General features: G+C 44.1%; 2 protein-coding genes across 6 annotated transcripts; one reads left to right on the plus strand and one right to left on the minus strand.

The window, feature by feature from the left end:
- Nucleotides 1-31,961: 31,961 nt before the first annotated feature.
- Nucleotides 31,962-43,879, plus strand: MTIF3 (mitochondrial translational initiation factor 3). 4 transcript variants are annotated; one of them, XM_075919233.1, is made up of 5 exons: nucleotides 32,090-32,174; nucleotides 35,146-35,199; nucleotides 38,321-38,802; nucleotides 40,678-40,832; nucleotides 43,569-43,879. In XM_075919233.1, the coding sequence occupies exons 3-5, from the start codon at nucleotides 38,322-38,324 to the stop codon at nucleotides 43,779-43,781; spliced, it is 849 nt and encodes a 282-aa protein (XP_075775348.1). In that variant the 5' UTR covers nucleotides 32,090-32,174; nucleotides 35,146-35,199; nucleotide 38,321; the 3' UTR covers nucleotides 43,782-43,879. The 4 variants fall into 4 exon arrangements, with proteins under 4 accessions (XP_075775351.1, XP_075775349.1, XP_075775348.1 ...); XM_075919236.1 differs by lacking the exon at nucleotides 35,146-35,199 and having other exon boundaries at nucleotides 31,962-32,174; nucleotides 38,688-38,802; XM_075919234.1 differs by lacking the exon at nucleotides 35,146-35,199 and having other exon boundaries at nucleotides 32,072-32,174.
- On the minus strand, nucleotides 43,458-57,156 carry GTF3A (general transcription factor IIIA). Of its 2 annotated transcripts, none has more exons than XM_075919232.1 (9): nucleotides 56,835-57,156; nucleotides 54,855-54,955; nucleotides 51,943-52,039; nucleotides 51,631-51,719; nucleotides 48,181-48,254; nucleotides 45,922-46,005; nucleotides 45,437-45,525; nucleotides 45,158-45,217; nucleotides 43,458-44,061 (listed from the first exon to the last, which is right to left on the minus strand). In XM_075919232.1, exons 1-9 carry the CDS (start codon nucleotides 57,108-57,110, stop codon nucleotides 43,897-43,899), a joined length of 1,035 nt encoding a protein of 344 aa, XP_075775347.1. In that variant the 5' UTR covers nucleotides 57,111-57,156; the 3' UTR covers nucleotides 43,458-43,896. The 2 variants fall into 2 exon arrangements, with proteins under 2 accessions (XP_075775347.1, XP_075775346.1); XM_075919231.1 differs by having other exon boundaries at nucleotides 45,296-45,525; nucleotides 56,835-57,155.
- Nucleotides 57,157-60,948: the final 3,792 nt, after the last annotated feature.

The following is a 60,948-nucleotide window of genomic DNA, read 5'->3' on the forward strand; positions in this document are numbered from 1 at the left end:
AAAGCCCCGTTCGTAAGTGCGGATCCGACTTAAGTCGGATCCGTGTAAGTCGGGGACTGCCTGTATCTGAATTTCCATACAATTCTTTATCATTGCAATTTCAAGTTGTTGTAGCCCATGCTTCTGAACCTGTGGTTTGTGGTAGGTGACAATTGTGCAATCATTCCTAGTGACAGTTAGGCCTCAAAATCCTCTAATTCTGAAAGTTGCCACTTGTCTTGCTGGCTGCATCTTGTAGCCACCACATCACTTGCTGATAAACATGATCTTGCTCATCTCAATTACATGACTTAAACAGAATTTGACAAATTTAGGAGATGCAAAGAGTCTGGCTGGATGGACCTTCTCCAGTTTGGGAGTTTGCTATCAACAACCTGGCACTTTCAAAGAGAAACTTATACCCTCCCCCTTTGCTCTCTGGAAATGCCCAGTTTAAGTTTTTTTTCCCCCCGAATCATAAATGGACCTTGTATATTCTACAATCATGGCATTTGTTGTGGAATTCACCATTGAACATAGCTCAGAATTATAGCTTTTATTTTTAAAAAAGCTATCCCTTTTGATGGTAGGGAGACCCCTTTAAAACCTGAACTGAAGGTAAATCAGTGTAGTGAGAGCTCCCTACATTTGCAACAAGACCTTAACAGCCGCTGAGGCATATGGACTGCCATATGCATCGTAACAGTTGTCTCTGAAAACTAAACATGTTGCATATTGAAAACTAACATTGTGAAGACAGTGTAAAAAAAATTGAACCTCAAAATAAATAACATGCAGCTGACTGGTTTATTCCTGTCCACATTTAATTCGGAGAAACCCTCCATTTTTAAATGGCTCTGAAACGACTGGGCACCAGATTTCTTCAGAGTCTGGGGCTCTCATCAGTGCAGAACTGAAGGCCAGCTTGCTGTACATGCAGTAGTTTGTGGACATGACTTTAGTAGCTGCTCATTACATCTTCCCTTTGAGGAAGAAAAAAGTGTAACCCTCCCCCACCACCATACTACAAACTAAAAGCAACAGCTAGCTTCTACCCTGTGAACTCTGTACCTGCTGCGGCTGAGTTTTTTCCAGCCTAACTGCCGTGTTCCACTGATGGTCTATCAATAATAGTCCCTCTAGGCAGCATGGGCCCTGGGACTCTGGTTCCTCTGACCATGATACATCATGCTTGCCACAGAGCTGCAGACCTACAGAACGAGGGATATAGCAAGTGTTAAATGGAAGTAAAACAAGGGTATTGAAGACAGCTGAAGAACATCCGAGGGATGTTTTCAATTTTTTGTCCTCTTAATCAGCTGCTCCATATTAAGTGGCAGGATAAGATCAGAAAGGAGACTAGTGTTTTAGTGCATATAACCCACAGGTTATACAAAGTTTTACAAACCCTGCAACCCTCCCCCCCCCATGATATACATGTCCGCAGAGTATACAAGTTTATTTTTACTTGACTGGGCGCCAGTGCAGCTCCTCTCCTGCAGGCTGGCCAGCTCGCCTGCGCTGCTCTCTCCGTTCCCCCCCAGAGGCTGTGGCTGGCATGTGCCTTAAAGTAGCGTATATAACCCGCAGGCTATACATGTGCACGGATTATCTAAGACTTTTTTCATATATTTAGGAAAAAACGCGGATTATGCATGGGTGAAGGTTATACATGAGTGCGGGTTATATACGCTAATTTACGGTATTCAAAACCAAACCCAGCAACTGCCTCTACCTACCCTGGTTCAGTTTTGGTGGTTTTCTCACTATGGACGTATTATTAAAATGGACAACCAACACATTCCGAAGCATGTGTACCAAGGAATGCCACTACATGGGCCAGTAATCTTCTGGGTTCCAAAAGCTTCATGGCCATGCTAAGATTGCTAAGGAAGTACATAAACAGAATACCCACCCAGATCACCTTAAGGATATAGCCAGAGATCACTCCAGGTGGTGCTCAACCTGCCAGGAGGCTACTCCCTTTCAGATTCACCATGATGATGACCACCTAAGAGCCCCAGCAATGGACCAGGATCCCATGGCTCTAGGTGCTGTACAAACATTGAACAAAAAATGGTGCCTGCCTCAAAAAGATTACAATAGGAGTTGATCCATGATAGAGACCCAAGATAGATTTCCCACATTGCCTTAAAAACCAAGAGTCTTCAAGAGCTTGAAGTTCTCACAGTCTCACATTCAGGAGCTGAAATCCAGGTGTGAGAATCCTGTTGGAATGGTATCTTCAGTGAAGGACAATTAGTGTCAGTGGAGGTACACCTGTGTAAAACCCATGTGCGTTAGATCAGAGTCAGATCCTTGATTTTCAGGAGCAAGAGAAAAGGGCGGGAATTGTATAATTAATTTGAACTTTAAAACATTTTATATTGTACCACAGTTGGTTTGATTTTGTCCTATCTTTCCTTTTATCTATTTCTGTGAACTACATGTGCAAAGTTGCACCTGTTATGTTTTGCACCTGTTGTAAATGAAGTAATGTTTTGAAACCCATTTAATCAAATTGATGCAACTTTGTCTGTAGAAACTCAGAAACTGATTTAAAGTCTGGCTCAGATCAATTTATCTGGTAAATGTACAGGTACATGTTAACCTGCTATAGGCATGCGGGGCTTCGTCCTCATATGTGTCAACCATCCCTGTATTTCTCTCTACAAGATACTCAATCTTGGTACTTAACTAATGGCTACTGATCTGAAACATCTTCTTAAAGTTACTTTTTAAGACTGAGGTAATTAAATTGCATGTTTTCCTGTATTTATCTGTCTAGGTCTCCTTTTTTATGCAGGACTACATAAAATTCGACATTATTTATTATGGTCCATGATCTTTATCTACAAATAATTTAATTAATTAAACTCTATAAATAGTTCCTTAAAAAAAAATCAACAAACCCCTATGATCATTTTAGTTATCTGAAAACAGAAAAGCCAATATTAGGATTATAGTTTTCAGTCCTCTGAGACAAAACTGTGTTATATGGGCCTTGAAAGTCTGTGTCAAAAGCTCCAACCTAAGTTGTGACTATTACTAATGTACTCATCAGGGGAACTGGGCTGGAGTAAGGAGAGGTTAGGGCTACCTGGATATTGGTTTAGGATCCCGTGCTCAGCATAGTAAGAAGGGACAGGAAGCAGGTGAGACCAAGTCCCTGCTCCCCATCTTCAGTGGAGCTTTCAGGCCATGCTGAGGAAAGCATGTTGCCCCCTTTTCCTTCCGGGAGCCTTCTGGGGCAGTGCAGTTTCCCTTAATCCAGGCAGGGACTAGGAACACAAATAAGCCCTGAATATGTCACAACAAATAATGGAAAGGGAAGCTGGAATAGAAGTGGGGTTCATTCCTTTAACATGCACATCTGTTCCCGTGCCTTGAGGGCCCCATGCTGCAATTGACAAACATATTTGGGGTGCTAGCTGCCAATCAGATTTCTTGTGCTGCGCAGGTCTTGAGTTGTACTAATAGTTATTTTAACATTGCTTAGCTGTTAAACTCTATACCTACAATACAATGCACAAAAAAGGCTTGATGAGATTCTTTATTGGAACATGGTGGACGTGACATACCTACACTTTAGTAAGACATTTGACAGTCTTGCACGATCTTCTTATCAATAAATTAGGGAAATACAACCTAGATAAGTGGGTTGCATAACTGCTGTAAGTTGGGTGCATCACTGGCTGGATAACCGTTCTCAGAGAGTAGTTATTAATGGTTCGCAATCCTGCTGAAAGAGCATAAGAAGTGGGGTTCTGCGGGGGTCTCTTTTGGGACCGGTTCTGTTCAATATCTTCAATGATTTAGATGATGGCATAGACTGTATGATTATTAAGTTTGCAGATGATACCAAGATGGGAGGGGTTGCAAGTGCTTTGGAGGATAGGGTTAAAATTCAAAATGATCTGGACAAACTAGAGAAATGGTCTGAGGTACATAGGATGATGTTTAATAAGGACAAATGCATAGTACCCATTTAGGAAGAAACAATACATTTCACACATACAGAATGGGAAGTGATTGTCTAGGAAGGAGTACTGCTGAAAGGGATTTAGGGGTCATAGTGGAACACAAACTAAATATGAGTCAACAGTGTGACACTGCTGCAAAAAAGCAAACAGGATTCTGGGATGCATTAACAGGTGTGTTGTGAGCAAGAACACAAGTCAGAAGTCATTCTTCCGCTCTACTCTGTGTTGACTAGGCCTCAGATGGAGTATTGTGTCCAGTTTTGGGCACTGCATTTCAAGAAAGATGTGGAGAAATTGAAGAAGGTCCAGCAAAGAGCAACAAAAATGATTAAAGGTCTAGAAAACATGAGCTATGAGATTTGAAAGCCATTTGGATCAATGGTAGGCAGGCATACAACCCTCATAGAGCCTACAAGCACACACAGCATGCCTGTTAAGGGAGCTTTACACAGAAGGTTGCCTGATTTTAGATTCAAATGTTTTATATTGATGTTATGGTATTATTACGGAGTGAGCATTATCAGATGGCACATCTACATGTCTTACAAGTAACTTTTCTCAGCAGCGTCTCATCTTTGAAGAAATGCTGTATTCTTGTTAGTTGTGTGATATTTCTTCTTTTTGGGGAAGCTGTTGCAAACAGCAGTCTACACTGCAGCCTTTTGTAGGCAGAGACAATGCAAATTAGCATTTGTCGTGTTCTCATTTCCATATTCTCTGCCAATGCTTTTTGCAGAAGAGGTTTTTGAGCAAAAACAAGCACTGTAGGCGGGGCCGTTTTGCGCAAAAAAAAAAAAAAAAAAACCCTTTGCACAAGATCCTGTATACCTCCTTTTTTGAGGCATAAGGGATCTTGTGCAAAAGGGTTTTTTTGCGCAAAATGGCCCCATCTACACTGCTTGTTTTTGCGCAAAAACCTCTTCTTCAAAAAGCATCGGCAGAGAATATGTGCACTTCATTTGCATTGTCTCTGCCGACAAAAGGCTGCAGTGTAGACATAGTCCAAGAGAGCTGGCTTTGTCTTAATCTCTAAAACTAGAGTAAATTCCTGGTACAGAGTTGCTGTCTATGAACCAGATAATGCTGTTTGGGCTGAAGCTTTTGGCAGAGGGATTTTGTTTGTAACCACCATTGTTCTAAGACACTCTTGGTGTAAAAATGGTGTAATTAAACCAAGATACCTTAGGAATATTTAGACTCTGCTTCTCTGGTTTCTCTTTCAATGGAAAACTAACCTTTATGGCCCTCAAATCTGCTACTGCTTGGCAGTATTACTATTAACATTACTAATTTTGCTATTTGCATGGCCTTAATTTTGGGTGTTTGCATTAGCTTGTACCCTATATTTGAACCTCAACAGGTAGACAGGTATGGCCATAAGTGCAAATCTTGGTCCAGATGCTCAGCTGATGTAAAATGAAGTCAGAGAAGCTATATCAATGTACACCAACTAAGGAAAGCTTTAGGCCCTGTAAAGGGTGGTTTTTTTATTTTGGCAAGTTATTTGCAAATAATTCCTTAATAAGATGCTTAGAATAGTTATTTTTACCATATGCTGTATGACAGGATTGAATGTAACAATATGTATTAAATTGTTTATTCTGTAATATAATCGAAAGATTGATATTGCTGCTCTCCTGCATTTTTAGGATACAAAACATTTTAACGTGGGGAAAAAATCATGTTTCCAAGAAAAAAAATACAAGTAGTGTACCATAAACAGAGGACATGCCAACACTCATTCTTTTCCATTTATTGCAGTTACTTCTTTTAAAGCAATATGAGTTAGTGAAAATATCTGGAAACAGTGGACATCTAGAAGGACGTTACATTTCCAGATAGCTGTGAAATGAATAATACATTGGGAAGCAAGCACAAGTATTATTTCTCTTCTAATCAGTATCATGAAGCATTTTACAAATTAACCACTTTTCCCAGACACTTACTATATAAGTGGCTCTAGGCAGAGCTCCCATCAGGGTGGACTGTGCCATCTGCATTTAGAAAATTGCCTGTACATTTATTAAAGTGAAATTCACCCATTAATTAATCCTGTCAGTGTTCTCCCTGGAGATTCTCATTAGCACATTGAGCTTATTACTGCAACCAGAGGCAGAAGGGAAGGCGTTTTTAATGTAACTGTGCAAAAAACATGACATTCTTTTCTTACTTTTAGTTTAAGAAGAAAACTTGACAAAGTCATAATAACCTTTGGAACTGAATAAACTTTCAGTCCCAGCAGTTTAAATTCTCTACATTTTAGGAATCTGTGATTGGTTCAGGCTGGGTAGGCTTCAATTTTAATTTTTTCATAATTTTGACAGATAATATCCAGATTTATTTTAAGCATTTTTATTTTTATCAATTTAAATATTCACAGTTGTACAAAATTCTGGGGGCAGACAAGAGGACAGGACTATAATTATTTACTGACAGTAGATTTGAATTTCAAAAAGTTAAAGCTTTATATTTGTCAATAGATATACAAAGAAAATATCCTTAAATCAAACTCTACTAAGTTCTCAAGTAGCGCTTGTCTGTCTTTGCCTTTCTGTACATTTTGACTGCTAACAATGGAATACCTTTTTCCTCAGTTTGGGTATGTCTAGACTACATCCCTTTTTCGATAAAGGTATGTAAATTAGACATATTGAAAGTGCAAATGAAGCTGGGATTTGAATTTCTCGTGCTTCATTTGCATAATGGCAGCCACTGCTTTTTTCTGAAACGTGGCTTTTTCGAACAAAAATGGCAGTTTAGATGGTAATCTATCAAAAATAAAACCCTTTTTCGAAAGATCCTGTAAACCTCATTTTTGAAGAGTACAAGATCTTTTGAAAAAAGGTTTTCTTTTCAAAAGATCCCAGTCTAAACTGCCGGGTTTTTTCAAAAAAGCCCCGTTTCGGAAAAAAGCGGTGGTTGCCATTATGCAAATGAAGCACGGGAAATTCAAATCCCGGCTTCATTTGCACTTTTGATCTGTCTAATTTACATTCCTTTATCGAAAAAGGGATGTAATCCAGACATACCCTTTGTGTGTGGATGATGAAATCAACATTTACCAATAAAAGTGAAATCCTTTCAAGCTTACTTATGGGAAAATGTTGGAAATATCATACAGATTATTTTAAAATGGATGCATGGACACTTATGTTCTCTTACTAAGCCCATCAGAGATGGCACTAGGCATAAGCACATTAAGCAATTGCTTAGGGCCCCAAGCAACTCAAGGGATGCCCCTATTTGCTTTTGATTATGAAAAATTTGCCTGTATTGTTGTTAGGAGAGGAAATATTCCAGTTTAGGGCCTCACTGGCTCTAAGGTAAATTTCTAGGCATTGCTCTGCTATTAAATATATTTTGAAGTGGGATATGGGCCATGCATTCATGTGGGAAACCTACAATGTTCAATTGACTATTGCCACACAGGAAGCTTTCTTCTTCAGGACTGGACCACTCAATAAATTGACCTGTTCATTCCCTGTGAAGCATCTGGCACCAGCCACTAGCAGAAGACAGGATAATGACCAAATGGACCATTGGTCTGACCCAGTTGTGAGGGCTCACAGGCCTTGAACCCAGGTCTGTGTCCCCAAGCAACTCAGGGCACAACCTGACTGACTCAGAGACCACTGTATCATACACATATTAAGAGACAGCCTCTGCCTGAAATAGCTTTCCATCTGTGATGGAGCATCTGCCCCACAGTGGCCTGCTAGGTGTTAATAGAGCCATAGAGCAGCTGTGCAAAAAGCAGCCAATAGGAAAGGGGCTGAGAGAAGCAGCCAGTCAGGGCCAGGCACAGCTGAGCAAGTTCAGTAGCTGACTGGATCTCCAAGCTCAGTCTCCTGGTCAGAAAGAAGGGAACTAGCACCCGGGACGGAGCAGTTCTGCTAGCAGCAGCCTTTGGGAAGCTAAAGGTAGCTCCTGGTTGACTACAAGAAATTCCAGGCTGAAGCCCTGAAGCAAGGGCTAAGCCTAAGAGCAGGGGTGGGCAATCATTTTAGGGGAGGCACTCCCCCTTACTATTTTTGGTAAGAGCTCAGGGGCCACACTTTTCTATGGATGAAGTGCAGGGTCTAGGATGGAGGCTGGGTGCAGAAGGGTGCAGGGTGCAGGAGATGGTTTGAGAGGGAGTTTGGGCAAAGGAGGGTTGTGATCCAGGGCAGGAGACTGGGGTGAAGGGTCCAGGAGGGGGGTATGGGTGAAGGAGAGGATTTTGGCTTGGGGAAGATGTGTAGGAAGGGGGTTGTGATGTGGGGTAGGGGAGTGCAGAGGGTTTGGATGGTGACCTGGGGGAGGGACTTAGGGTGTGGAAAGGGCTGGAGTGCCAGAGGCAGTCTCTGGTTGGGAGGCGCTTACCTAAGCCAGCAGCCCTGCAGCACCCCCAAGACAGGCTGGGTCCCTGCCTGCTGCAGCCCCTGATCGCTTAAAACTGCAGGCTGCACCCTCCATGTGGCTCTCTGCTCCAGACGGGGAGGAGGGGAGAGGCTTGCACTGCTCCCGCCCGCCCCCGGCCAATCTCTCAGCTCTTATTGCTGGTTGTTTCTGGCCAATAGCAGCTGAGAGATTGGCTGGGATCAATTCCTATTGGCCAATTGTTTCCAGCCAATTGGAGCTGAGGGTTGGGCTGGGGGCAGGGAGATCACATGAAGCCTCCCCCTCCCACCAGAGCAAAGAGCCACATGGAAGAGCCAGCTGCTTAAAGCAGCAGTTATTGACCGCCAGTCTGTGGACTGGCTGCGGGCCATTAACTGCTGCTTGCCAGGCTGTGGCACGCTGCCAAGCCACGCCCTGCTGGTGCTCTGGGGATCTGTGCTGGGCCTCGGGGTGCATACAGGCGCAAGCAGCTCGGGGCGCAGGGAATTGCAGGAGTGTGTGTGTGGGGGGGCATGTCTCATCTAGACATCTGTCAGGGATGGTGTAGGTGAAGCTTGGTCCTGCCTTGAGGGCGGGGGGCTGGACTCGATGACCTCTCGAGGTCCCTTCCAGTCCTATGATTCTATGATTCATGCCTCGCAGCCCCGAGAAAGGCACCACCTGACTGTGGCACAGGCTGCTTCAGGAGACCCAGAGCAGCAGCGCTAACCAATCATAGAGCACACGTGTGGAAGAAGAAGTCTGCCAGTGTCTGCTTCTTAGGGGCCCTTCTGGGCCCCTAATCTGAGGTGTCTCTATGGCACTTTTGGAGCCACTGCTGGTCATCCCACCACTCCATAACCAGCCGGTCCCACCAGTCCAAACTGGTGTCAAGCCTCCAAAAATGCCTCTGTGGGATGCAGTTGCCAGAGTATAGCAGCCGCATCCATGGAGAGGGTCCCCAGAAGAAGCTCGGGGTACAGCTCGTGCAGGACCAAGAAGGCACTGGAACAAAGTGCTCCAAAATCTGCAGCATGGCCGTGTGGTGCCATCACATGCCCAGAGGCAGCTCCGGCTTCATGACTCAAAGGAAAAAGCTGTGGTGTCCAAAAACAAAAGGGCAACCACAGCAGGCATTACAAGAGTTTTGCTGTCCCTCAAAGAGGTAGGCAAGCACTCAGCAGAAGCAGAGAAACGTCTGTCCGGGGGGGTCCCTTTAAGCATGTTTCTCTGCAAGGCTCTGGCACCAGCACTGAGAAGCAACTGGTGACCTAAAGCCCTGCCTGAAGTGGTTCCAGGTGGCCTTTTATGCAAAAAAGCATCCAATCAGTCTGGACACTCTCTTTCAAATAAGCACATTGCTTTTTCGACGCACATTTGTGTGTGGATGCTCTCTTTCAGAAGAAGTTTTTTCGGAAGATCTCTTCTGGAAAAGCTTCTTCCAAAAGAAGCCTGCTGTTTAGACATAGCCATAGAGTGGAAGGGGTAACAATCACATAGAAATGAAGTGACTTGCCCAAGGCAAAGTAGTAAGTCAGTGGCAGAGTCAGCATTACCTTTCTTGTGTAAGGTTTGCTTAGGTATAAAGAAAAATGTCTTATTTTAACCAATCTCTTTCTTTATCACATAATTATTAAAAATAAAATTCAGTTGGGTCTCCTGGCTCGATGGGTGCTTATCTAATCCATTAAACCACAGGGTCACTTCTGCAAGCTGCCACATCTCTCCACACCTGCAGTTCTCCACCTGAAAAGGGGGAATAATAAGGAAGAAGATTGGGAAAGACAGTTCATCGGACAGACTCGGGCCAGTTCTCAGATGATTAAAACCACAAAATATATGTGACGGACATTTGGGCATCAGTACTATAGTGACAGTCAGCAGAAAAGCATCCCATGTCTGGAGTTGATAGAATCACACGTGAAAAAAAATTACTTCACAAAAGTGCTGAAGGGTTCCTTTGTTAAGCTGTGCATAGTGCTTTGAACTGTACAGTGCTACTGGTGTAGCAATATTATTATTAGATGCCTCCTGGTGGCTGAAGGAGCAGAGAGCAGCTCTGCAGCCCCCTTTGTACACTAATCCTGCACTTTTTCACAGAGCCCAGTTGGAAAGTCTTGGAATACTTAAGAGGGGAGAAACAGGGAGGTTTGGCAAATGTAGTTTGTGCAAATAATATTTACAAAGAAAAACAGGCTCCCAACCTAGCACTGGAGCAATGGCCTCTACTGAAGGGGATAGCTCAGTAATTTAACTAACAGGTTTAATATATTTTAGTCTTCCTGGAGCCACTGGTTCAAAACCAGGCAGGGTTACTCAGCCTTTCATCCTGCCTCGAGGTAGAAAACTGACTTCTATGTATTTTACTGTGCAGATCTTTCAGGCAAGACTTACAAACTGAAGGTTTCTCTTCTCTAGAGAGTAATGAGCCTGTGATGCATTTTGTAAGTGGGAGTGTAATTGGTGGTCAATGTAAAAGTTTCCTTTCTCCAGGTATAAACTTGATTTTGTTCTAATTTAAGCACAGCATGTCCCATGTAAACATAAGTAACTAATGCCCTGACCCTGCAATCTAAGAGGCAAATTGCAATGTAGAGTCATGCCCTGGCTTGCCATGCATGAACTCACCATCTCTGCAAGCCCTCATGCAGATGGTTTAAAACACTAAGCTCATAGGAGACATGCCACTGATTTAAGCCTTGAAATTAGGTACATTTTAAGTTAGTTGTTTTATCTGGAACCCAAATGAGCATCAATTTTTGAGGGCATGTCTACATTGGGGAGTTATTTCAAAATAACATTGTGAACATCCACACCACCAAGCCTGTTATTTTTAAATAATAACTTGTGAAGTGGAATAAGCTTATTTAAAAACAGTTATTATTTTGAAATAAGTTATTTTGAAATAACCTGGTAGTGTACACATAGCCTTAGTGACTCTGAAATCAGTGGGACTACTCTCAGGAGTAAAGTTACTCTCACAGGGTACATCTACACAGCAGGGCTAAAGCCGAAATAAGCTACGCAATTTGAGCAATGTCAAATTGCATAGCTTAAGTAGAAATCGCTTATTTTGGCTTTTGGCTCTGTCCACACCAGTGTTCCCTCTAAGCTGCCTGACAGCCCAGCTTCACAGGTGATTAACCAGCCCTGCCCAGTCAGAGTTTCAGGACTCAGCATGGAGCTGACTGACTGGCTGGGGCTGATTAAACACCTGTGAAGCTGTGCTGCCACAAAGCTTAGAGAGAACACTGGTCTACACAGCAGGACATCTGAAAAAGAGCACTCGGCCGCCAATTTCCCTTACTCCTCGTAAAATGAGGGTTACAGGCAGTCCCCGGGTTACGTACAAGATAGGGACTGTAGGTTTGTTCTTAAGTTGAATTTGTATGTAAGTCGGAACTGGCGTCCAGATTCAGCCGCTGCTGAAACTGGCCAGCGGCTGACTACAGGAAGCCCCAGGCAGAGTTGCTCTGCCCTGGGCTTCCTGGAATCAGCCGCTGATCAGTTTCAACAGCGGCTGAATTTGGACGCCTGGGACAGAGCAGCTGCGGTGCTGCCAGATAGGTCCCCGCAGCGCCGGACCTCAGTGCTGCGGGGACCAACCCAGCAGCACCCCAGCTCCTTTACCTCAGGTGTCCCCAAGTCAGCCGCTGCTGAAACTGATCAGCGGCTGATTCCAGGAAGCCCGGGGCAGAGCAACTCTGCCTCAGGCTTCCTGTAGTCAGCCGCTGGTCAGTTTCAGCAGCGGCTGACTGGGGATGCCTGGGGCAGAGCAGCTGGGGTGCTGCTGGGTTGGTCCACTAGCGCCGAGGAGTGGCGTTGCGGGACCAACCCGGCAGCGCCCCAGCTGCTCTACCCCAGGCGTCGTAGGCGAGAAAAGCCTGGTCTGCTGGGGGGCTGGGGCAGCTAGTGCACCCCCTCCCCAGCAGACCAGGGAGACGCGGGTGGCGGGACCGCCAAGACGCACCGCGGTCCCGCCCGCATCCTCCACGGCTTTGCTCCGCGTCTCCCTGGTCTGCTGGGGGGGATGCGGGCAGTGGGACAGCCCAGACACACCGCGGCTGTCCTGCTGCCCGCGTGCTCCACGGCTTTGCTCCCCGTCTCCCTGGTCTGCTGGGGGGGGCTCCCCCAAGCAGACCAGGGAGACGGGGAGCAAAGCCTTGGAGGACGCTGGCAGTGGGACAGCCGCGGCGCATCTGGGCTGTCCCGCTGCCTGCGTGCTCCGTGGCTTTGCTCCGCGGCTTCCTGATCTGTTGCGGGGGGCTCCCCCTCCCCAGCAGACCAGGGAGACGCGGAGCAGCTTTTCTCGCCCTGGAGGATGCGGGCGGCGGGACCGCGGCGCATCTGGGCGTTCCGCCGCCCCCGTCCTCCGGGACGAGAAAAGCCCCGTTCGTAACTGCGGATCCGATATAAGTCGGATCTCTGTAACTCGGGGACTGCCTGTACAAGAGTCACAGTAAGAAGTCCTCCAGCTCGACATTATATCGAAATAACTGCTTGTAGTGTAGCCGTGGACTATGTTATTTCGAAATAGCGTCAGTATTTTGCTTTTAATGACAAATATTACAACATTACTTCCCCTTGAAGTAGTAAAAGAGTAAGAAATATAATGGTCATGTCAATTTGTTTCTAGATAGATTTTGACGTGAACTAAAGAACAGGATTGTTTGAACTTTATAGCCCTCTTATTCAATGTTTATCATTTAAAAAACTCATTAGGACTCAGTCACATTAATCTAACAATGGGGGAAACTTTCCTGTGGCCAAAATAATTCCACAAATGCAGATGCTAAATACTGTGTAACATATTGATCTAAAATACCTGTTTATATTGCAGCTCGTATATCTATGAAAATTTCGATTAATTTCCCATCTATGCCACCATAGGTCAATTCTTGCTTTTTCATAAAGCACAGTGGAAAAAAGCAATGAAATAAATGTTATCAGAGCCCAAATATTTCTCATACAGGGAAAACAAACAAAACAAATTGAAAGCTAGAAAAGAAAAACTTCAGACGTATCAGTCAAGCCAAAAGAAGTTTGTTTATTTAAATAATCAAGAAAACAAGATGAGTTTAGGACTACCTTGTTTAATATGACTATTTAAGTGAATAAATCACTTGGGGTATGTCTACACTAGCCCCCATATCGATCTAGGGAGGCTAATGAGGGCGACCAGAATTGCAAATCAAGCCTGGGATTTAACTATCCCGCACTTGATTTGCATGTTCCCGTCCAGTCGCCATTTTAGAAATTGACTAGCCCGAAGTAACTGTCCATGTCTACACGCGGCAGTGAAACGGCATTCTGATTTAAAGCCCCTAATTCGAATTAGCTGGTAAACCTCATTGAAGGAGGAATACCAGCTAATTCGAGTAAGGGCTTTAAATCAGAATCCCGTTTCACTGCCACGTATAGATACGGGCAGTTACTTCAGGCTAGTCAATTTCTAAAATGGCGACTGGCCAGGAACATGCAAATCACAGGCTTGATTTGCAATTCTAGTCACCCTCGTTAGCCTCCCTAGATCGATCTAGGGGGCTAGTGTAGTCGTACTCTTGTATAGTAGCTGTTTTTGAAGATGTCAGACTATATTAATCTCTGTTGCAGATTTGATGTTTCCAAAACAGTTATGCCATGGATGAGTATGGCTTGTCCTTTCTTTACATGTCCAGACAGCTTTTTCCTGCAGTTTACATGAGAAATATTTTGGGTCAGCTAGAGCTATGTTGATGTACCAGTTGATATTATGTTAATGCATAGTTAGATAAATCCTCTAGCAAATTTGCATGTAATGAGCATGGCCATAACCCTTCGTTGAAGTGGCTGCCCCAGATAATAGACCTTTTCCATAGCTACTGTGAAACCAAGCAGAGGAAAAGCAGGTTCTGTGAATTCTCTTTCATCCAGGCAACAAAGCTACCATTGTGACTGCAGAGATATCAGGTAGTTTCTAGTCTGGGTGTCACTATCCAAATGCGGTTATACAGTGGTGGTATGGGAGTGACAACCTGAACTTAAAAAGCGGCGAGGAGTCCTGTGGCACCTTATAGACCAGTGGTCCCCAACGCGGTGCCCGCAGGCGCCGTGGCGCCCACCGGGGCATTTGTGTGCGCCCGCCAACAACCTGGGCCGGCCCCGCCCCTGGCGCGCGGCGCACTGGAGGTGCCGGCCCCAGGCGCGCGACACGCACCGGCGCCTGGTGCGCGGCGCTTGGGCGACCCCAGCAGGTGTGCAGCACCAGCCCCAGGCGCGCGGCTTGGACAGCGGCGCCGGCCCCGGACCCACAGCACAAGGCGTTCGGGCGGTCCCGGTCCCGGCCCTGGGGCACATGCCGGCGCCGGGTGCAAGGGCATCCCCGCCCCTGGCGTGCCCCAGGACACGCGGCCCCGCCCCCGGGCTCCCGGCACGTGAGTGGCCCCGCCCCTGGGTGCCCGTGAGGCTCTAAAGGTTGGGGACCACTGTTATAGACTAACTGAAGTGTTGGAGCAGAAGCTTTCATGGGCAAAGACCCACTTCGTCAGATGCATGTAGTGGAAATTTCCAGAGGCAGGTGTAAATATGCAGGCCAGAATCAAGCTGGAGATGACAAGGTGGATCCAATCAGGGAGGATGAGGCCTACTTCTAGTAGCTGATCTAGGGGGTGTGAATACCAAGAGAGGAGAAGCTGCTTTTGTAGTTAGCAAGCCATTCACAGTCTTTGTTTAATCCAGAGTTGATTGTGTCAAACTTGAAGATGAACTGTAGCTGGGTAGTTTCTCTTTGAAGTCTGGTCCTGAAGTTTTTTTGCTGCAGGATGGCTACCTTTAGATCTGCAATTGTGTGTCTAGGGAGATTGAAGTGTTCCCCTACAGGTTTTTGTATGTTGCCATTCCTAATATCTGATTTGTGTCCATTGATTCTTTTACGTAGGGACTGTCCAGTTTGGCCAATGTATATAGCAGTGGGGCATTGTTGGCACATGATGGCATATATTATGTTAGTAGATGTGCAGGAGAATGAACCAGTGACAGTATGGCTGATCTGGTTAGATCCTGTGATGGTGTTGCTGGTGTATATATGTGGGCAGAGTTGGTACCGAAGTTTGTTGCATGGTTGGTTCCTGAGTTAGAGTTATTATGGTGCGGTGTGTACTTGCTGGTGAGAATATGCTTCAGGTTGGCGGGTTATCTGTGGGCAAGGACTGGCCTGCCTCCCAAGGTCTAACACGGCTACCCCTCTGAAACCTGAACTTAGTCTCTGTGGGTATGTCTGCACTGCAATTGGACATCTGTGACTGACTCAGTTTACGGGACTATTTAATTACATTGTAGATGTCCGGGCTTAGGCTACAGCCTCAGCTGTGGGATCTTCCCACCTCATAGGGTCCTAGAATCTGGGCTCCAACCCAAACATCTATACCATAGTGAAACAGCCCCTTAGTCTGAGTCAGCTAAGAGGAGGATATTTGGGTGTGGGAGAAGACTCCAGGCTGGGGCAGGAGGTTGGAGTGTAGGAGGGGTCTTGGGGTACAGGATGACAGCAGTGCTTACCACAGCTCCTAGGAAGCAGTCTCTACAGCTCGTTGGCACATGGCCAGCCGAGAGAGGCCCTTTTCACTGCCCTTCCATTTACAGGCGCTGCCTCTGCAGCTCCATTGGTCATGGTTCCTGGCCAATGAGTGCTGCAGAGCTGGCACTTGAGGTGGGGGTAGCAAGTGGAGCCCCCCTTGGCACCCATATCCCTAGGGGCTTCAAGGACTTGGCAGCCACTTCCAGGAGCTGCACAGATCCGGGGCACTTAGGGAGCCTGCCTTAGCCCCGTGCCACTGTTGCACCGCCAACCAGATTTGGTGCCGACCAGAGACCCTGGGGTCCCTTTTTGACTAGATGTTCCGGTCAAAACCAGGACACCTGGCAACCCTACATTAGCACCATATGCAAGTGTATGAACAAAAGCACATTTACCATGTTAACATGTCATTGACCCAAGGTCCTCAAAAACCATAGAGGTAATGGGGTGTTCCAGTTAGAATATGTTACCAGGAATCAACTCTCCTGGTTTCTAGTCCTACCTCTTCATTTTCTTTGCTCTGTGGCTTTAGAAAAGACATTACACCTCTCCATGTCTCATTTTATTCATCCATAAAATAGCTATAATAGATACCATTTCAGTGGCATACTGAGGCTAAATTGGGGTGCAGCTTGGGCGGGGGGAATGGCTTATAGGCTTGGAAGTTAAAAAGTCCTGATTTCTAATCCCAGCTATGGCATTTTCTTCATGTGTGGTCCTGGGGAAAACACTTCACTTCAGTTTGTCCGAATGTAACATAAGGATAATACTTATTTACCTTAAAGGGGTATGCTTAGGATTATTAAGATAGGTTTGTATGGTCCTTTGACTAGCTAAAGTTGCCTTGGTGACTGCTAATTATATTAAAGTACTTTGAGCTGCGCCTATGATTAGCATTACTGTATACAAGTACTGATAGTATTTAATGAGCATATTTTGCAGAAGGGTTCTCTTGTGATTCTTTAACTCTTAAAATCATTGTGGTAATTTCTATAATATGACTAGATCCTGCTAAACCTTATTTGCCCCCTCTGTAGTTATGTTGTACTGGAGAACTGATCCTAGCTGAAAATGTGAGTTAATTTCAGAGTGCAATTCAAGGGGTTGGTGCTGTTCTGGTTCTTGGATTCCTGGTAGCTAAGAGACTGCTCCCCTCTATGCGTTAGATTAAAAGATGTGATCTGACACACTGCTTGTGTTTTCATTACCCAGGTTTCAATGGAAAGGGGTTGGTGTCAGGGTATTGTTACTAAGAGATACTCAATTCTGATATTTTAATGGTATTGATAAATGTGCCTAGATATTGTGCTATGGTTGGTGCTGCATAAATCCAAGGAAATATATAAACAATACTTCCAATTTAAAGAGAACTATACACCTTCAAAAGACTTTACAATAGGAAACTAATTAAACCTTAAGTTTCCTACTCAGTCAGACACAGTGCAAAGGAACTGCCATTATATTTCAGACTGGATTGATCATGTATGTACTAGCCTGTGAGATGCCTTACATAAGTAATAACAGATGCAAGAAAAAAGCAATTTAGCAAGAGATAATCAACACTAGTGGATGTAATATTATGGTGATGAGCATGGTATAGAAACTTTGGAGTGTCAGTCTAACCCATCTGAAAATGGAAAGAAGTAACATAATGGGCTGTTTTTTGCGAATAGGCTTTTCTAAGGAGATTTCCTTATAAGACCCTCATCTTGCAACAAGATCCACAAGGACAGAATCTTGGCATCACATGGAGTCACAGTAGATTTTGGTGGAAGCCCATAGATGCCCAGGGATCCTGTTACAGGGCTGAGACCATAGTATGAGAATCATAGGACTGGAAGAGATCTTGAGAGGTCATCTAGTTCAGTCCCGAGTTAGTCCCTGACTCCGGGCATATGATAAGCGAATGGACTCTGACAGACTGTTTTTCCTTCAGGGAGTGAAAATTCTGTTAAGAAAGTCAGTTTTATGGGTTCTCCTGCTATAGCCATGACAATATGACATCCAGTGACTCTTCAGCAGAGATGGCATGGGGATTTAATGGTGGAGCTAAGCAGGGCAAAGGTGGAAACAAGCTGCTGTGGGAAGCCATACATGAGCAAAGTCTTTCAGACAGCTGACTTAAGTGCGGTTCTGGAAGTTGGCCCCGCTGCAGATACACTGCCTTAGGTTGGGGATCTCTGAGAGCAAGCGTGATGTAAAATGAGAACTGTTTGGAAGCAAAGAGCTATAGGAATTGACTGTGACTGAGCTCTGCCATCTGCATGGAGGTAGACAAAATTCTCCATAGGTACAATTTGACATACTGGGAGCACTCTGTTTTCATTATGGATAGAGACACTGGAGCTACGAACAAGAGTAATAGATTGAATGGACTCTTTTGTTTGCATAACAGCTGGTGTTTGAGTGTAAAGTATAATCATTAATTTTGAATAGTGTAAATATTAGATCTGATGGAAGAACATCCCAGAGAAGGGAAAATCAAAATTATAAAATTTTGCTAAGACCATGGCTCTTGCACTGTCATATTAACAGCTGGGACAGGTCAACATAGCTTTCCATGGAGGCATGGTGATTTACTGGAGCTGAGGATCTGACCAATATCTCTGCCCACTTGTACTCCATCTGGAGACAGACACACAAAAGAATTTAAGGGTTCTGACAATTAGAGTTAATTGGCTTATAATTTGTGTGAAGTTCTGAAGATCCCTACTGAAATGTTGATTTAAACTGCATTAACATAATTTGAAGTATTTACAGCACTATAAATGTTTTCTCACTACACATATATAACTAACATGTGCCTAACGCTGTTCCTATTCAAAAGACATTAAACTAATTAATCAGCATCTAGGAATCCTCAGTCTTCTGAAGGACTTTTATTTTGTTAAGACTGTCAGTGAAGCACTCAGCTCATGGGAGAACCCTGATCCGTTGTTCAGATTGCCTCATGGAGGAACATGCTATTATTATTTATTTAAATTACACTCGTGTCAAAAGGCTAGGTACATTGTGCTAGGCACTGTACAAACACATATCCACAGACAATCTCTGCCCTCAAAGAGCTTGCAGTGGAAATAGACAAGACAAAGAATGGGAGAGGAAAAAGAGCTGAAGTACCTTGCTCGAGGTCACATGTCAGGGTAGCTGAAGAGCCGGAAACAGCACCCGGTCTCCTGGCCCCAAACCCTATCAACTACATCATTAGACTATTCTAAATTTAAAGCCACACTAGTAACACCAGTAAAAACAGAGCAATGATTTGTAATAAACAAACACTCCCCACATGGCATGTCAGCAACAGTATTACCATTAGCTTTGCTTTGCAATTCTCTTCCTACCCAAGCTGCAACTTTCACATGGGCTGGCTGATGCCTATTGTCTGTGTGAAGCCTCTAAAATAAACAGGCAAAAGCTGCTAGAAAAGCTCAAAAGAAAAGTGGGATCTAAATGAGTTGTTACGACGCAAGAGAGATTTTTGAGTCATTGTAGATAGTTCGCTGAAAACATCGACTCAATGAGCAGCAGTAATCAAAAAAACAAACAGAAAGTTGGGAATCGTTAAGAAAGGGACTTTTTCAGCTTGGAAAAGAGAAGACTAAGAAGGGATATGACTGATATCTATAAGTCATGACTGTTGTAAAGAAAGAAAGTGCTATTTACTCCTTCTTATAAGGAGACTGAGAAGTCACCAAATGAAATTAATAGACAGAAGGTTTAAACCAAACAAAAGGAAATATTTCTTCAGACAACACATGGTCAACCTGTGGAACTCTGCCAAATGATGTTGTGAAGGCCAAGACTATAACAGGGTTAAAAAAAATAGATACATTCATGGAGGATAGGTCCATCGATGGCTATTATCCAATATGAACTGGGGTGGTATCCCTAGCTTCTGTTTGTCAGAAGATGGGAATGAATGATAGGGAATGGATCATTTGATGGTTTTTCTGTTCATTCCCTCTGTTCATTCCCCACTGGCCATTGTCGGAAGATAGGCTACTGGGCTAGATGGATCTTTGGTCTGACCCAGTATGGCCCTTCATATGTGTGTCCATATGCACAGTGGTGGGGCTGTCCTGTGGAGGTGGAGCTCACTGTGGGGAGATGTACTGTCCTGAGAACTTGGGCCAGCTTGTGCTCCTGCCTTCCATATCTATTCACAGAGAAGGCCCTACCTGTTTATTACCACCCCGGCCCCTATTATCTGGCTCACTGCCACCTTCACAAACACAGTCATCTGGTGGCACACTTCATCCAAACTGGAAATAACTGCCTTACAGGTCTCTCTGGCATTGATTCCTTGGAAACTCCCAGATGTCCCATCTGTGGGCAGAATTTGGCCATGTAAAATAATATGCATTACTCAACTTTAGGGCCAAATTCAGCTTTCAGTCACACCAGTACAATTTTAAGTAGCTCCAGTGATTTCCGATGGAGTTACTCTAGATTTGAGCTAGTATGTACTAAGAGAATTTTGCCCTTAACAGCCAGAAATATATATTAATCTATTTCATAAGAATAGCTTACATTTGTGGGCATTGCTGTCGATTTTGTGTCATACGCTACAAAAACTATAATCTAGCTATGAAGGAGCAAAAGTTCTCAATTTAAAGTTCACGCCAATTAATGTAATGAGGTTGTAGCAGGGTCAACTCACCACCATGGTACCTCCTGCTGATCATACTAGGAGTTAGCTCTGTTAAGTGTGCCACATCCAGGTCAGTGTCTCACCTATCATCACTCCTCTCTTTGTCTCCACTTTCTGACTGACCTATGTCATTCCCTTGGTCTGCAGCGGCCACCTCAGGACACTGCCATCCAGCAGTGCTCACCACCCCACTTCCTCCCTTCCAGAGGGTATAGCAATCCTCAGTCCATACACCCACCTGAGTAGCCAACTGCAGCCTCAAAATCTAGCCCCTTGCCTCAGAGACAAGCTGAAGTCTGCAACAGCCACACGCCAGTGTGCCAAGGTGAGGTGCAAAGGCAGCAGGGGAAACCCAGGCCCACTCACTACACTGGGTCCCAACCCAGGGATCCTCTGAAAGCAGCCATATCATGCCCTCCTTCATTCTCCTTGACTGCTCCCATTTCCTGGGCCACTTCCCCATTACTCTTTTAGCTTCTCAGCCCTTCTATCAAGGCCCACAGCCTGGAGGTGTAGGGGAAAGAAAGAGCATGAAGCATGGACCTGGCGCCTGAACCAAAGTATGCAAGAGTTATACTATGAGTAACAGACAGGCTATGTCAAAAGCAGATGTTTGCCTGTAAGTCAGTGTCTCTTGGCACTAGAACTGCGAGCACTGCTAAAAGCACATGAAATATGTAAATACATTCCACCAGGACAGTACAAGGACACCCAGCTTAGTAGATGATAAAATAGTTTAAAACAACAAAAGTATAAGCATAACAACAGGAAGTGAGTGCTTTGGAGGAAAGTACAAGGGGAAATACCAAATAATGCGTAATATGATATGTAAGTTGTGTATCATACATTGTACATTTCTGTCTATAAATGTTGGGATACCTCACCTTAACTCTTTGGTTGAGCTAGGGGGCAATAGTGAAATCCATACTATTGATTGAGCTGAGTCCATTGTCACGGGTACAAATGCATAGAGGCTCAGAGGCCATCAGGCTACCGACAACTATTAATGTACTTTGTCTGACTCAGATGCCTTTATATCTTATCCGAGTCTGTGGTCTTTGGAGGCTCTCGTGACGTCTATTATGCTAGCTACCTGCACACAGCTGACATAATATACTGAGGAAGCATATAAAAAAACCTCACAGCCAAATGTTTATCATCGCTGACGAAGCAGGAGACCAATCAGGATGTCACACCAGTGAATCCTAAATTTACTGTATCACTGTCCTGAACTACTACAGGACGTATCAGGCTGGAGCTTCTCTCCAGCTCCCCTGAGCCAGTCCAGGGCTATGTCTACACTGACGGGTTCTTGCGCAAAAACAGCTGTTCTTGCACAAGAACCTGCAAAGCGTCCACACTGCCCGCTCGTTCTTGCGCAAGAAGTACAGCATCGGAAGACAGGGCTTCTTGCACAAGATCTATGCTCTTTTCTAACAAGTGTAAGCCCTCACAAGGCAGTGAGGACTTGTGGCAGGGGTCTTTGCGCAAGAAAGCCCTGTGACTAAAATGGCCATCAGAGCTTTCTTGCGCAAGAGAGTGTCCACATTGCCATGGATGCTCTTGCGCAAAAGCACATGGCAGCGTGGATGTGTTCATGTGCAAGAGTTCTTGCACAAAAACCCTTGTGCAAGATATTTTGCGCAAGAATCCACCAGTGTAGATGTAGCCCAGTGCTCTCTCCAAGGTACTGCTGATTCCCTTCACTACTGAGACCCAGCTCCTTCTCCCTTGCTGGTTGCAATGAGAGTGAACTCCCTCAGCTCTGCAGCCTTTTATAGAACCTGGCCCTGATTGGCTGACTGCTCCTTGCCCTGATTAGTCAGGTTTTTGCAGCTTCCACTGGCCTACTTTTAACCCTCTCTCTGCTGCATTGGGCAACAGCACCACTATTGATATTCACTCCAACAAACAACCCAAAATTTGGGCCTTTGTGTTTCTAATGCACAGATCATAGTGACATGCATTATAATATCCAAATAAATCTTTTTTACAGTAAAGGCTAATTAAATGTATATGTTTATACTAAATATTAATTATCAGCAGATTTAATTAAATCAGATTTTAGGATTTAAAGTTCAAGAACTCAGAGCAACAATTAAGTAATTTATCCAGCACACTACAGACAGTTCTTATTTTGCACTAGAATATATCACACAAAGAACAGTTTCATTGGCACAAGCAGTGTACTTCCAGTACACCGTAATATAAAAGATCCACCTGAATATTTATGTATTTTACTTGTATCCTCTGAAAAAATAAGGTTTAGAGAGCATTTTATCCTTTGCATTTTAATAAGCTGAATGAGAACTCAGTGATGTGAATATTGTAGTACATAGTCTGTCTATCAAATGTATCTCTTCCTTTACTGAATGGGGGGCAAAAACTAGTTCTATATATTACGAACCAGGAAATATTAAAGAAAGATGAAGCAGGAAGTTTATTAAGAGGATTTCACTCCCATCATATTTAGTAGTAGGTAGAGGAAACCCCACAAGATTATCTTGGAAAAAAATACATACACAAAGACTATTCAGTATTCATATTGCTGATAAAACACTCTGCCATCAGCAACTTGTGTGCAAAAAGCTCCTCCATTCCTAATGTGTGTGTGTGTGTGTGTGTGTGTGTGTGTGTGTCTGTTTTAACATCTACAAATTATTTTTGACTTAGCCAAGCAGGGAGCCTACTTTCAACCCTCAATTGGAAAATCATGGAAGCTTTATCAAGTCTTCCACCTGCATCTCTTTTTAGCATCACAGTTCTTTATTTTCTAAAGGATGAAAAACCCTGGCATATAAAAACTTTGTTAAGCTGTCACTGTCAATAGAGTTTAAAAAAATAATGGCTGACAAAGAAGAAACAAATTGCATCTTCAAATAAGTTTCCTTCAAGCTATTGTTAAAAGCTATAACCTCTGATGTTAACTAAATTTAACCTATACTGACCCTCATTGTGGCCCCTAACCTCCTCTTTATTCTGCTTCCTGTGGCTGCTGAAGAAAACTGGCCCAGTCATTGGAAAAGAGTTCTCTGTTGCACACAAAGGCTCAGCCTAGCTGCTAGTCTGTCAGGAGGCATAGAATAGACGGAGAGGTCAGCACCTGTGCTGAGAAGCAGGTGACAGTGAACTGCCTAGATCGTTCTAGGGCAAGTTGTAATAGTTTCTACCCTTCAAATATCACACTGTAGTTTAGGGTATTCAAGGCAGTGAAGTTCACATTTTCTTTGTGAATGCAGACTTTAAACAAATTAATCCATTGCTGTTCAACTGACTGTAAAATTAGTAGATTTACTGTTGCAAAAAGAGAGAGAGAGAAAGCTTTCACTTCTACTTTAATAAGGTCACGGATGTGTCCTAGGCTGCCAACAAAGCAGCTTTTAAATTCTTCGCAGCTGAACCCAGCAACTTGCAAAGGATGCAGAACAATGCCTTAGATGTACAGTGGAAAGTCCTCTCCATACAGTCAAGATGTAAAACTAGACATTTTAAAAACCTGCTACACTGTGAAGTTTTAACTTTAATTGTATTTCACCCCAGGGACTCACAGGCTTGTTTTATAGTTAACATTCTAATATATTCAGTCAGCCTTGCTTTTCAGTGAGGAAAAGCAGTCCTTTGCTGGGATTCAGTAAATCAGTCTGAACAACATAATGGCAGGGCATGCATCTTCAAAAGATTTTTTTTTAATTCATAGAAAAGAGACAGATTTTCAAAAACAAAACTTTAGCCTGTTTCAACTGGATTCTTGCATTATGTGTGAGAGCTCCGTTCGGAGTGATCGTTTATCACTTGCTAGTTTTTTAAATTTTAATTACCTTCTCCTGTTAGAAAAAAGAAATGGGACTGTAGTAACTTTCAAAGCCTCGGGATAGAAAATTAATGAATGAATTATTGTAGTTGCTAGGTATCAGTTAATCTATGCACTGAGAATTTTTGCATCATTTGGATGTTTGTGTATACTCGGATTTTTTTAAAGAAAGATACATAAAGTTCTTTCCTGTTCTATCCCTTTAGTGCAAAGGAGTTTTTGAAACCTGACAGAGCCATATACAAACATTGAGATTAATGTTAGTTGTAAGAGTACTTCATATTTATTCATAGATCTCAACAGGCTGTACGAAGAAGGGGACCATTTTTATTCCCAGTCTGCAAATGGGAAGCCTGAGACACAGAGAGCCTGTGGGAACTGTAGGTGTTCAGCTCCTCTGAAAATGAGTACACTTCTATTAGGTAACTAAACAGGGATTTAGGTGCATAACTGTAGACACCCAGGTTTGAAAATTTTGGCCTATGACTTTTAAAGAACATGGTTTGGAAAACAGAAAAAGTTCTGTAAACAGATATTTTCCGTACAGTTTGGGTTGGAATTCTATTTATCTCTTGTCCAGTTCCACAGTTAACGGCTGATTTAAAAAATGTCAGTTATTCCTGAAATAGGTGTTCATGGTATGTTGTACTGACCTTCCTGCCATTCTCGCTTGTCATTTAAGGGACAGTGGTTAGCCTTACCATTTTAATGAATATTTTGATTTCGTTACTAACTCTGTGGAGAGAGACCCACCCAGGCCGTGTCCAGACTCAGGGGTTTTTTCGGGAAAAGTAGCCTTTTCCCGAAAAAACTTCCCCTGCGTCCAGACTCAAGCCGCGTTCTTTTGAAATTATTTCGAAAGAACGCGGCTTTTCTTTCGATGGCGGTAAACCTCAATTTACGAGGAAGAACGCCTTCTTTCGAAAGTTCCTCTTTCGAAAGAAGGCGTTCTTCAATGTAAAGAGGCCGTCTTCGAAAGAGAGCATCCAGACTCGCTGGGTGCTCTCTTTCGAAAAAGCGGATTTCTCTTTCGAAAGATCCGCCTGCAGTCTAGACGCGATCTTTCGAAAGAGGCTCTTTCGAAAGATGCTTTCGAAAGAGCCTCTTTCGAAAGAAGACTGCAGTCTAGACATAGCCCCAGTCAGGACTCCTGGGCTCTTTCTTCAGCTTTGGAAGGGAATGGGGTCTAGTGGTTTATAACAAGAGGGTAGATACATTTCAGTTCTATATAAGAACATCAGGCTGGGTCAGACCAAAGGTCCTTCAATCTAGACCAATATCCTGTCTTCCAACAGTGGCCAATGCCAGGTACATCAGAAGCAATAAACAGATGAGGCAATCATCATGATCCATCCCCTGTCACACATTCCAAGCCTCTGGCAAACAGAAGCTAGGGACACCTGTTATAGTTTGGGCTTTTCTACTATCTTGGCAAAGAGTTCCGCAAGTTGATTGTGAAAAAATAATGTATTTTCTTTGTTTTAAAACTGCTGCCTATAATTGAATTGGGTCAGCTTCTTGTGTTATGTCAGTGAAGGAATTAATTTCCTACTTCTATTTTCCACACAGTTCATGATTTTCTAGACCTCTAACATATCCCCCCACCCTTTAGTCATTTCTTTTCCAAGCTGAAAAGTCCCAGTTTTGTTAATGTCTCCTCATATGGACGCTGTTTCTTATCTCTAATCATTTCTGTTGCCCTTTCTGTACCTTTTCCAAATACAAGATACCTTTTTTTGGATGGGTTGTCCATATCTACCTACAGTATTCAAGATATGGGCACATAGGCATCCAGTAGCTTAGGTGGGGGAAGGCTCTGCCTTCCCAAACCGCCAGCCTGGCCCCGCTCACACTGCCCCACAATGCCTACAGTAGGTGTTCTGTGGGCAAAGTGTTGCTGCCCCCAGCGCCTGCCCTCCCCGTGCTCCAGGAGCCAGGGAGGATGAAGCTATGTGACCTCCTCCCTCCCCACTGCTCCGGGGGACAGGGAGGCTCGGGCCGCATAGCCACCTCCCTTCCTGCTACTCCAGGGGCCATGGAGGCTCAAGCTGAGCGGCTTCTTCCCTGCCCACTACTCCAGAGCTGGGGAGACTCAGGCCAGCTCAGGTCACATGGCCTCTTCCCTCTCCACTGCTCCAGAGAGGCTGGGGCACGCACTCTCTTCCCCTCCCCTCTCCATGGTGTAGGGGCATGCGCACTTGGTGTACTGCTCCTCCTCCTCCCCTTCCTGTGGTGGGGGTGGGGCCTCAGAGAAGGGAGCAGAGCTGTAAGGCTGGGAGCCTGCCTAAGCCAACCCCAGCTGCACTGACCTCCCATGTGTGGGGATACAATGACTTTATGTAGAGGCAATATGGTATTTTGACTTATGGTCTATTCTTTTCCTGATTCCCAATATTTTGTTAGCTTTTTAGTTTTCAGATTGCCATTGCACATTGAACAGATGTTTTCAGGGAACGCTCCACAATGATTCCAAGATCTCTTTTTTGAATGGTAAGAGCTATTTTGTATGTATAGTTAGGATTGTATTTTTCCATGTGCATTACTTTAATCTTATCAACACTAAATTCCATCTGACCTTGTGTTGCCCTGTCACCCAATTTTGTGAAATCCCTTTGTAGCTCTTTGCAGTCAGCTTTTAATTAGTCCCTTTTCACCCCTTTTTCAAGAACATTTGTAAATTTAACACAGTGATCCAAATGAAGATCCCAGTAGCACAACACTCATTCCTACTCTTTTCTCCCCCGTCTTTTAAGTGGCATATCTGGCAATGTTTTCGTGATTCTCTAACGATCCTTCAATTACTGGAATGCCCACCTTTCGTTATCCTTAGTCACCCTGCTTTCCTCTTTTTATAACAAACTCCCAGACCCAAAAGCAATGCTGCAAGCAGCTCAAACTCTGTTGCATGTGAGAACTGCCTCTGGAGCCAGGGCATGCAGCTTTAAACAGACCTCAAATATGAAATCCAGGGGGTTCAAACTCAGGGACTACACTGCCCCCCCCTTCCCAGCCTCCATAAATGGTGCCCTTGGATGGAAGAAGCTGGGACTAAGAAAAATAGCACATACTGTGAGGCTCACAAAAAATGGTGAGAGTTGGCAATATTTAACTATTAAGAGTCTGATTCACCTCCTTCTTGCCGCAGATTTACACTTCTGTAACTCACTGGATTTAAATGAAGTCACTCCTATTTCATAACTGTTTGAGAGGCGAACCCAGACCCTTTGTTGCTGTGGAGTTTTAAAATGTTTCTTAGAGAGAGGTGTTTTCGGTTGGAGAGCTGTGGACTTTTACAGAATTTGGAGAGCTTTTGCTATTGTGCAAGGACAGAGATGGAGGAGATGAATTTAACACTACTTCACATGATAACAGCATGACACAAACAAAGCAATCTTCTTGAAAGGTTTGACTTGTAATAGATATATCCAGGTTGATCTCAAAGGCTCAGTTTCCTTGTAACCCTGAAATAATACTACAGTAAAACTCCATTAGTCCGGCATCCAATGCTCCGGGACTCCTGATGGTCCGGCACCATCAGGAACCCGGAAGTGCTGGGGCAGCCAGACAGGCTTCCCCCATTCATCTGCTGCTGAAACTGACCAGCAGCTGAATCGGGGAAGCCGGGAGCAGAGCAGCTGGGGCGCTGCCCTGTTGGGCTGGTAGCGCTGCCCCTCGGGGCTGCGGGACCAACCCGGCAGCACCCCAGCTGCTCTTGGGGACGCCTGGGGAAGAGCAGCTGGAGTGCTGCCAAAGGAGCTGCTCTGCCCGGGGCTTCCTGGAATCAGCCGCTGAGCTGTTTCAGCAGCGGCTGACTTGGGGATCCCTGGGGCAGAGCAGCTGGGGTGCTGTCGGGTTGGGCCCGCAGCGCTGAGGGGCGGTGCTACGGGACCAACCCGGCAGTACCCCAGCTGCTTTGCCCCAGGCGTCGGGATTCAGCCGCTGCTGAAACTGACCTTTGGCGCTGTGGGACCAACCCGGCAGCTCTGCAGCTGCTCTGCCCCAGGCATCCCCAAGAGCAGCTGGGGTGCTGCCGGGTTGGTCCCGCAGCCCCGAGGGGCAGCGCTACCAGACCAACTGGGCAGTACCCCAGGTGCTCTGTCCCAGGCGTCCCCAAGAGCAGCTGGGGTGCTGCCGGGTTGGTCCCGCAGCCCCGAGGGGCAGCGCTACCAGACCAACTGGGCAGTACCCCAGGTGCTCTGTCCCAGGCGTCCCCAAGAGCAGCTGGAGTGCTGCTGGGTTGGTGCCGTAGCGCCGCCCCTTGGCGCTACGGGACCAACCCTGCAGCACCCCAGCTGCTTTATTGCAGGCATCCCCGATTCAGCTGCTGCTGAAACTGACCAGCAGCGGCTGAATCAGGGACTCCTGGGGCAGAGCCTGACTATCATAAGGGGGGGCTATGAGGGATCTGGGGTGGCATCCCCTCCCACCCCACTCCAGACCCCTCATAGCCCCCCCTTCTGATAGTCCGGCATATTTGATAATCCGGCACCCCCTGGGTCCTAGAGGTGCTGGATTATCGGAAGTTTACTGTATAAAACAATAAATAGCAAAGAGACCATAAGAACTAGAAAATTTAATTTTAAAAATCTTAAGTGAATAAAATCCTGGGCTGCATCTAGATTGGCATGATTTTCCGGAAATGCTTTTAACGGAAAAGTTTTCCGTTAAAAGCATTTTTGGAACAGAGCGTCTAGACTGGCACGGACGCTTTTCTGCAAAAGCACTTTTTGCGGAAAAGTGTCCGTGACACTCTAGACGCGCTTTTCCGCAAAAAAGCCCTGATTGCCATTTTCGCGATCGGGGCTTTTTTGCGGAAAACAAATCTGAGCTGCCTACACTGGCCCTCTTGCCTAAATGGGAGCAGAATAGTATTTCCGCAAGAAGCACTGATTTCTTACAGTAGGAAGTCAGTGCTTTTGCGGAAATTCAAGCGGCCAGTGTAGACAGCTGGCAAGTTTTTCCAGAAAAGCGGCTGATTTTCTGTAAAAACTGGCCAGTCTAGACACAGTCGTAGTGATTTTCTCAGCCCACTAGCAGAGACTTTCAAAGACAGTCAATATTATATCTCTACATATTAGACAGAATGGAATAGAAGGATCTGCCACTTAAAACCTCTGGATATAGCCCCAGTCAATCCCCCTTTGGTGAATAAAACTATAATCCTTGGAAGTTAAATAACATTTTATTTTAAAAAATCGTGGGCTTTTAAGAGAGATAATTCTTCCTTTTGTAATACAGCAGAGCCAAAGAGCAACAGGAGAGGGAGAATGGGGTGATATAAGGCCTAGACTAATTAAGACTTGGGTCTTTGTAGACTAGGGAAGGTTATTTACAGGTTAATTGAAGCACGTGTAGTCAATTAAGGTCCTGTCAGGAACCTAATAACTTCCCCATCACATTTCAGGCAGATTGAGGGGGAGTGAGGAAGGAGAGAGGATTGGAGTTATATTGCTGAAATTTGAAAGTCCAGAGAACTAGAGAAAGGGAGAGTCCCTCCCCTAGTATAAAGAACTGACAATAGCCCTTACCCATGGGGAAGCGGGTTAAAAACCTGCAGCGGATGAGAAGGATTGGGGCTGAGACCCAGATTCCTTCCACACTCCCCCTCCACCAGGGCATGAGCAGAGTGCACAAAACCCAGGAATAGGGGAAAGGAGCAACTGAGTAAGGAGTGGCACCCTGACCCATCTCACCAGGGAATCATGGGACCCACCACTGTAATGTTGGCCATTTGCTATACTTTTTTTCCATTCTTGATGTGGTGCCCCAAACCCACTTTTGAAACTTTCAAATATGTTTTCCCAATGATGTATCATTTCTTCTTTGGCATGTGCAGTAATAGAGGAATACTATTTAAATATTGTGATAATTTCCACAGAACCATAAGCCACTGTGTTACCTCTCTGCCTTAGCAAGAGAAAGCTCTGCTGGAAGTCAGAGTGTGAGACAGCTCCTTCCCTCCCCAATCTATCTGCTTGTCTGGCAAACTTTTTGAGATTCTGCAAATCTTAACCTTGCGTGGCAAGTAACAATTGGGGAATGTTTCTTCCTGAGTTCAGAGCTGTCTCTGCAGCATCCAGTCTCTCTCACTCACTGTTCAGACATTATTAAATTTGCTGCATCCAAAAAGACAGCATACACAAATCCTTTGGTTTAGCTGAGGTTCCACACTTTAACATACAGCACTGAGATGGCTGGGGAAACAAGAATAAGTTTATTAATAAAGAACACAGATTTAGGTGATACCAGGCAAAAATAAGAAAGGAGTTAAAAACAAAAGAGAAATAACACATTTTTTGTGCCAAAAATTTAATCCTACTAAGCTATGCCTTTACCTAATACTGTTTCTGACTTATATCAAGTTACCACCATCTCCAGCACTCCATGCAAGATGATCCAATGTTCACAGAATCAGGGGATATTTTCATCTTTATGCTCTAAGTGGTGAATACCTAGACTGTTTTTTTTCCTCCCTTGTATTTTCCAAACTCTACTGACTGCCTCAAGATCCAGGAAGAATGCCTGAGGGTTTCATCTCCAGTGTTTTATGTTTATAAGAAGCAAAACAGAATTTTTTTTCAGGGGAAAAAGCCACACACACACCCCTACCTCTCTCTCTCTGCCAACGTTATAGTTACCAGTATGTACCTTGAGACAATCTAATGGCAGATTAGATAGGGGGCAGATTCTCTTGGTGGCAATGCAGTGCTCTGATGTTTTTTGGGGTGTCTACTTTATTTTGGGGGTTATTGGCCCCTTTTTAAGCATGTCTGCTTTATTTTGGGGGTTATTGGCCCCTTTTTAAGCATCCGGTACAATGGGTGCAATGTAATGATCTTGTGGCAATTCCACATTTTTTACTCCTCCCTTGACCATCTGGACTTGGTGATGGCACCCCTTATTTTTTATCTGTATATTTTTAGAAATGCGCATCTGTCTGTGAGTTCAAAACAATAGGCTGTTTTATCACAAAATAGATGGGTGAACCTTTTTTAGCTGTAACAGTCAACACAACTTGCCACCTACTTTGCCATTATCATTAGTGTCAGTTTTCTGTATTCATTATCATGAAGGTGAGTTTTAAAAAGGCATCTAAAGTGGTTGCTTTACTTCATTGACATCCCAAACGTGAACATGAAGTTCAGATTTGAAACGGATTTAGAAAAGATTATTCCTCATATACAGAACTGCACAAACTGCATTTTCTATAAAACAGAAAATTGCACTGCCCTATTTACCAAAAACTACAAACAGCTTCAAAATTTCCTCAACTGACTGCAGAAACTGAGGGGCGTGCTCGCTCTCTCTCTCTCTCTCTCTCTCTCTCTCGATATATAATTTGTTATATATAAATAAAAGAGACTGCGACTGGGGGAAATTTTTCCTCTCCTCTTCCCCCCTCTCCCCCCAAATGAAAGCATCACATATAGTCTTGCAAAATAAAATAAGCTAAACTCAAAATGTTGCAGTTTTCTATGAGGGAAGGCCTGAGGCCAGGATCCTCCTCTGTTCCTTTTTCTTTATTTTGTAAAACGATTGGTAAGGGCTGAACACTAAAGCCTGGTCTGCACGACCAAGCTAAAGGGATGTAGTTGCCTTGTGTGGCACGTGCAGTGCAGTCACACAGCCCCAGTGGGGATGCACAAATGCGCAGCTCAGCAGCCAGCGACACGCCCTCCCCGCGTGGCCCAACAGTGGGAGTCTCTGCAGAGTCCTCGCTCCGCCTCCGCCCCGCCCCGCCCCCAGCGCAACCCCGCGCGCGCTGCAGACAGGCCTGGCGCCGCGCAGACCCCGCCCCGCCCCGCGTCCGCCGCTCCTGGATCCCCGGCCCGGCAGGTAAGCGCAGAGCCCCCGGCCCGGCCGCCTGTCCCAACGCGGGGCTGCAGGGAGGCGCTGACAGACATACGGGCTGGCACCGCGTCCCGGGCCTGCGCCAGCCGCCCGCCAGAGTGAGGCCGGGCAGCTCAGCCAGGCAGTGCCCCTTCCCCGCCCCCACGCACCGCCTCCCTCCCCTTCCCAGCACTCATCCCGTGTGCCCCCTCCCCACACCTCGTCCCAGCACACTCCCCAGAGCACCGGCTCCCGCCTGCCTCCCTGCCTATAATCGTTTGCAAAAATAAACACATTTGAACATCCCTAGCACGTACCCCCCAGCACTTACCTCTTCTGCACATCCATGTACCCCCCATAGCTCACTCACCTCTCCACACCCCCCAATAGCCTAATATGCTTACTCCTGCACCCCCAGGTATCCCTGCCATACACACCCACCCCTCCAGTACTCAGCCCCCATGTATTCCTTTCAATACACCCACCCCTCCAGCAGCCCCCATGTAACCCTCCAAATACAGCCACCCTCTAGAAGCATCCCCAATAGCCTTTCCAGTACAGAATGACCTTTTGCACCCCCAAACAATCCCTAGACCTCTTCCCAGTACACACACACCCCTCCTAGCACCATGTTCCATACCAGCAAGACTTCCTACCAGCACCCTAAAATACCTCTTCAAAATATATACACCTCCCTCCCAGCACTCTTCTTAAATACTCCCTCCCAGCATCTCTCTTAGTATCACTCCCAAAAATCTTCTCTTGGGTGGATATAAATAGATTAAAAATATCAGATTTTGTAATTGAAATTGGATTTTTTATTGTTTACATCATAATAACAGTTTCTTTACAAAATTAGCCTGTCAAAATATCTGAATTTAGTACAAAATAAGCTAAAGCCTAAACTTATAATCTCTTAAAAAGGGTGGGTAATCATTTTTGAGCAGGGACCACTTCAAAAAAGGGTAGAGCCTCAAACAGGGCAGAGCTTTTAAATAGCAGGAGATGAAAGGGTCCATGCCTCCCCTGCAGCTCCCAGGCATCACTTTAGCCAGAGACGGGAGCTGCACACCCTTTCAATTTCTGCCATTTAAAGGGCTCACTGCTAGCGGGTTGCCTGGAAGCCGGGGACACACAAGCCCTTTCAACTGTTTTATTTAAAGGGCTCATGCCTTCCCTGGGCCTGTTGCCTGACAGCCTCTGGGAAGGCACAAGCCTTTTAAATAGAAGCAATTGAAAGGGCTCGCATGTCCCTGGCTCCCAGGCAACAGGCAATCATGGGACCAAAACTGCGAGCCCTTTCAATTGCTTCTGTTTAAAGGGCTTGAGCCTTCCCTGTGGCTGCCAGGCAGTGCGTTGCCTGACAGGCATGGGGAAGGCGTGAGCCCTTTAAAATGAAGCAGTTGAAAGGGCTCACGCTAGCAGTGGGGCAGGGAGCTGCAAACTGTTGTAACTGCTTCTATTTAAAGGGCTCCATGGGCAGCTGCGTTGCCTGGCAGCTACCCAGCAGGCACAAGCCCTTTCAATAGAAGCAATCGAAAGGGCTAACAGTTCCAGACCCACGCTAGCCTGTTGCCTGGAAGCTGGAGCCGTGTGAGCCCTTTCAGCTGCTTGTATTTAAAGGGCTTGAGCCTTCCTCATGGCTGCCAGGCAACGCGTTGCCTGACAGGCGCAAGGAAGGCACAAGCCCTTTAAACAGAAGCAGTTGAAAGGACTCACGTGGCTCTGGCTCCCAGGCTACATGATAGGGGACAGGGCCTGGGACAGCCACGTGGGCCGAATTCGGCCCGCTGAGTGGCTTTTGCCCACCCCTGTCTTAAAACATTTAAATAACAAATAAATATTCAGAACCCATGAACCTTGATCAACACTTTTGAGTTTAAGGCTGCTTTTCCTCATTAAGAATCAGAAGAAAAACATCTAACTTTGAGGTCAAGCTTTATAAATATGACAAAATAATGTCCTATATTAAGGGCTTCTTTTGTTTAATACAAATAAATGTTGCTGTTTCCTCTGTTTAATTAATTTCCAGTTGCTACCCTAATGCAGCTTGACAAGGCATGAGGAAAAAGTTAATTATCTAGCAAATAAGCAATATATCATTCATCATACTCTAGCATACTAAAATGACAATAAGAGTCTGAAAACCTCAAATGAAATAATTGCTTAAGTTTATGTATATAGTTTACTAGATAGCAGAAATTACCAAATCTAGTATAAAAGTTCTAATTACTTGTTAATCTATGTTCTCAGCATGCATGCAAATATATAGCACACATCCTCCATGCAGGTGTGCACAGGAAAAAAAATCCTCCGGTTTGTATGCATGCACACTTTCATGCAGCAAAATATACCCCCTCACAATGCACTCATACACACAATGAGCACAAAATATCCCTTCTCAGCACTTCTGCATTAAAATACCTCCCTTTCAGGATGCACAGGAACATGCACAAATACCCCATCCATATTCACCATAAACTGCTCTCCTCTCAAGACACAAACACCCTGCCCAGACACTGTAAAATTCATAGAAAAATACCATTTTATAGTTGTGCATGTTTCTTCCCAGAGATTAATTTGTAACATACAGCAAAATATACACCACGAACAGAAACATAACCAGCAAAATCCACTGATGTGAAAAAAATACTACTTTCTCCTCCAGCAAATGAGGGTGGGGTTTTGGGTGACAGTGTTAGAGCACTGCACTAAAAGTCATTACCACATCTATCATTTGGGATTTCATGAAATAATAGCATGTTCTTTTGTGGGAGGGAGAGCATACATTTTCATGATGAACATTCTTTATAGTCAGGTACAATGGGGGAAAAGTAGAGTGGTGCAGTGGGTAGGGGACAAGACTGGGGACTCAGATGATCTTGGTTCTAGTCCTGATTCTGCCACTGACTTGCTGTGTGAGGTTAGGGCAAATCACTGAATCTAATTCTAACTTGATCCCTTTCTGTTTATTTAGAAAGTGATAAAGCCGTGGTGTCCAACACACTAGCCACAAGTGGATATTTGGCTGGTGAGTATGACTAGTTGTCTTGAACAATGGGGCTGTTTGGCCAGTTGAGTGTGACTAGTTTGCTACCGCAGCAGCCACTATAGTGGCTACTGGTTGGACACTATGGCTCTAAAGCATAAGGACTACCTCATATCAAACTTGGGGGCTCAGGTTGTAGCATGTATTTGGAGCCCCTCCCTCCTTACATGGTGCTGTATATAGCCCATGCTCAAGCCCAGGGTGGAGAACCTTTTTTGGGTCAGGGGCTCCTGACCCACAGAAAAAGCAGTCAGGGGCCACACACAAGTGAGAAGCAAAAGAATAAAAAAATTGTTTTTAAACCAACCCTCCTCACTGATATGGCCTCCATCTGAGAAGAACATTCTCCATGTTTTTTTCGCACACCAGAGCCTGGGTTGGGGGCTGCTTAGTAAATTTTGTGTGCTCCAGCCCTGCGAGGGGACAGCAGTAGGCTGGAGTACCAGCATGGACTCAATGCTGGGTGGTGGGGGGAAGCCCTGAACCTCAGGGGCCAGATCCAGGCAAGCCTGGGGATGATCCAGCCTCCCAGGCCTTAGGTTCCTCACCCCTGCTCTAGCCCAACAGGGAAGTCTTATGCTGCAGTGAAACAGCCCTGCAACCTGTGGGTTTTTCTTTACTGTGTAGTTAAGCTAGGACTCAAGGTTCAGCTCTGTTGTTTCACTGTGTAGATGCAGCCCCTTAGGACTCATACTGCCAGTTCACCAAAAGTATCCCATGAGCTGACTCATTGGTCCTCTGTAGTCTAGATAGTCAAGTTTGGTGGCCAGCCAAGTTTTCACACACTGCACTATGCACAAAGGGCTAGCTAGAAGGACCATATTTTAGGAGATGCTCTAAGATATGGATGGTTAGACTCAGGCCTGCATGGTGCACTATAGCTGCTGCAGCTCCAGATTGGGATCTAAGCTACAACGCCTAACCTGAGGCTACACATACAGAGGTTCCCTATACAATGCATGTGTAAAGAAAGGGACCTAAGAATGGGATCCACAAAACCAGTATGCTAGGCAGGGAGCAGCCTATATTAGGCAATAAGAAACATTAAGGATAAGAGTATGTTGTAAGGCTAAGCCATGCTAGACACTTATCTCTGCTTACTAGCCTCAGCTGGGAACCTCTGTCAAGTAATAATGTGATTTAGGATATGTTTACAATATAATGTAAGCCCAGGATTACTTAGGCTTGAACATGCTGCAGTGAGGACATACTCTATGAAAGACTCCTCCCTTCCCTATGCCTGTAGCAAACTCTTACCTTATCTTCCTCTCCCCAGTCTGCCTATTTCATAACCATCAGAGAGAAAAAGAATTAACTGCTATGATGGGATGTCTTTAGTAAAATGCACTCTGCCCTCTACCCTAGAGTTCTTGCCTGAGTGCATTCCGTATGTAAGCTCATTAAATATCTTTAAGGAGTAGGGAGGAACATCAGGCTATTGTCCTAACTCACTGTATCATTGATGGGCACCCAAGGCTAATGATTGGGTTGCATGAGTGGCTTTCTTTCATCTCAGAAGGCAGCAAGATCTAAATCGAGAATGACCCCAAGAATAAGATTAAACACATCGCATTTGATTTTCCTTATCGTGTTTTTTCAACACAAAATGATCCCTTACTAAGGGAAAATTAAATTGCCGGTCAAAGTAACAAAGTAGGAGTTTGTGGCTCTCAAAATGTTGTGTACAGCATGCACCTTACACATGCTCTTGTTATAAATGCATGTCACTTCTCATTTTGCCAGGGCTGCTCGACCCTCTGCTCTAGCTCCCACCCCATCCCTGCCTTCAAAATCTCACCTGACCTCTTCCCTGCCTCCTACCCCAAGCACACCCTGTCCCTTCTCTCTTCCCCCCTCCCTCCTTCCCCAGCATTTCTGGAGCACTATGAATTGACTGATTTGCACTCCCACCCTGCTCCTCCCAGAGCTTTAATGCTGCATATCAACTGATTCACAGTGCTCCAGAAGTGCTGGGAAGGAGCAGAAAGAGTAGGTAAGTTTAGGGCCCACAGTGTGAGAGGCATGGAGTGGCAGAAGGGGAGTGTGCAAGCCGCATGTAGAACCCTGATGGGCCACATGCAAGCCATGGGCTGTCCACCACTGCACTATATTCAACAACAAGATTGTGGACATGTTTAAACACTACCAACAGCAAATCTTTATTTTCAACTTCTGTGAAAATATTATAGCTTGACAAAATTAAATTACTAATACAGATGCAACTGTGCTCTAATATTTCTGCATATTTCTCTGAACTTAGAGATGGCAGAGCGTTCTAGTTTAGTTACTAAAATGATCATAGGACTTAACCCATACAACAGCAAAACTGCTAAGTATCTTTCTTTGGTTGCTTATATAGGATTAAGTTTGTATAACTCATACTTTGAGGAAAATAAACAATTGTTTTGAGTCAGTGATGTACAAAATACATTGTATACTAAATATACAATTTCAACCCTCAGATGTGTGTTCCTCGCTAAGGGCTGACGATAAATATGGTAATAGTTGGATTTTAATCACATGTGCAAAGTTTATGCATCGACATTTCATTCTTTCAAATTTCAAGCGTCCTGTAAACCTCAGGGACATGAACTTCTAAGAACTTACCCAATATGTGATGTATAGACATCAACTTCTCTTGGGTGTCTAGGTGGGCCTGAGTCAGTGTAGTATAAGCAAAAAGAAAATATTTTATCAAGAAGTATGCCAACAGTACCAGGACAGAGGTGTGTGTCTGTCAGATTTTTCCATCCAACTTCCTTCATTTGTAGATGTGTCTTCAAATGTTGAAACTTAATTTAAAAACACCACCTACCCTAGCTCACAGAACTTTTAGACCCCAAATTTTAAAATATTAGGGGGAAACTACTTGTAATAATCCTTCAGAACCTTGAAGTAGTTTCCCTGCTGAACCCTTTCTCTCTGTTGTATGAGCACATTATTGTGGGGTCACTAAACTCCGTGAACCTTATCTTATTAAATCAAAATCAACATGATTTTGCAAAACAAAAGGATAGTTTAAGAATTAGGGCTGCCTTCCTTGACCTAGGCCTTTTTAACTAAGGACCAGAAGTTTTTTTTCTTTTTTCCCCCACTTTCTCAGAATGGCTGCTCTTTGCCTAAGGAAATTACTACATCAAGCCACAAGGAATGAAACTAGTTGCATAAATAGATACTTTGATATTCGCGTGGTGCTAATCATGCAAAAGACAACATTCTCTCAAACACTGATGGTGATGGCTGGTGCTAACCAGAGACCTATGTTTATACCCACAAAATCATTTTGTACATCTGAAGAAGCTAAAAAGACACAAGGAAAGAAAAAAAACCTAAATGCCCCCAAAACATTTGGAAGTATTGGGAGGAAAATTCCTTATCCGATTCTTCATGTAATCAATGAAAATGGGGATAGCTTGGGAAATATGCACAGAGGAGATGTGATTCAACTCATGAATAAAACTGATTTGAAGCTTGTTCCACTGCGTGAAAATGAAGACCCTCCAGTATACAGACTGATGACTGGGAAGCAGATTCATGAAGAGCAGCTCAAACTTAGAGAGAAAGAAAAAGCACATTCAAAAACTGGTATGTGCCTTACTATGACATTAAACTCTTTGAAAAGTGATGTATTGGAATTAGTGGCAGTAGATCAAATCCTGTTTGTTACATCAATGTAAATCCAGAGTACTGCCATCTCAATCAATGTTATTTTGGATTTGCATTTGGAAAAAGAAAAAATTGGTTTAGTCTACTTAATTTTACATTTAGTTAATGTATTGTGCTCTGTTTATATTTTGGCTTTTGGTATTGTTTGAATACTTAATGAATGATCTAGATTCCAGTAGCATGGCATTCACATTGAATTTGGTTTTTTTAATAGACCATTAGTTTTTATTAATGAAAACTTATAAATGACTAACTGAATATGCCATAAAAAGCATGGTTTTTTCTGACATCTCATAATATTGTTCAACATAAAAGAGCCTGGGCTTATCAGTTACTGTAAACAGTTACACGGAGGCTCCTGCTCCACTCCCAAGGATCCAGCTGCCACCCTGGGTTGCTGGCTCTGTTTCAGAGGCACCAGCGCAGGGTGGCAGCCAGCTCTCCAGGAGTGGAGTGGCAGACAGGGAGCACCAGGGAGTCGGCTGCCACCCCATAATGAAAGCGCATGTAACCACTGAAATATTCAGCAGTTACATGGTTACCCGATTACCCGCTTTTTAACATCCCTAGTATTTAAGTGCTTCAAATGGACCCTTATTCTTTTTGATATAAAATAACCAGAAATCATTCTGTACCTGTAGTTTAAATTATCGAGCTGATAAAGTGGCAAGATGGAGCACTTACTGAGGTGTGTGTGTATATAGTGATGTCTGGCTGTTTGAGAACAACACAAGACAGGACATACAAATTAAGAAATTCTTCACATTTTAGAAACTTTCTGCTAGTTAATACTGATTTGAGACAAGCGAGCTACAGCAGTAGTACCACTGTGACAGTTTTGATTAGCTCTTGTTAAAACAAAAAAAGTCAGTATTATTGGATATTTCAGAGCATGCAGTGAGGGTGGGAAGAGAATGAATTGTAGTTATGGTCTTACAAGGACTCTTATTTCTAATAGAATTTAAAGCTGTGTGATCTTTTGAAACAGAATGGAGATCAGAGTAGAGGGGTGATGACTAAGTTTTCCCACTTAACTATACAATGGGCAGTCTTATTTTTTTCAAAAAAAATAATTAGGAATTCATCCATTTTGTGGGCAAGTCTATGGTGGAATTGAGTCTTATTTGTTAAGAACCTGAGTTGTACTCCACCTTATCCGAGACAGGCAGCCCTTGACCAAACCTGATTAATATGAAAAACAAGAATTGAGTGACTGGACGTGATAAATTTAAGTCTGTAACCCTTTCCACCACCACCCTGCATTTCTAGTTTAATATTGGTTGAGAGTTCTGAGCCTTATTGAAAAGGCTACTTTGTAAGAGGGATGTTGGAGGAGGAAAGGCCTGCCATAATGGTAGAGGGAAGATGTTCCAAGCGTAAGGAACAGCATAGGAGGAGGCATGATAATGAGCGAGATTAGAGGACATTGAATCTTAGAGCTGGAAGAGACCTCAGAAGGTCATCAAGTTCAGCTCCCTGCCCAAAGCAGGACCAATCCCAACTAAATCAACCCCGCCAGGGCTTTGTCAAGCTGAGACTTAAAAACCTCTAGGGATAGAGATTCCAGTACATAGGATATTGTGAGTGATGCAAAAAGAACAATAAACATAAGACAGGGAACGCTTAATGGAGTAGGCAAGATGGATTCTCGGAAATTAAGACACTTATCTGACCTGTACTTTTCCTCCCCTCCCCCTAAAACAATGAAACTCCTAGTATCCTCAGTGCATTAATAAGAGGGTGCACAACACTACCAAACTCTTAGAAGCCTATATATTGGTTATATTTTAACAGGACCTGTTCAGCTGAAGGAGTTAACTTTTTCTGCAGCTATTGCAAAACATGACTTAGAGACCAAAATTAGACAGATTCAGCAGTGGATTGATAAAAAGCATCATGTTAGAATTTCTGTACAGCAAAAGAATGTTGCAGATGGGCCAGAAAAGATGGTAAGCTATGAAGGTTTGTTAAAGCTTTTGATAAGTCAACTAGTGGTAACTGTTTCCAGATACAATACAGTTTTCTTCCTTTGACAGTATACCACCTACTAGCAAAAAGCGATGGTTATGACAGTACAAAGAGCAAAACCTGCTTCCTTCTAACTGAAGCTATTTCAACTTATCTATGCTATTTCAATAGATATCAGCCTTCAGGACTAATTGTCCCTTCACTGAGATAGTTTGAACAATGCACTTACACAAGTAAATCTCACACACTAGAAAGGTTTTAGCACTGCATTCTACTATATAATAAATCTAGAATACATCAAAGTTGAAACAAATTTAGACTGGACCTGAGCCATAACAGAGTAGCTAAAACACTGGAAAAATTTAGCAAGAGTTACAGTAGATTCTTCATCAGTAGCAAATTAAGAATGAATTTTTTGACATTTTTTTAGAATTTTAGGAATTCATCCACTTTGTGGGCAAGTTAGTGGTGGAATTCAGCCTTATTTGTTAAGAAGCTGAGTTGTACTCCACCTTATCCGAGACAGGCAGACCTTGACCAAACTGATTAATCTGAAAAATGAGGATTGAGTGACTGGAAATGATAAATTTAAGACTGTAACCCTTTTCACCACCACCCTGCATTTCTAGTTTAACATTAGTTAAGAGTTGAACAGGGTTCAAAAAAGAACCAGATAAATTCATGAAGGATAAGGTCCATCCATGACTATAAGCCAGGATGGGTAGGAAAGATGTCCCTAGTTTCTGTTTGACAGAGGCTGGAAATGGATGACAGGAGAGAATCAAATGATTCCCTGTTCTGTTCACTCCCTCTACGGCAACCTAGCATTGGCCACTGTTGGCAGACAGGATACTGGGCTAAATGGACCTTTGGTCTGATCCAGTATAGCCATTTTTATGAAAAGATGTGCAAATTCCGTGTCCTTTGTTCTACCAAAGGTCAGACTAGAGGAGTACAAAGGTCCTTTCTGGCCTTATAATCTGAGTCTCAGCCCATTATCTCTTTCACAAACATGCATGCAAGTGAGCTCAGTCACCTTACTGACAAATATAAAGCATCTAATTTCTGTCTCCCCACTTCTGAGTTACCTTCTTTGGTAATTCCACTTAGGACAAAGTAGGTGGCTTTGAATAGCACATGATTCCTTTTGTTTCAGTACACCTTATTTTGCAGTGATTTACAGCTGATCAGGGTGGGCGTATTTGCTAATTTAGGATAGCAGGACTTAATGTCTCATTCAACCCAATTATTTGTGGGTGTAAATATTAGTGATTTAATATAGAAGGGGAAACGTTTTATTGATACTTTTAAAAGCATTTCTTTAAATCTGTGAGAGAATAGACCTCTCTCCACTTGTGCAGGTACAAAACAGTATTGTGCATTACACCATTTCATCATTATAACTTAATTTGACCTTCAGATTACCCCCTGAAAAGTTACAAATATCAGAAGTGGAGAACCTATTTCATAAGACTCAAAGGGGTAGTGGTGTTAGTAGTCCTGTGGAACCTTAGAGATTTAAAGACTAACAAGATGGTTTATTAGGTGATGAGCTTTCGTGGGACAGATCCCACGAAAGATGTAAGTGGGTCTGCCCCACGAAAGCTCATCACCTAATAAACCATCTTGTTAGTCTTTAAAGTGCTACATGACTGCTTTTTTTTTGTTTTACCAAGATCAGACTAACATGGCTACCTCTCCCTTACTTGACATTATAGTATCATAGGTTTTGCCCACAAAAGCTTATTTCATCAGATGAGAAACTCGAGATCATCTCATCTGAAGAAGTGTGTTTTGCCCATGAAAGCGAATAGTGTTTTTTTTGTTAGTTTCTAAGGGTATGTCTACACTACCCCCCTAGTTCGAACTGGGGAAGGGGGGGGGGGGGAAATATAGTCATACAGAGTTGCAAATGAAGCCCGGGGTTTGAATTTCCCGGGCTTCATTTGCATAAAGCCGGCCGGCGCCATTTTTAAATGCCGGCTAGTTCGAACCCCGTACCGTGCAGCTACACGTGGCACGGACTAGCTAGTTCGGATAGGAAGCCTAATCCGAACTAGCTAGTCCGTGCTGCGTGTAGCCGCGCGGCACGGGGTTCGAACTAGCCAGCATTTAAAAATGGCGCCGCCGGCTTTGTGCAAATGAAGCCCGGGAAATCAGACCCCGGGCTTCATTTGCAACTCCGTATGACTACATTACCCCCCCCCCCCAGTTTGAACTAGGGGGGTAGTATAGACAAAACCTAAGGTGCCACAGGGCTACTCATTGTTTCATAAGTGTTTTCCTTCACTCACTAGTAGAGCTTATAACAGTAGTTGTACAGCTAACTTTTCGATTAAAGGATTTCATGGTCACATGATTATACTGAAGAATCAAGTGGAAAGATAATATGTCTAACGGAGAATGGTCAATTCAATTTTACCATTGCAACTGCTTCCTGGAAATGGAGAGATTTGGTAGTGGCTGAACCACTTTAAAAGTCTCACTTACTATATGGTGATGAGTAGAGGAAAGCTAGGAGAAGACAAAAGTGATTTGGTCTACTTTGGACCAGAAGTGCAGCAGTGTTAAGAGTATATCAGATTACTGTAAGAAATTGCCAGAGGTAGAACAGACATAACATTTTAATTTCTCTTCACTTACTCTGAATTATTAGAAGTGTCCTGCTTAAATACCATTGTTCGTATAACCAGAATTTTTATTTTCCTTATTTTCAGCTAGCTTTTTTTGACCAGATTGTTGAGACTATGCCTGCGAAAGCTACTTACCTATCCCAGCCAAAAGTCATTAGAGAAGGAAGAAGTACATGTGTTTTGAGGCACATGTCAGACAAAGAAGTTAATGAATACAAGAAAACAGAAAAACAAAAACAAAGAGACACTCCAAACAAGAGTGAAAATGAAACTACTGAATCCAATGAATTGCAGTGACTTTACCCAAACACCAGAAGTGATTACAAAACAAAATATCCAGCTTTTTACATAAACTGACCAATGTGATGATAAAGCAACTGTCAAAATTAACCAAAGTTGTCTCCAGAAGTCTTTAATGTAGAGTGAGTGTTTCAACAGTCGGTAACTCATTTTCTACAGGTTTATTCAGAGCCCCATTTTCTGTTGCCTCTTCAATCTTTCGTCGTCGTCGTCCTTTAGGAGGAATATATCCACTCAAACGAGAGGCCAGACTCCGTTTAGGACGAGGCTGTTTTGCCTTATGAAAGATTCACAGTACAGAGGTTAGGAACCTTCCTATTTATAGATTAAAAACCTGATCTGAATACAGGCAGTCCCTGGGTTACGTGGATCCGACATATGTCGGATCCCTACTTACGAACGGGGTGAGGGAACCCCGCCCTAGCTGTGCCCCCACCCCCCCAGCAGACTGCCGAGATGCACCATGGCGGTCCCGCTGCCCCCGTCCTTCGCGGCGAGAAAAGCTGCTCCGCGTCTCCCTAGTCTGCTGGGGGGGCCCCCCAGCAGACCAGGGAGATGCGGAGCAAAGCCACGGAGGACAAGGGCGGCGGGACCGCGGCGCGTCTGGGTGGTCCTGCCGCCCGTGTCCTCTGCGGTGATAAAAGCCGCTCTGCATCTCCTGGTCTGCTGGGGGGGGCCCCAGCTGCTCTGCCCCGGGGCTTCCTGGGATCAGCTGCTGATCAGTTTCAGCAGCAGCTGACTTGGGCACATCTGGGGTAGAGCAGCTGGGGTGCTGCTGGGTTGGTCCCTGCAGCGCTGACGTGCGTTGCTGCGGGGACCTACCGGGCAGCACCTCAGCTGCTCTGTCCCAGGCGTCCAGATTCAGCCGCTGTTGAAACTGATCAGTGGCTGATTCCAGGAAGTCCAGGGCAGAGCAGCTCTGCCTTGGGCTTCCTGTAGTCAGCCGCTGGTCAGTTTCAGCAGCGGCTGACTTGGGAACACCTGGGGCAGAGGAGCTGGGGTGCTGCTGGGTTGGTCCAGTAGCACTGAGGAGCGGCGCTGCGGGACCAACCCAGCAGCACCCCAGCTGCTCTGCCCCAGGCGTGTCCGATTCAGCCGCTGCTGGTCAGTTTCAGCAGCGGCTGAATCTGGACGGCAGTTCCGACTTACATACAAATTCAACTTAAGAACAAACCTACGGTCCCTATCTTGTACGTAACCCAGGGACTGCCTGTATTCAAAATTAATCTTTGCCCTCCTTTACAGTATTTAAATTCAGGAGCAGCTAAGTATAAGCTAGATTATCTAAAAGGTACTTTACATACTTGTATGTGTTAATTTACTCTTTAAGTGAAACGAAATGGCTCGGAGACATTTCAGAATATTTGACTTACTTTTAAGTTCAGCTTTCCTTTGTCAGGATCATGTACAACAGCATGTCTTGTGAGACTTTGCTGCAATTGAGAAGAAAATTATGTTGGCATGACCCAAGGAAGGATATTCTGGATTTCAAGGCAGTCTATAATACCTACTTTCATTGCAAACACTTTTCCACATCCAGCATAATCACAAAAAAATGGTTTTTTCTCCTCATGAAATGAAAGAATATGACTCTGAAGATTAAACACAGTTGTGTAAGTTCTCTCACAGCCTTCTCTTGGGCATCGACATACTTCTCTTTCTTCAGCGTGGGTTTTCTGATGTTGTCTGAGGTAATCTTTGCGTTTGAATGTTTTAGAACAAACATCACAGACTACTGGCTCTAGGTGAAAGACAAGAACAAGGCAACTTACTAAAAATGAAGTGATGTTTCTGATTCTCTCAAAGTCAGTCCTTTAGAATGAGAGAGTCTGCAATTCATGTTAACTAACTGCAGAAAATTCAGGGAGTATTTCATGTTCCCATATGAATAATCTAGCATCTGGTATTTCGTTTAATAGGTTATAGTTTCTTATTACACGATCACATCAGTGGACAAACTAGAGACTTTAGTATTTTTCTCATTACAGACTAGTCAGAATTGTATTAAAATTCAGCGTGGTAAAAACTGTAGTTAAATTTCCCTTTAGGTTAGTATTTGGGTTTTTATTTAATATACTAGGGGACTGAACGTAAGCAGTTATATAGAACTGTAAAAGCAAGTTTTAACTGAACTTACCTGCATGACTGTCTTTCACATGTTTTAGATGTTCTGTCCATGTTTTCCCAACAAATGAACAGTTGTCTTTTTTGCATGCATATCCTATTAACACATTGCTTAAGTTTACAAAGTGCACAGGTTCAGTTAATTAACTAAGATACAGAGATATAGCATTAAGGATCTATATTACATATTTCCAAGTTTAGTGGAGGTTCATAATAGCTAAGAGCCACTAGCTCTTTGTCCTAGATGAAATGAGTAGTTCAGTCCAATTATGAAGTGGCATTGCAAACTAATTCCTTTGTTGGCACTTCAGCAAAGAGTGCAATTCCAATAGCTTAAGTATTGTATGCTCAATATTTGGTTCCAGTCAGCTTTATATAGTGTGAGTACTTTCAATTCTTTGTGTGCTGTTCGGCCCCACCTCCGTACTTAGAAGGGTTTCCCCTAAGAGCTGAGATGGGGCTGAACAGCACAGCAAGCTATTGGAATTGTATCTAGAGTATGATAATTGTCCTTTTTCATTCATTCCAATGTAGGCCACATACCAATGTTTGATTTGCCAAGTCATGAGTTTGAATCAAGTATGATTAAACTAGGTTTAAGTCATTTGACTTGGAGTTAAAACTAAGCACAATTCTGTCTTATATTAGATACTCGTATGGCCCCCACCACAGTAATAGCTGAGTGCCTCAGGAGCAAATGTATTTACTCTCAGCGTCCCTGTGAGGTAAGAAGGTATTACCATTTTACAAAAGAGGAATGGAGTCAGGGTAGTGCCCAGATTTTTAAATGATATTTAGGCACTGCTCTACTTAGCATTGCAAGGCATAAATGACAGAATCTAATTATCAAAAGAGACTAAAGGCATATCAGCCTGTCCTGTAGTTTGGATGAAGGTGGTGTGAATAGCCTTGTGTGTGAAAGTGCTGTAACTCCCCTGCATGGATAATGTGGGCATGAACTGGAGAGCCTAAATTTGCATACGAGATGAAGTCTTAATGACAGTTCATGGAACTCAGACTATGTATTTAAATCACTTTTGAAAGCAAGAAGAACTATGTCATTTATGCCTTGCAAAGCAGAATTTGAAGTACAGTAAACTTCCGATAATCTGGCACCTTTAGGACCCAGGGGGTGCCAGATTATCAGATTTGCCAGACTATTGGAAGGGGGGGCTATGAGGGGTCTGGGGTGGGGGGGATGCCACCCCAGACCCCTCATAGCCCCCCCTTCCAATAGTCCGGCTCTGCCCCAGGCGTCCCTGATTCAGCCACTGCTGGTCAGTTTCAGCAGCGGCTGAATCGGGGATGCCTGAAGCAGAGTAGCTGGAGTGCTGCCGGGTTGGTCCGGTAGCGGCGACCCTTGGCACGGCGAGACCAACCCGGCAGCACCCCAGCTGCTCTTGGGGACGCCTGGGACAGAGCAGCTGGGGTGCTGCCGGGTTGGTCCCACAGTGCCACTCTTCGGCGCTACTGAACCAACCCGGCAGCACCCCAGCTGCTCTGCCCCAGGTGTTACCAAGTCAGCCGCTGCTGATACTGATCAGCGGCTGACTCCAGGAAGCCAGAGGCAGAGCAGCTCTGCCCTAGGCATCCCCGATTCAGCCGCTGGTCAGTTTTAGCAGGGGCTGAATCAGGGAAGCTGGAGGCAGAGCAGCTCCAATGGTCCGGCTGCCCGGAGCACTTCCGGGTTCCTGATGGTGCCGGACCATCAGATGCTGGACCTTCGGAGTTTTACTGTATTCAGTTGCCTAATACTATTTTCAGAAGTTGGGAGTTAGACATCTGAGCACTTATCGAAAATCCCACATCTGCATTTTTAGGCCTGTCAAGAACATTAAAAAGCGGGTCTTCAGTGCCTTGCCTAGGGCTACACAAGCAGTATGTGTCCAAACAGGAAACAGTTTGAAGATCTCCCAAGTCCCAGGTTAGTGCCTTAACCACTCAATCATATCAAAATTATCTCAGAGGGAAAGAAAACATGGTCAGGGAAGGACCAACTTGAACAGTAGGACTAAAAACACTTGGAGCTATTCTGCCAAGCCTGTGAATGTTCTCACTTGCATTAAAAGTGAAATTACACATTGAATACTGCAATACCCTATAATTACCTTAGTCAACTGTACAATTAGTCAAACCTGTTTTGTGTCAATTTATAGTGTTTGGTTTCTGAGGTGAGTGCCATGTCTAGATCTGATTGTAGATCTTGGAGCCTCCACGCTACACTGAGAAACAAGCTATTTTGTGGTATTTCAACGTGAAGCAAGAGGATTACCTTCATGTATCTTCTCATGCCGTTTTAGTCTACTTGGAGTAGGAAAATGTTTTCCACATCCTTCATGATTACATCTAGGTGTTAAACACATTTAAAACAATGAAACAAAACAAAGCAAAAACACTAATGAGCCAAAAACATTTAGAATGGTGCAGCCAAATGCATATTTTAAAGATTTTATTTTATATTTTTGTAATAAAATAGAACTCTTCACAGTACAGTTCTGATAAGCCTGATGTGCTACACAACTGCAACCTTATGTTGTAGTTAACAAACATTTGCTATTTCTATAGCCAGTTTCATCCAAGACTTTAAAAGCTTAGTTAAACCTCATTATCCCAGTGAGGTAGTTTTTCCATCTGTTAAATGGGGATAACAAGTATGAACAGGAGGGGGTGGGGAATACATAAGACTATATAGCAACAAGTCAGTGCCAGAGAGCCAGGAGGATGGACGGCAGGGAGGGAGGACAACCAACAGACACCTGTCACCTACTCTTATGATCTAGCCAGTGGACCATGCTAACGCTTATGCTATTAGATGGTTAGAAGTAACAAAATGGAACTCATAAGGAAATTCCTCCTATAAGAGAAATAAGACCTAATTTTGGTTTCACTAATTAAAAACACAATTTGTTTTGCTGAGATGTACAGCTCCACAAAGGTAGTACTGTTCAGTAGGGATGTTAAAATGCATTTATTTTTGTAAATATGTAACTGATTAAATTTATAGCAGTTGCACATTTATACCTAGGGGACCAAGTGGAAGTCAGCGCTCATGGGGAGCATTAAAGACAGCAGTGTAAGGGGGGGGGGGGGGAGAAAGGAGGCAACTCCGCAGGAGCTGACATGCGCAGGTAGCTGGCTTAAAAGCTGGCTCCCCTCACATGGGCATCTGTTAATTGTGTAAATGGGTATACATTCACATCCCTACTGAGCAGGGAAACCACTTGTGTCCCTAACGCACCTTTGCTCACCACTTATTCACGTTAATTAAGCAGCTGCTCCCTAATGGGGAAGCAGGCAGGGGAGCCAACCTCATAATGGAAAGTGCTTTTCCACTTATGGATTACACTTTATATGAAAAAAGTAAACTATAGGGCTGTGTCTAGACTGGCAAGTTTTTCCGGAAAATCAGCAGCTTTTCCGGAAAAACTTGCCAGCTGTCTACACTGGCCACTTGAATTTCCGGAAAAGCGCTGACGATCTCATGTAAAATCATCAGTGCTTTTCCGGAAAAACTAAGCTGCTCCCGTTTGGGCAAAAGTCTTTTTCCGAAAGACTTTTGCGCAAAAGGGCCAGTGTAGACAGCATAGTACTGTTTTCCGCAAAAAAGCCCAGATCGCGAAAATGGCGATCAGGGCTTTTTTGCGGAAAAGTGCATCTAGATTGGCCACGGACGCTTTTCCGCAAAAAAGTGCTTTTGCGGAAAAGCATCCTGCCAATCTAGATGCGCTTTTCCGAAAATGCTTTTAACGGAAAAGTTTTCCGTTAAAAGCATTTTCGGAAAATCATGCCAGTGTAGATGTAGCCTAGAAGTGTATGATGTTGTAATAAATCCAAAGTATTCTGTGTGCTAACACTTTCAGTTATGGGACACAGATTTGTTGCTCAGAATAGACCATCAAAGTGAAGGGATAAGCATTTGTATGTATGTCTGTAGAACAGAACTAAGCTGCTAAAACCTGAAGTTAATCTAACAGCATCCCTTAAAAATATAAAGGAAGACATTTACATATAAAAAGTTCATAATCAAAGCAAATGATTTCCATACTGCATTATCTATTCACACTGAAGATGTCTTTATTTTATTCATTTAATACTGTATACTAGAACAGTGTTTCTCAACCCGTGGTGGTATACGAGAGAAATCTGGGAGGTACCTCAACACACATGCCTGTCAAATTGAATGTTCAAGTCTGGACGTTAACAGTTGATCTGTACAGGCGCCCCAGGCCTGGAGGGAGAAGTGTGTGGCTGCAGTGGTGGTGACAGCTCTGGTGAGACCCAGACATTGGGTTGGGGGAACTGGAGGTGCCTGGCTCTGTGGCAGAGGCATAGCGAGGGAGGTCAGGGGGGCAGTTGCCCCCCAGGCTGGTGTGGGAGCACACAGCTCCACGTGGAGAGCCTGGCGTTGGCAGGACAGGCGTTGGCAGACCACTTACTCCTTAGGGCTGGGCGGTGGGAGTGGGCACTTCAAAGGCCTGCAGGAAGCCCAGCGCCTCTGGCTCGGGAGCGGCTGCCGCCCCCACTGAGCAGTTTGGCGCCCGGACTAGACAGGACCGGGGGCACGAGTCAGCAGAGCAGAAGCCGACCAAACCCTGACCTCTTTTTAAGTTAGGATAAGAGGAAGCTGCATTCCAAATTTGGTGGTCTTCTCGTTTAGGAGGAGTTCTTGAACAAATGGACTCACAAACTGACAAACACATTTCTGAAATATTTAAACAGATGGCAGGGACAGGCAAAATATGGAGTGTGGGCTGGGTCCTGCCTGCCACAATACTATGGGCCACCAATGTCCCATGGCCCACAGCCCCCACATGCTGCTCAAAGCAACCAGATGCTGGGGCCATGTGCTTCTCTGTGCTGCCTGCCCCAGGGAAGGGAGGCTCTGCATGCTTCCCCCCGTCCCCAGCACAATCCTCACAGCTCCCATTAGCCAGAACACCCCCAATAGGAGCTGCCTGTGCCATGCAGTGCATGAAGTCCGTCCCTCCCCCCAGGGGCATGCAGTGTAAAGATGCGTATATACCAGCAGCTGACAGCTTTGAGCAGCGTGTGGAAGCATGGCAAGCAGGGAACGTGCCTGAGGGTCTCACTGAGCTCCTGGCCAGTAGCTACCTAGGGTAAGTGCCTCCTGGCCAGAGCCTACACCTGGCACCTCTTCTTCCCCCATCTCTCCCTGCCCCAGGTCACAACCCAAACCCTCCAAATGCCCTCTGCAGACCTTCCCCTGGTCCCAATTCTATCTGTACCTTTTGCCAGTGTTCCCTATAGGCTGTGAGTTTGTGCAGTTGCTCAGGAGAAATTCCAATGCTGCCTAGCTGATTTGCACAGCACCCACAGCTAAGTTTGTGTTTCTTCTGGTGATACATATTCATACATACTTTGGTGCATAAAACAAAATTTATTCTGTAGATAGATGGCAAAATCCACACATGGATGGAAAGATTAGAGAGTATATTGCCTTCTGTACCTCTCCCTCAAGTCAGTCTTCTCCTACACCCATAATCCCACATGGACCCTACACATTCATCCTCTACCCCTAGTCACATCCCCTTCCTTCACCTTAAGTGCCTCTCAGACCCCACACAAGTCTCCATCCCAGACCCAGCACTCCTTCCATTAACATAGAATTTGGTAAGTGGTCAAGGGCTTTACTCTTCTTCAAGTTGTCCCCATCAAGAATTATTGCCCACCCTGATATAATTTATAAAAATTATTCACCTACTTGAAAAAAGGTTCGCTGGTGTGCTGACAATGATGAACTTTTAGCTGTTGATGTTTTCTAAAAGACTTGCTACAACCTTCGTAGTCACACTGTTTAGAAAATTAAGTTGGCCATGGTTAGAGAGGCCAATTTGATCCACAGATGTTTGCTAACATTAATATCTGTACAAATTCAGTACCATATCTGCAACTGTTTTATAACAACAATTGAACATACAGGGTCTGAAATATTTACAGGGTCTGAAATATTTGGTTAACTAAAGTAAGAGGAGGATGTTTAATGCCAAACATATACTAGCAAAGAGTTACTTACTATATACTGCTTTTGTAGATTGTTGTGCTTACGTTCAATATGCTTCTTCAAGTTTGATTTTGTTGTAAATTTTTGATTGCAACCATCAGCCATGCACCTACAAATAAATTATATTTTCTTAATACTGCATTCAGATAATCTGGAGACTGAAGGGAACAAGCTAAAGCAACAAGATTAATACTTCATATATACAAGTCATTATGCTCAATAGTTTTATGAATGTATGATGCACTAACATAACTGTCTTCAAAATATTGCACAAACATTAATCAAACTTTACAATCATCCTATAAAGCAGGGGTTCCCAAATTTTTTGACACGGGGACCAGTAAATCCATTCATGAGCTTTTGGAGGACCAGTAACATTCATTTGCATATTTGCATATTCATTAAGCAAATGATGAATATTCAAATAAGTTGTTTCTGGTCCTCCCAAAGCCTCCAGTGCCAGCTTTAGCAAAGCTTTTGATACAGTCACCCACAATATTCTTGCCAGCAAGTTAAGGAATATGGATTGGATAAATGGACTGCAAGATGGATAGAAAGCTGGCTAGACCATGGTTTCCCAAACATTTTACTTTAGTTGGAACCCGTTTTTTTTCAGTACTATATTTTTGGGCTGCAAAAAAACAAATGCATATAAAAAAAGAATTAAAAAATGAACAAATTTTCAGTGTTTCACCCAACTGCATCCTCCGCTCAGCCTGTGCCAGGGCTTGGGGTACCCAGCGCCGCATGGGCACTCGAGGAGGTGGGAGCAGGAGCAGATTTGGGGTAGGGTATCTGGCTAGGAGGAAGGGTGCAAAGAGGGGTAGGGTTGCCAGGTGTCCAGTTTTGTCCAGATAGTCCGGTATGTGAGGATTCTGTCTGGGAAACAAATTGAGAAAATACCGGAGGCTTTGGGAGGACCAGAAACAACGTATTTGAATATAAAATGTCCGGTATTTTCTAATTCAGTAAATTTTATTATTAGGTGTATCAGTCCGTAGCTGCGAACTGCCTGGCTGGTAGATGTGCTCACGCTGCATGAGTGTGTTTACCAGCCAGGCAGTTCGCAACTACCCCGGGGCTGGACTCACTCATGTGCCCGAGTCAGTCCTGCTTCCCTCCAGCTGATTTGCCTCCCTCCCGCTGCTTCTCCTCCCAATTTCTCCCGTCCAGCCCTGCTGCCCCCATCCAGCCCTGCTTCCGGTCCATTTTGGTTCATTTGCAATAAAAGCAAAATAATTACTTGATTAGCTTATTTATACAGTTGTTTCAGTGATCTCATTAAGAGTAATACATAGATTACGGGTGGGCAAAAGGGCCTCTGTGGGCCAGATCCAACCTACCAAGCAAGTTGATCCAGCCCACAGAGGCCCTGCCACTCCCCCAAGCTCATAGCAGCGCAGGAAGAGACTTCACATGGTCCCCCCACCTCCGAGTCCTGATTGGCCTGGGAACGAGAGCGTGTGAAGTCTCCTCCTGCCTTGCAAGGGGCTCGGCACTTGGAAGTCAACCACCAGCTACTTGTCAGCTAGTGGTTGACTAAGCATGGCGCTCCCTTGCAGGGCAGGAGCAGGGAGCAAGAGACTTCACGTGCTCCTCCTCCTCAAGCCCTGATTGACCTGGGGCAACAGGGGGCAGCACATGAAGTCTCCTCCCATCTCCAGGGGCACTGGTACCTAGAGGAAACCTCCAGCTCTTTAGAACAGCTGGCGGTTCCTTCGGGGGAGGGGGAAGAAGGGGCACAATGATTTTGCATGCTTCCCCACCTCCAGGCCAATCAGGGTCTATGGATAGGGAAGCATGTAAGTATCCTGGCACCACCCCTTCGGAGCAGCCTGGAGCCACTTCAAACATTTCTGAAGTGGGCCCGGTCAAAAATGATTGGCTACCTCGGACATAGCTACCTCCCCCAGTGTGTATTAGTAATAGAACTTGTTGGAAAAAAATTGTCAAAATTTTTTCCATCATCAGAAAATGTCATTTTGCCTAAACTAAAACTTTCATAGGACATTACCAAATTTAATTAAAAGTTTCCCTTGGGATTTGGGAGACTAAGGGTCAAGTCCCTGCTGTAAATCAGGCAAAAGTCTCATTCTGATTTTTGTGAAAAAACTTTAAAACATCTTTGTTTCATCTCCTTATGGAAGAGGATATCTCAAATTTTCATTGGACAGGAAAACAATTTTCCACTCAGCTCTAGTCACACAATAGTAACACAATATTTTGTACATGGCAACATGCATTGATTTCTCAAGATTTTAGTAGCACCGAAAAGTTTAAACAGCGTCATTTAAAAAAAAAACACACTGTTCAGTTCTGGTCACCCCATCTCATGAAAGACTCCACTGAAAGAATATGAAAAGACTGGTACTAGTTATTTTAGAAAGAAGGGGGTGGGGAGGAGAGGGAGACACCTGTAAGACAGTGAATGGAACACCAATTAGGCAGTCCTATTTACTTTCTCAAATGAAAAGGGGAAATCAAATGGAAAAAAAATTAAAACCAATGAAAAAGAGCCCAAGAACTTGGTAGGATTCCAGTAGAGGATTTGACATTAGTTCCGAGAACACACAACTGTTACTTGAGATTAGATAAACTAGTTTAAAGAATATAAACCCTAAGGCATCATTGCACAAACCAACCACTAACTACTTGGTGCGAAGACAGGGTATTCTACTATAGCTTCTCCCTGCCCCAACTTCCTCGGAAGCATCTGGTATGGACCATTGCCAGATTCAAGATACTAGGGAAGATGGCCACTAGTCTGAACCAGCATGCCAGTTTGTGCTAGTTTCTATGACACTTCAAATCGTGCTAGTTATACTTTGTTTGGCTTTCCTGAATGTAAGATTTCTATTTCAGTTTGCTTCTACAGGACAGCAGTTAATCACCTTTTCAGTGCCTGAAGAAAACACAGTACTTACTCGAACGGTTTTTCTCCACTGTGCGTAAGAAAGTGGCGGGTAAGATGGAAGTCTCTGGTGAAACCTTTACCACAACCCTTATAACTGCAAACAAATGGTCTCTGACAGAGAGAGAGAGAGAGACTGCTTAACAACTGTAATAGTTATTTTAAGGAGACTACTAGTTTTCAGGAAAAATTGCCCTTACACTAAAGAAGCCAAGTGATTTTTACATATATCAGCACATTTAACAACTATAAGGAAAAAAACTAAAGCACACAGGGCACATGTTTACTCAGTGTTAAACTATTAAGAGTTACAAAAAGCCTAACAGAATTATTAGAGAAAAATACTTAATGCAGTATTTGTTTACATTGCTTACTTGTCAGCATTATGAGATTAGTCAGTTTTATTGAAGTCAGTTTCCTCTATTTTCCTAGTTTTTCCATAAAGCCACATGGGAAAGAACACACATTTTAAAAAATAAATAAAAACAGGGAAGTTCATTGGTTAAGCCACAAGATCTAGCAGTAGGACAGACAATTGAAATACCCAGATCAACTTTTAATTAACTAGATTTCAAATAGTGTCTTTATAATGTGGTGTGGTACTATTTCTATAGGATTCTTTCACCCAAAGAGCTTTAGTAATTGTCAGATGTTTGTAAAGTGTTCTGAACATAGGTTATCAATCCTGCAATCCCAGAGAGCCCCAGATGATTTCACTAGGACAGGGGAGGGAATTTGTACAAAGTCAGTTAAAGGACCCGGGTTGAAGTGAAGTGTACCTTCACACAAGAAGACTAAAGCACAGAGAGGTTAAAGAATAACACAAGTTGAAGCTTTTTAAAAAGTGACAATGTTTTTTAAAACCAATTTTCTGATAGAGCATCCTTTATTGTACTGGGATTTGTAAAAGATCCTTTTAATTTAAAGGGTAATTTAGTGGCATCTGTGTTCTTTTATTTTAGAAAGTCATGAACAAATATGAGTATTATCCCTTTTTCCACAATTCACATGTTTGTCTGTGACTATTATTAATGTTACAATTCCTCTTGCAGAACCTATGGAAGGATATGCACCCTCAATAAATGTGAAGCCACCCAGTGTTGCCAAACAGTCCAAATAAAAATGAGGTGGAAAAAAAAAGGAGGGGAATTGAGGGTTTTTTATTAATTTTGTCAGTCACGGTTAAAGATGTGAAAAGTTAACTGGTCAGGATCACCATAAGGGGTGATGCTTACTGGTTCCCATTAGGAATCTTAGAAAGCAGATATTTTAATAATAATGTAACTACTAAATTTCTTAGTTACTTGATGCCACTCCCCGCCCGGGGCAGAGCCAGCAGCCAACCAGCTCTCAACTCTACTCTTGGAGAGACCCCAGCTACCTCACATGGCAGCCTCTGATACAGAAGCAGCAGCAGGGGCGGCCTGTGAGCCTAGGCAGACTAGGTGGTCACCCGATGCGCGTCACGGCCATTGACGGTCGTGCAGGCGGGGGGTGCTGATCGCACCTTCCACCTGGGGCACCAGCTGCCGCAGCCGGCCTCACCACTCCTGAGCAGCAGTGCTGGTTGGCAGCAGCCCCTGTCTACAGGAGGCCCCACAGGGCCTGCCACAGACAAGCAGCTGCTCTGGGTGTCTGGAACAGCCCCAGTGTGCCGAGGACCTTTAACTGGTTAACCAATTAAACAGGATTTTACATCCCTAGTCACAGTAGGTGCTTGTGACAGCAGCAGACACTAGATTTTTCCAGTGGAAAATGTGATTTCCAAGTTGCCGGGGCCCAGCAAAGTGACGCAAGAGCCCCCATGCCCTTTATACTGGGGCATGTCCCTCGGCTGCTGCGTGCCTGTGCATCTCTACCTCCCAACTGTGCCCTGCTGAAATAAGCCCCCTTCCTGCCCTGCGCTTGCTAGAGCAGCACCCGCGCATGCCACGACACGTGCCCAGCCAGACACGGCCGCCTTCCAGCCCCGGGCTCCGCCCCGCCCTCTCACCTCCCCCGTGTGCCGGCACAGGTGCGCGTTCAGCCTCCACGCCTTGTTGAACGTGGCCTCGCAGTCGGGGAAGGAGCAGATGAAGCGCTTGGCGCAATCCGCGGGAGGCCTCGGCTCCCCCATGAGGCCCCGCACAGGCAACCGCCGGCTCTGCACGCGCTCAGCAGCCGCTCCCGCCGCAACCTCCTCCTCGGACCCAGCCATGCTGACGCCACGTGATGCGCTTTTACTCCTAGCGCGCCCGGCGTCTGCTTGCTGTCCCCTCTCGGCTCCCATCCTGCGGCGCGGGCCGCCTGATCTCTGCGCTACCACCGGATTGGCTCCTTCCGTGCAGTGTGCGCTTGCCCGCTGCCACCCAGGCGCTTCGGCTCGCGGGCGTCACGTGCTCCGGAGCTAGCGTCAGGACGCAGCCTGGCGCGAATGCTTGGGTGAAAGATGCGCATGCGCTACACTGTCTCTCTCTCTCTCTCCATCCATCCATCCATCCATCCCAAGCGTCTGAGCGAGAGGGAGAGGGAGGGGTTAAAGGAAGGGCACGGAGCCCTGCTCTAGGTTAGCGGGCTGCTATTCAGTACCTGTGGGTTCGAGTCCAGCTAGAGCTGCTGTTTGTACCCCTGGCAGTAGTGGAGCCAGGGAGCCACTACTGGTAACTTGTGTCTAGACTGCTGCGACCGTCTCAATTTTAAGTGCCCTGTAGGGGCAGAAGCAGTGTCAGTTCAATGCCCTGGTAGTGTTTGGGCAGGAATCTGTAAGCTAGGGCTCTAGAGCCAAATAGGGCTCTTTTGTCATTCCCAGTATACACTCAACTTTTTAAATTAGAATGAATTCAAAATTTTAAAACACGTAATTAATCATGTCAAGATGATTTTGGGGGTTCTATTTCACCTTTAACTGTTCATTTTAACAAGCATCCATCCTCTCCACTCATTGGGTGTCATGCGTATTCTTTTTTCATTTGATTGGTCAAGAAATCCTTCCATCATCATAAGTGATGGTGAACCCACAACAGTAAAAATAAGGAAGAGAATGGAAGAGATGATGAGTACTGACATTTTCAAAAGGAGTGGATAGATTTATATGCTAGGTCTGGATCTCCACACCGTCTCATTTGTAGAGACAAACTGTTCTACAAAAAGAAAAAGAATTTCATGACAAAACATGCAGCATTTGCTACAAAATACCCCAAGGATGTCACACGAAAAAAAAGCCTGTGAGGAGCTATAATGAACATTGGACAAAGTAGCTCCTGGCATGGTCAAAAAAAGGTGGGAGCTTAAACTCCGCAAGTTTGGCGGGCTTGCACAGCATTATTCTCAAGGGGAAACCTTTCTCTGACAGGGATTACGTGAAGAGACAAATGCCAAAAATTGGTCATTAACTATTTGACTATTTAACTATTTCACAACGAGGACAAAAATCTTACAGAAAATTCAAGACATGCCATTATCGGCAAAAACAGTTGATGACAGAGCTGTGAAAATGGCCCATGAAATCGACAAGGAACAAACGCAAAATTTAAGTACAGCTACTTATTTTTCATTTGCTTTGAACAAGACAACTGACATATGTGATGTAAATCAGTTGCGTATTCTGGGATGATATATTTGTTGAAATGCTACGCATGAAGACATGATTGAGATATTACCAATGAAAAATCAAAACGAGGGACAAATACAGCCTTAAAACTTTGATGAATTTTGTAAACGAGAAAGAAATACAGTTGGATAATCTTGTGTCTGTGTTTATGGACGGTGTGCCTAGCATGGTCAGCAAATATGGGGGTTTCCTTACTCTTGTCAGAACAGCTGAACTGCCCATTTTTGAACTTTCATTGCATTGTGTATCGGGGGCACTTTGTGCGCAATCTTGTGGAACTGAACTCGGAAATGCAATTGGACTGATTGTTCATCTTGTCAATTGGATTCTTGCCCAAGCCCTTAATCACTGTCAATTTTAGTCACTGCTTGAGGAAGTAGAGTCCAAATACCCCGAGCTACTAATGCATAATGTTCGCTGGTTATCTTATGGCAAAGTTTTGTCTTGTTTTGCCACCTGCATTAATGAAATTAAGTCATTTTTGGATACGAAGGGTGTCAAACACACCGAGCTTTTAGACTGTGACTGGTATCTCAAGTTTTACTATCTCATCTACATTACTGGTCATTTGAATGAGTTGAACCTTAAGGAAATACAATCCTGACTCTGCAGCTGGCAGTGTTTGGATTTGAGTCAAAATTGACTGTCTTCATCAAAAATATCGACACAGGCAGACTGGCACATTTGAAAGATTACAAATGTTTTGTGAATTGTATCAGAGAGAGAATCCAAACAACAGTCTTGATTTGCAGCAGCTTGCCGGTTTTGTTTCTGAGCTCCTGATGGCATTCACATCTCATTTTGTTGACTTTTGAAACACAGTGCCCTGTTTCAGTTTGATTTGTTCACATAAAGTGTCCATTGAAGAACTGGATTTGATAGTCATTCCAGGCCTCTCAGTCAGCGATTTGGAATGGAAATAGCAAATTTAAAGGAGTTGGATATCTGGGTGGAAAAATTCATCAAGCTGAATTCTGATTTAGAATGCCTTGCTCGATAACATGCAAAATTGGCAAAACTGCATAAAGGGGCTGACATGAAGAAATTGGAGCACAATGATAATCTGACTTTGCAAATTTGGAAGGAACTTCCTGTCACATATAACACCATGCAAAATGTCAGCTTGGCCTTACTTTCAATGTTTTGCTCCTCCTATATGTGTGAGCAGGCTTTCTTTCATTTGAATCACATCAAAGGTAATTTGCACTCAAGATTGACAGAAAACAGCCTGAACGTGTGCATGAAGCTAAATTTGACCAGTTCTGATGTAAACTTCAAAGAAATGCGTGAAAAGATGTAGCAGCAGAAGTTCCATTAAATAAAGTCCTTTGAGTACAATGTTTCATTTATTCTATTATTAATCACCATGTCAATTATTAGTAATATTAAGTTGTATATTTTCAGTCATACAGACGGGCATTCTTATACTGGCTCTTTGTTGACCACTTGTTCTGAATATTGATGCAGTTTGGCTCTTTGGTTTGAAAAAGTTGCTGACCCCTGATTTGGCAGTTGTAGCTGCTTGGATGAGTACTGCAGAAAGTTTAGCTGCACCTGATACATAGGCCAAGAAAGGAGCAAATAATGCCACTGGGCATAAAGGTCTTTCACATAAGAGTTGAGGTACCATGGCAGAGCATTTAAGATTATTCTTACACACTTTAGTTTCTTCGTTATTAGTATGTACCAGATTTTAGATGCCATCAAAGAAAAATAAGAATTATTTTATATTCTGAGCTGCAGTTAGTAAAAAATCAACCAGCAAAAGATTTCTGTCGGCAGAGGGATGCAGATTAGGCAGGTCGACACTGCAAATGAGGCAAGGATTTAAATATCCCATGCCTAATTTGCATAAAAATGGCCACCGCGTTTTGCCGACTCAGCACTTTGTTGGCAAAAAGTGGCAGTCTAGAGGGGGATCTGTTGAGGAAAAAAAGCCTTTTTCGATCGATCCCTTATGCCTCCCTTAGGCCTCCTTGATTTCCCAAGATTAGAATATATACTGGTATGCCCTTGATTATGGCACAAAAGGCTTTACATTAAAAGTTTTTTACTTCCCAGTGAGAACAAGCTCTGGCAGGACCTTCCTCTATATGAAGTATTAAAAGGGGAAAATATTGCAGAGAAATTATCCCTCTCTTATATTACGTCTACACAGCAGTGTTATTTCAGAATAACTAATGTTATTCCAAAATAACATAGTGCATGTCTACACTACAGGCCTTTATTTTAAAATAATGTTAAGCTGGAAGACTTCTTACTTAGGGTTACATGGTAACCCTTATTTCACGAGGAGTAAGGGAAATTGAAGGAAGAGTATTCTTCCTTCAACTTCCTGCTGTGTAGACAGCACCAAAAGTTGAATTAAGCTATTTCGACTTCAGCTACACAACTGACGTAGCTAAAGTTGCGTAGCTTGTTCCTACTTTAGCCCTGTTGTGTAGACATACCCTTAGTGCCTAAGATTATTTCAGTGGCATTTCAATTAACTGAACCAATACAACTTAGCGTAGAACTT

Source organism: Pelodiscus sinensis, chromosome 1 (genome assembly GCF_049634645.1).
Source record: "Pelodiscus sinensis isolate JC-2024 chromosome 1, ASM4963464v1, whole genome shotgun sequence".
Classification (NCBI taxonomy): domain Eukaryota; kingdom Metazoa; phylum Chordata; order Testudines; family Trionychidae; genus Pelodiscus; species Pelodiscus sinensis.

What these genes read in the sequence shown, in the direction of transcription:
- MTIF3 (XM_075919234.1), top strand. Translation starts at nt 38,322, where the DNA reads ATGGCTGCTCTTTGCCTAAGGAAATTACTACATCAAGCCACAAGGAAT. An exon ending in AAAAGCACATTCAAAAACTG is followed by an intron (nt 38,803 to 40,677) that starts GTATGTGCCTTA and finishes ATATTTTAACAG; the next exon opens with GACCTGTTCAGCTGAAGGAG. An exon ending in CAGATGGGCCAGAAAAGATG is followed by an intron (nt 40,833 to 43,568) that starts GTAAGCTATGAA and finishes CCTTATTTTCAG; the next exon opens with CTAGCTTTTTTTGACCAGAT.
- GTF3A (XM_075919231.1), bottom strand. Translation starts at nt 57,110, where the DNA reads ATGGGAGCCGAGAGGGGACAGCAAGCAGACGCCGGGCGCGCTAGGAGT. An exon ending in TGTGCCGGCACACGGGGGAG is followed by an intron (nt 54,956 to 56,834) that starts GTGAGAGGGCGG and finishes TCTCTCTGTCAG; the next exon opens with AGACCATTTGTTTGCAGTTA. An exon ending in TGTGAAAGACAGTCATGCAG is followed by an intron (nt 45,526 to 45,921) that starts GTAAGTTCAGTT and finishes TCTTTCACCTAG; the next exon opens with AGCCAGTAGTCTGTGATGTT.